We start from the raw sequence: 72,089 nt of genomic DNA on the forward strand, positions 1-72,089 counted from the left end.
TGTTAAAATAATTATGGTTAAAGGGAGAAGTTCTATTTTTACATTATTGCTATCAGAGTTGGGCATTATTCGTTATTTTTCGAATAATTTTTTATTTAGATGATTATTTAAATAAAATTTTATTTGTTATTTGCATTATTCGTTATTTGCATTATTCATTATTCGCATTATTCATTATTTGTATTATTGGCTATTATTCGTTATTCGCGTTATTCGTTATTTGTATTATAGAAATTATTTCTTATTCGCATTATTCATTATTCATATTATTAACTATTATTTGTTATTTGCGTTATTCATTATTCGCATTATTCGTTATTCATATTATTGCCTATTATTCATTATTCGCGTTAATCGTTATTTGTATTATGGATGTTATTTATTATTCGCATTATTTATTATTGGCGTTATTCTTTATTTGCATTATTTTTATTTGTAATAGCTTTATTCGCATTATTCTTTCTTTTATCATTATCTGCATGTTAATTTCTTTTTTCATTGTTACTATTATATCCAATAAAAGATTAAAAGAAAATAAAACTTTGATAATAGCTCCATATTCTCACCTCATTTTTATCTGCTTTATACGGCTTATACGGCTTAAAAAGTGCAAATAAATTTCAAAAAAACGCTACTAAAGTTACGTTTATTTTCATTTTTAATTTGGAGATACATTTATGGTTAGTTACTAAAGACATAATAAAATAATTAATAAAATAAAATAAAATCTGAAAAGTAAATAAATAAAGTAGTAAAATAAGTAAAAATATAAGTTAAATAATAAAATTAAATAGCAAATAAAATAAGCAATAAGATAAATAGAACAGAGTAAAATAAAAAAATTATTGTACACATATACCGTATTTCTTTGGGCATTAGAAGTTTCACACATCAATAATGATTCAAGAAATTTTTCTAAAATCGTTGAAGTAAAAGTGTAGAAATGTTTAATTTTAATGCACAATAAATATTACATTTTACATATTACGCATGAAACAGAATGCACTTTGAAATCGATGACTTCAGAAAAGTTGCTCTGCAGTTATCGTTCTGCTATATAAAGTTGCTATTAGTCACAGAACATACGTATCGATATATATATATATATATATATATATATATATATATATAGCTTTGGTATATTTTGAGGACATTTTAAAAAGTCTATCTATAAGCATATAATTAGAAAGATTAGATCGTGTTTAGCTAGTATAGATAGATATAGCAATCATCTACACCGTTTTTCTTAAAAATAGATACGATTTATCTTATATGGTCTATTTCAAGGACATATTAGTTATTGGCAGCAATGGGTTAATATGAAGACATGTATATATTCATTTATGGGCTATTATAAAGACATGGATCTATAAAATTAAATTTTTGTTTAAATCAATATAATGTGACCTCAGTAATGTAACCTAATAGTTATAGATAGTAATTATGCTGTATTTTGCATAATATTAACGTTTTGCATGTATGGGTAATTTTGAGGACTTCGGAAATTTATTTTAAAAGTCCACAAAATTAGCCATCCATGTAAAAAAATACCCGGATGGTATTGTACTTTACTCTCAACTACTTATCTATGAAAAATCATTGTAAGCAATATTGGTGGGTAATTAAATTTATTTCAGATTCAATATAATCCGCTACATTTTCATAAATTTTAATGGATTTAATACAATTCATGTAACATTAAAAATTAACGTTTATTAAAAAAATTTTAATTAACATTGTTAAATGCTTCGAAAACAAAATTAGACATTTTCCAGCACTTTAAAAACAAATTACGTTCATAATTTTTATTTGTAGCAAATTGATAAATGGATTGTAACAAGAACATGCAGGAGAGTAACACCTGTCAACCGTTACGTTAGAGTAACTTAAATATGGAATTATTTAATATAAATATGACTATAACTATAATTAGGAATATATTAAGTTCCCGCCAAAATATGTCCCTATAATAACCCATACGTACAATCCCTGCCAAAATATGTCCTCATAATAGCCCATACGTACAATTCCCGCCAAAATATATGTCCCCACATTAACCCATCATTACTAATAAATACAATTTATATCTTTGATACAGACTCTACAGGTTAAATCGTTTGCAGATATGAGAAAAACGGTTTAAAGATAATTATTAAACATAACTACATGTTCACTTTAAAATTAATATTGTTAAAAGCTTCAAAAATAAAATTAGACACTTTCTAGCATTTTAAAAACGAATTACGTTCATAAATTTCATTTGTTGTAAATTGATAACTTGGTTGCAACAATAGCATGCAGGGGAGTCATACCTGTCAACTGTTATGTTAGACTGACTTACATATGGAATTATTTAATATAAATATGACTATGGTAATAATTATAAATTCGTTAAGATCTTTAGTACTTTCTAACCGTTGTTCAATTACATCACTATTGCAGATATTTACGTTTTGAAAATAAACTTACAATATGTTTAGCAATTATCTCGGTACCATTTTTCTCAAAACAGCAAACGATTGAACCTATACAATCTATTTTAAGGCCATAAATATGTATTTAATAGTAACAATGGATTAATATGGGGACATATATTTTGGCGGGAATTGTACGTATGGGCTATTATAGGGACACATTTTGGCGGGAATTGTATATATGGGCTATTATAAGGATATATTTTGGCGGGAACTACCTTAATACATTCATAATCATAACCTTAGTCATATTTATATTAAATGAATGTTTAAATCAGTCTAACATAACAGTTGACAGGTGCAACTCCCCTGCATGCTATTCTTGCAACCAAGTTATCAATTTACAACAAATGAAAGTTATGAACGTAATTCGTTTCTAAAATGCTAGAAAGTGTCTAATTTTATTTTCAAACCTTTTAACAATGTTGATTTTAAGTCGAACGTATAGTTATGTTTAACAATTATCTTTGAACCGTTTTTCTCAAAACTACAAACGATTGAACCTGTATAGTGTATATCAAGGGTATGAATATGTATTTATTAGTAACAATGGGTTAATGAAGGGACATATATATTTTGGCGGGAATTGTACGTATGGGCTATTATAGGAACACATTTTGGCGGGAATTGTATAAATGGGCTATTATAAGGACATATTTTGGCGGGAACTACCTTAATACATTCATAATCATAACCTTAGTCATATTTATATTAAATAAATATTTAAATCAGTCTAACATAACAGTTGACAGGTGTGACTCTCCTCCATACTGTTGTTGCAATCAATTTATCAATTTACAGTTATCAGCAACAATGGCTTCGTATGGAAACATATTTTGATGCTATTTTACGTATGGACTATTATAGGGACATATTTTGGCGGAAACTATCTTGACACATATATTGGAAATATATATGTTCATTTTAAAATTAACATTGTTAGAAGCTTCGGAAATAAAGTTAAATATTTTCCAGCATTTCAAAAAGGAATTGTGTTCATTACTTTTATTTGTTGTAACTCGGTTGTAACAATAGCATGCAGGGAAGTCACATTTGTCAACAGTTATGTTAGACTGACTTAAGTATAGAATTATTTTTTATAAATATGACTGTGGATATAATTATGAATGTGTCAAGGTAGTCCCCGCCAAAATATGTCCTTATAATAGCCCATACGTACAATTCGCGCCAAAATATGTCCCCATATTAACCCATTGTTATTATTAAATACATATTTATGGCCTTAAAATAGATTGTATAGGTTCAATCGTTTACTGTTTTGAGAAAAATGGTACCGAGATAATTGCTAAACATATTGTAAGTATATTTTCGAAACGTAAACGTCTGCACTAGTGATGCAATTGAACAGCGGTTAAAGATTACTCAACACCTTAACACATTTAGAATTATTATCATAGTCATATTTATATTAAATAATTTTATAGTTATGTCAGTCTAACATAACAGTTGATGGGTATAACTTCCCTGCACGCTATTGTTGCAACCGAGTTATCAATTCAGTACAAATGAAAGTTATGAACATAATTTGTTTCTAAAATGCTGGAGAGTGTCTAATTTTATTTTTGAACACTTTAACAGTGTTAATATTAAAGTAAACATATAGTTGTGTCTAACAATTATCTTTAAACCGTTTTTCTCTAACTACAAACAGTTGAACGTGTATAGTCTACTTCAAGGGCATGAAAATGTATTTATTAGCAACAATGCGTTAATGTGGGGACATATGTTTCGGCGGGAATTGTACGTATGGGCTATTATAGGGACTCGGATGCATATAATTAAATCTTTTTACGATTCAATGTAACGTGAATCAAACGATGTCACCCAATAGCTATAAATTTTAGTTATGCTGTATTTTGCATAATAATAATCAATTTGTATAACTTTTAACATTATAAGCTCAATATTCTTTTGATATAGATCGGGATTCCATACAAGGATTTAAGGTTATGCTTCCAAGTCTCTACAATAGCCCATACGTACAATTCCCTCCAAAATATATGTCCCCACGTTAACCCATTACTGCCAATAAATACATTTTTATGCCCTTGAAGTAGACTATACAGGTTCAATCGTTTCTAGTTTGAGAAAAACGGTTTAAAGGTAATTGTTGGACACAACATTACAATTACAAAAATACACTGTTAGTAAATTTTGAAGTATGTATTAATAAAATACAAAGGGATTTATAATACCATTTACTTTATCTGCACTTTTGCTTCATTATTTTTGGTTTTGCTCTTTTATAGGTTGCTTTTTTATAAGTTTTGCATTTGTAATAATAATTTTAAAAATATATATTCATTTAACAAACCTGTAGTTTTCTCTAATGAAAACTGTTCACCTATTCTTATTTTTTTACACACCAATATTAAATTATAAAAATAATTTACCGAAAGGCATTATGAAAAAGAGATTGCAAAAAAACTTACTGTGTAACAAACTGCATTTTAATTTATTAGCACATCTTCAAAATAGGAATCTTCTATTTTTTAACTGTATACATATTCCTTTAATTATTGTTGATACAAGAGCAAATGAATTAAAATGATGAGAATACATCGCAGAAAAAAATGTAGATACCATATTATAAATCCCGTTTTAATTTATTGGTATCTTTTTAAAATTTATATTTTTTAACTTACAGAGAAAAGACGAAGGTTGTGAGCTCGTACATGTTGGCTCGTGAGGTATATCTTGTACAATTTATGTTAAATTCTAAAGGCAACCGTTAATATTACTTCGTAACAATCTATTTAAACATTGTAGGATGATCACTGTGTTTTCATTAAAGTTGAATTGCAACGATTTTTACAGGTATATACTGTCTACGTATTTTTGAGAAGTACGTTAGATATTAATTTTTTAACTCTTTAATCTAGTTTGAAGGCCTCGAACGTGACTTCCAAATGCAATTAAATTTAGCATGTACCGTAATATGAATTCGGCATATAAAATTATATTATGTAATAAAAAGAATGACATAGTTGTCAACTATTTGCATTACGAGCGTAAGATTGCTCTTACGATTTTACAATCTCATAGTGAACGTTGCATAATGTTTACTCTAGCAGCAGACATTGTTTTAAAAAGTTATTTTTAAGTCAAAGAAATTATTAAAAAAATTTTTTTCAAATATAATGTTCATAAAATTTGTTTGGCATTTATTAATATGTAAAAGCTGCGGAGGATTATTAATTTGTGACTTTTATAATTAAAAATTATTTTTTATACATCAATTGTTAATATTCCACGATTTCCGTGCTATTTTACAAACCCATGCATTTGTTCCTCTTAATTTAATTGTAAATTACGTTTTAACGAAACTGGTGTTTGGATATTCAATTTTTAATTGTAATTATATATGTTGTGCATATTTCTTAAATATACGTGTATGTGTGACTATAATAGAAAGGAAGAACAAAACATTTTTTGGATATTTTTATTTTTTATTTTTAATAAAGGCAAGTAAGATTACAAATTAGCAATTAAAAAAAAATAAATGGAAAAAAATTTCGTTTTAATATGAAAAAGTAGTATGACAATTTTTGTAGTAAATAATTTTAAAACTTATTAAAATTTTTTTTTTTGCGAATATATCCATGCTCTCATTTGTGGAACTGTTCGTTGAGCCAGACAAGGAGTGATAGATATGAGATTTTGCATTTCTTTTCCAGTTATTGTTGTATCTGTTTGTAATGATGTTTTAAATGTTTCTAGTATAATTCTTTTTTCATCTTCTGTCCAAGCTGTTCGTTTAATAGGTTCATCTAAATATGAAGAAACATACAAAAAATTAAATTTATTTTTACAAATTGTATATCAATGAATCTTTTACATTTTGTTATTATTTAATAGAAAAGAAGAAGGTGATAATATGTTCAAGTTTCAAAACAATGAGGAAGCATGTGTATTTAAGTGATAAAGTGTATCTTGAAAACGTATAGAAATGCTCAAAAGTAAAAATGTCATAACAATTGTTACCTATTATGTATTGGCATATTAGCGCCATTAAAAAACGGGAAGCTACTGAACGAATAATTTTATATAAGCAACTGTTAAAATTTGTCATCTAATAACGAAGATAATAGGGGTAGCTATAATATCCATAATAGTCATAATAAGTTTGTTTTGCCTATACATTAGCTAAAAGTCTCGAAATTAAAAAATTGAAGATTGAATTTTTTCTTTTTTTCAATGACATGTCTTGGTTATCAATGCCTAAAATCAGCAAAGAAACAATTTGACTTATTATATAGCGTAAATGACCATATCTTCTTGTAATTTTAGTGTATAATAAATTTTAAGCAAGTAAGTGAACCTAAGTAAATTTATACATAAATATTTATTAGTTTTCTAATGTATTGTATATAAAAAAATTTGATTTCATTCATAATGTTACTTTCTCATCAAATTTGCAAATAAATACTAGAAAATGTGATTTTATATAAGAATCAAAGACAAACAACATAAAAAAAGCTTTCAAACCAATAAGAGAATGGTGCTCAAATTTTATACATATTCTCAAAGGTAACAATGATATAACCAATGAAAATTTTTTTATTTTTGACAATGTTTTGAAATAACATATATTTAAAAAGAATAATAATTAATCGTTAATCATTACTTTTTAATCGTATTTCAAAAATTATGTTTATAATTTATACAAAAAATTTTCTTAAAGAATATTTGTCCTATTGAAAAAATATTCAAATTGATATACTCGATAAATTATTTTACTTTTTATATTAATCAATTCGTTTCATCTATCAATTAATGTTATAAATCTAAAAAAAAAACTAAAAGTAATAATGATTAAAACTAATTAATAATTCATTTTAATCAAAAACTACTAGTTTTAAGGAATTGATTGAATTAATCATAATTATATACAACTTGATTCACTTTATTATATTGACTGAAAATTGAATTTATCAAGATTTATTTCAAAACAACTAATGCACTTTAATAGTTTATTCTAATTAAGAATTAAATTTTCAATCGTAATTGTTAATCAAATAAGGTAATAAAATTTTGTTTAACCTTTACTTTGCATTAATCGAATGTACAAGATAAACATCCTCACCTTTTGATTTGCGAGTTTTTTTCCGTATTGCTTTTAATTCAGTCTTTGTACGTTCCTTATATGTTGAGAAAGATGATGAGTCTATGTTAAAAATAGGTTAAAATTTGAAAAAGCAATTTATATTTTGAAAATTAAAAAAGTTTCTACTCACTGTCATTTGATTGTTGCAAGTTAACTTCTGGAAAGGTGTCATCATTTTCCATCATATCTGTACTATTTTCAGTCTCGCTTGCGTCCTCACTGTCAGTTTCATCAATTAAATTGTTTGCTTCATCTCTTACACCTTGTGCAGCTTCTAAAAGTTGTGAGATTTCTGTAATGTCCTTAACTATTACAGGATTTCTGTACACTTCTTTGTGTATTTTTTCATGATGGCCCATGAAATTGGCCAAATCTGTAATCTGGTTGTCTGTTAAATTAAGCGTAATTCCCATAGTGGCTATATGTTTTCTAAGTTTGATACTACTTATTGTTTCAGGAAATTCGCTTCCACTCTCTTTAGCAAAACGCTTCAAAACTTTATATGCACATAAATATTTTTCAATAGCTTTGTCATGTCCTGGAATACCAAATAAGTAAGGATTTGATGGATGTACTTTAGCTTCATGTCTGAACTGTAAAAATGTTCGTAAACATTTCAAATTCAGTTCGTTTAGTATTACAGGAACTGTTCTTCCTTTTTTTCCACGAATACAAAATCGCACATATTTTTGTGCTTGTTCTTTTTTATCTGTAGGTAATCCATTGAATGTTTCGATATTGTCATTAATTTTTTCGTAATTTTCAAAATCGGAAATTAATATTCGTTCAGTTTCTCCTGGCCGACGACGGTTAAACAATTGTATTGATGTTAAAGTAGCTTCTCCAAGAGAAATCCATGCAGATAATAGAAATTTGTTTTGCAATTTATTGTATGATTCTCTTTGCACTTTCAATAGATAACTGCGCAATGTTTTTATATCATTAATTGTAGGAAGTTTTGTGCTCTTTTGTCTTTTAAATTGAGTTTGAGATTCGACTACAGTTTTGTTAACACTTGATCCATAATCAACGGTCAAGAGTTTTAAAAAGTTTTTCGTATTTATTTTCATAGTATCATTATGTTCTTTTATGCATTTTGTTATTAAGAGCTCGCCTATATGCTTCACGTAAGTACCAAGGTTAGATGCATTAGCAGGTTTTTCATAGATATCTTTTTCTTTGTTATATTGTGCAACAATATTTACAGCGTCTATAAAAGTATCATAATATTTTGGATCATAAATAGAAGTTAAAGATGTTATATTATTATCAATACTCTTCATTGCTATCAATAGGCGAGTTACAAGGCGCAGTCGAGCTCGAATCATTTTTATATGATGCGTTGAATGCCTATATTTTTTAGACTGGATGTTTGCGTATAATATCAGTAAATCATCGTAACGAATATTATATGATACGCCATCACTTCTCATTGTTGGTAATATTAATCGCCGTACTTTCTCATCAGCTTCTTTATGACATTTGCCCTCTATCCTCCGACCCATTACTTTAACAATACGACTTTGCTTTCCACTCCGACCTGTACATTTTCTAAAATGATGTCTTATTGATAATTTCAAATAGTGGCCCTTGCAACTTCCACATGCCAAATAATTTTTAAGTAATTTAGGATTATTTTCTCTTGGCCGCCTACATGGAATAAATCCTTTATTTTCATACTGTTTATTAATATTAAATTTAAAATTTCCTTGTTTTCTTAAACTATCGATAATTTTTCTTCTTTCACTACAACCTTTAGGTAAATATTTGAACTTTTGAACGTCAGGTTCCTCAGAATGAATTAATTCCAAATGTCGAGCAATCTTTGTTTGCATTTTGTGACAGAAGACACACATATATTTTTTCGTGCCAGTAAGTTTTGTAGGTATTTCTGTTTGATCATCTTGCCGAATTTCGCATGCCTGATTATTACTCACATCTATGCCTGTAGATATTGCCGAGTCGTTGTTTTGTGTATTAGAAAAACGCTTATTACATTTACTATTATCTTCACACGCATCTAATTTGTCTGTTTCTTCAAAATCACTAGTAATTGACGATTGTTCACTTTGTATATAATCAGGATCATAATCAGGATCATTACTTTCATTATCATTCTCTATTTACAGAAAAAAAAATTATCATGTCTTATTCTCCTTCGTCATTTTTTGTTCCTCACTTGCCCTCGTGGAGTCATTCGTGTTTTACGCTTCTATTAAAGAGTCATATCATAAAACAGTTTTTAATCGTAATTTTACTTAGTTTCTACTTTCTATTATACGATTAAAAAGCGAAATGGCATATAACAATTAATGAATCTATGTAATTTTAAAAATATATAAACAAGTGCATAGCACTTACTTTACCGGCAAACACGACGCGCATTTTGCTCGGAAACTAATGACTCCACGAGGAAGAGTGTCATAAGTATTAAAATATCTTATAAATAATAAACATAAAAATACTAGGAAGTAGTCATGAACATTATATTATCAATAATATGGGCTTTAATACCTTGTATTTCAGTATTATTCATATGTGTAGAATTTAAGTTGTTTATATTGTTTGTTTTAACGTTTTCTACTTTGGAAAAAGTGGAAAACAACTGGCTTTTGACATTATTATCCAATACTGAATTAGAAGATACATCTGTAATAAAATAAGTAACTAGATAATTTTTAATTATAAAATAGCTAACTAATATCAATATATAAATAGAAACAAAAAAAAAAAATAATATAATAATTAATACTAGGGTTGGGAACACATTACTTTAAAAAAATAACGCATTATTCGTTTCTAATTTTAAAAAGTAACGCATTACCGTTACCATTATTTGAAAAGTAATGATTTGTTACATTTTCGTAACGCTAAAGTAGATTATTAGAATTTAAAGTTACATTGTTGAATAATCCATATTATGAGTATATATAAGATGTATTGTAATTGGAAATTCTCTAAAGTAGTCTGTACAGAGAACACAGTTTTTTGTATTAAATTTGTCTAATAATTCTTTTTAAATTCTTTACATTAACATTAATTCTTTATATTTTACTATTTTTAGCATACAATTTTTATACAAGTTTAAATTAAATATTGTTTTCAGAAATTAATGTCGTTATTAAAAGTGCATTCCAATATTTTCCAATACTTTCATTGCTGAACATCTACAGCATATACGTAACATGATTTATAAATTTTCAATATTGCAGTGACTTGCAGGTTGAAACTTTTCTGAAAGCCTTCAACAATCGGTGCTGTATAAGTTCGCAATGTATTATATTAATATATTACAAACCTTTAACATTATCAAGGTACGATTGTCTTTGTATAACAAATTTAGTTGCTTCTATATTAATAATTTTACATCTGAAAATAAAAATATTTAATGTTTTTATACAATAACATAAAAATTACCATTTTGAAAGTACTCACTTATCTGTTGCCACCCCAGTCACAAAATCCAATTTTTTTTTATGACTACCTGTAATAAACGACATATCTGAATATGCTAATTAAATTATCTGTATTATTGCAAATTATTTTAAATTATGTATATTTTGTATAAGACACAAGTAAAATTAAATGAAAAATGCGTCACTCATATATAATTCCTGCAAGAAGGAACTGATTTAATAATTTTGGAAATTGAAATGTAATATTTATTAACGTTCATATTTTTGATAAGATTGAATAATAGTAATATTCATACAATTGTTTCTTATTTAGCTTTAATAATTATTTGTATATGAAACGTATAAAATTAAAATGTTTTTAATGTATCTACCTTCTCAGGTAGATACTTATCATACTATTCACACCACCCAGTTAGCCAAAAAATAAAGACCATCTACAGCATGGTAGATCGAGCGTTATTATCACACCCGCAATACCACAAAAAGAATTAAAAATTTTGCGTTAACACCCTAATTAATAACGACTACCCAATAGAATTGATTTTTAACAAAATCAACATAAGAATAAAAAAATTGATTAATACGAAATTAAATAACGGAATTCAGAACCTGATCGACGTGTCGGACACGATCGTGAAAAGAAAAAAGTATTTGGTCTTCTCGTATTTAAAAGACGTGTCTGAAAAAATATTTACGTCCCTGAATAAAGATATAATTAGACTAGGTTTTAGATGTCTAAATAAGCTAGATAAGTTTGTAACGTTACGCCTTTCCGCCGCCGAACGCAACGCGTAAGACCAAACACGCGCGCGCGTTCAGCTAAGCATGCCGCGATCACGCGCTACCATGCGTGCCGCGCGCCGCGCTCGGCAAGCGTCCCTACTCCGGCCGGCCCCACCACGCGCGCTGACTAGTACATACGACCGCGCGGACTGCTATATAAGCCGGCAGCGAGCAGCCGAAATCAGATCACTCCGAGCCACCGATCTCAAACCTACTCCGCTCCTGCGCCGGGTATTCTCGACGCTCCTTAGCTTGGGCATTCTCAAGCACTTCCCCGGAACGGGCATTCTCGTTCTAACTTTCTCGCGACGGGAATACTTGTCGGTCCTAACGGCTGGGTATTCTCGGCCAACAGGAACCGTCCGTCCCGCAATTCCGTTCTCGGGGATTCTCGAGACCCGCACCACCGTCGGGGATGCCCGACACCGTTCTAAGGCTCATTCCGCAAACCTGTTCCCTACGGAGTGACAACACTCCGCAGGGAGAGACCGCTTAGGTCTCTACCGTCGACCGCATTCGCGTATCGCGGAACCGTTCGCTGCACCGAGTACTACCGATTCCGCGTATCGCGACTGTCCGCCGCGCGGGCCAATAACGGCCCGTTTAACTGTACGATAAGTTAGCCGCTTCGCGGCCCTCCGATCATTACTTCCGAGCGCTTGGCGCACAATTCCTGTCCGTTCGTTCCGGAGCTTCTGGAATCCGCTCCGTTTAAATAGTAAGTACGCCGCGAATACATCGTGACCGTTCTCTTAGTTTCACGCGGGCCGACGACCGCGCAATTAAGTGCCGCAATACTATTCGAGTAGTTCAGTATTACCCGATAACAATATCGGATCTGTATCATTTCATTTCTGTACTAAAGCATAGCCAAATATATTTAACCTCTTTCGTTTTCACTACCAAACCACGGCGTTATCATTGAATACGAACCCGGACACCCGGCGAGCACATCCGAGCATCCTATCCTGAACCTAAAATCCCGTAACCGACTCCGAGAAAGTACCAGCGTTACAAGTTTGTTAAAGCACACAAGGACAAGGACAAGAACATAAAAACAGAATGTAGCAACGTCGTCTATAAATTAAATTGTAACAACTGTAATGCCTCGTACGTAGGACAAAGAGAAAATTAAAAACAAGAATCAAAGAACATGTAAACAACACTAAACTTGAAACAGCGAAAATATCCGTTATTAGCGAACACAGATTACAACGTCATTCGATCGATTGGAATAATGTAAAAATCCTTCATTTTGAACCAAATTATCACAAACGCTTAATTTCCGAGATGATACACATTAACGAACAAAAAAATAGCCTTAATCAAAAAACGGATACGGAACTGTTAGACGACTGTTACAACACTTTTTTAAATAAACTTGATATGTAACAAAGAAAGTGTATAAGGAATAGATTTGTAAACAAAGAAATATTTGACTCATACGCGGTTTGCGCACGCTTCGCAACATCAGAAGTGTTCAATCTCCCTTGTCACGCCGATCAATACAGATCAATCGTTGTGCGTTAACATTATAAGCGATCAGAGTTGAACATGCCTTACAATGACTCTAACGACGAACCGTAAGTTTAACTATCTACATAAAATATGTGATTTAACTGACACAGAACTTGTAAAAACGCGCGTAACGGCTATTAGCAAATTTTGGTTTTATTATTTTATTCTGTCATATTTTTAAAGTATCATTGGTCGGAGATCGATTAACTTGCACGAGTCGTATAACAAGAAGCGATATGTAGACCGAATTTTTGACACAAATTGTTTCGCGGACTGGAAATCGACGAAGCAAGAATAGAAGTTTTGGACCATGGGCTTTAAATCCCGGACTACTGTATTTAAAAGACTGTTTTGAAGATTTGTTTGCGCTTTGCGTCTGTAATGTAAGAATACACACACACTGAAGAAAACTCCGTAGAGTCGAAACGTTTGTGTTCTCGAAATACTAATAAATATGTATTTTAAATTACACGAACATCTACACCTTTTTGTTCGTCTCACTGGCCTTTTCAACTAATTGATAATATTATGTTTTATTGTTACTAAGTGTAATAGCAATAATATAAAAGTGGAGTTTCTAACTATAATTGCTTTAACATTCAATTATATAATTATAGTTACAAATGCCAAATATTCTTTCGTCAGTGTAAAGAGTATATTTTATAAAAACAAAATAATAGAATATTTATTATAAAATATACGTATACAATATATTACGCTTACATCTAAAAGAATATATTAGTTTTACCTTAACCGTTAAACACATATTGAAAATAAAGTATTAAAAGACTCTCAAGATTTAACACAAAATAAACAGCTAAAACAGGCTAGTGTGAGTCAGCGCGGGTTTAAAAGCGCAAAACACAATCAATGTTCAAACAATTATTTATTCAAAATGAATCAGAAGTAACGAACGTTTCGGCTCTCTTTGGAGCCCTCTTCAGCGAAATCACGCTGATTCTCACTAGCCTGTTTTAGTTGTTTATTTTGTGTTACATATTGAAAATTCCCCTAGATTTTCGATCGTTTACTGTGTGAAGACAGAATAAAAAAAAAAAGATTCGGGCTAGGTGGAAAAAAAGTTTGAAGTCTCCTCTATCGACTGCTACGATTGACCAACTTCATTGCTTAACTCAGATAAAATGTAAAGTTTTTTTGGCAAGGTTTCCCAGATCCACTTATGTGTTTAAGGGTTAAAACAGAGAATATGTTAATTTTTATATACATGTTTTCAATAATGTGACTTTTTTTATTCCATTTTTGATAAAAAAAATGTTATAATCTCTTTTGTAATACAAATGAATTAAAATTATAGATTAATAACTTCTACATTAGCAACTCTGACATATATCCTTCAAAATTAAATAATATCACATTAGGAAGTAATTTAAAAATTTACATATTCACACTTTTCATATAAAAGAGAAAATAACAAACTGTTAGAAAATTTATCAAGAAATATTAATTTATTGTTATTAAAACATACAAATCAGACATTTTAACATTATGAAATTTTGATTTTATGTTCACTTATAACATAAAATCTAATTTTAATTTTATAGAAAACTAACAAAAAATAAAGTTATTACATATAAGCAGGTTTGGGTAAGTTAATTAATTTTAACTAAATTAAGTTACAGTTTGATGGAACATAAAATTAATTTATGTTACGTTAAGGTACATAAATACAAAATTTAATCAGTTAAAGTTACGTTAAAATTAAATTAACGTAAGTTAAAGTGTTACGTCTGGCGAATAAAATTTTCCATTTTTCCGCGCCATCCGTATTAAATCATTTAATAATAGCGAATCAATCGAGTCAATTCGGAACTACCCCCCGACCAATTAAATAAAATCCAAATCCACACAGAAATCATAATTCGCTATCGGTACACTTCCAATAAAATTTTCGTATCCGTATAAGGCGCGAAGTCAAGAAAAATTATAATACGGCCCTAGCACATGCGAGCCCCAAGTCGCGCAGTTTCCGCGACCATCTGAAAATGTCGCGCGTACGATCTCCGCGTCATCGCGCGAACTATAAGCGCGAGCTCTTAACGGTGCGGGCTCCTAAAGGCTATGCGTTACGAAAAACTATCGCTCCGAATTTTCCGCAAACTTGAGGAATCGTCCCGCGACATCTCTTGTCTATATCCTAGCCTATATAAAGAGCGAAATCGAAGCTCCTTCGATCAGATCAGTCTTGTTGATTGAGTAAGATTCGTTGTCCGGCGACCGCCATTATTTTGTTATTTACAGGAATGTAATTTTGAAAAACAACATTCTAATTTAAAGTAAATATTGCTTTTTATAATTAATTTAATTTAATTTAATTTAACTGAATTGAATTTAACATTTAACTGAATTTAATTTTAATGAGACTAACTAAATTTATTTTCTTTCATGCAACTCTTAACGAGACTAAATTAAATTTTATAAGTCACTCTTAATATAATTAAAAAATCGTCTTATTAATACGTGTATCAGGGTACTACATTCAAACTAAACATTTAGTATGCACGATGTAAACGCTGCATTAACTTGATACAAGCGTATCAAGTAGAAGTTGATTAAATTGATACGCGTAAAATGAAGCGATACAATATATGAAATGCATTTTCGAAGAAATGTAGCATTGAGAATCATCGAAATTATATTATCTTTTTGAAATTATATTAAATTGTCTTGGAAAATAGGAGTCAATTGACGAAAAAAAACACGAACATTTTTAAAACTATGCATAAAAAAGCAGATTATTTTCTTAATGAATGGGAAAAATTATAAATTATCCACAAACACATTTTTCAATCATTAGTTGAAAAATATGGAAAAAAGGCTTCTGTAAAACCCACTTTAACACAAAATAGAAATTAAAAGCTCACCGTTTTTATTTAAATGAATAATATATACTCTACTTACTAAACAAATAATAAACTCGATTAAGCAAATTAAAAGTTAAAAATAATCGCTACTAGGAGACAAATCAATATGAATGAGAACCATTTTAGTAACTTTGATGTAAACGCAACGATATTAAAATTTGATAAATAGCAAGATTGCAATTCAAACGTACTTTTAATACACAAACCAGTAATTTTGACAATGTAAAGCGGATTACTGACTTTTCTTATTAAAACAAAAAAGATAAAGAACAAAAAATTTTCGCGAGCAGATGCTCAAAAAATTCTTCACTGGCTGTCTTATATGCCAATAGTGATGCATTTGACTCCCGAGGAAGCGCGCCATCTGTCGATCGCGCCGCGCTGCTTATTCAGTGCGCGCGCGCGCACGTGCGCGCAAACGCGAGATCATTGGAGTACCACACCGCCCCGCAACCGCGCGGAATTTTCCATGTTTCAGATATTAATATAAATTATACACATATATTTATTATAAACCTGGTGATTGCAGTTTATGATAGCGGCTTGTATGCTGAATCACTATGTGATTAAAGTTTGAATATTATTTCTATACGGTTTCGAATTTAATTTGATTGGTCGCAAGGCGTTTCTAAATTTGATTCGCTATTAAAAAATAAATTTAAGACAGATGGCGCAAGAAAAAGAAAAAAAAAATTTTTGTCCGCCAAACGTAACAAATGTCAATAGATAATTTATAAAAAATCGCTTACATATTATATCATTTGATGTGCTAACAATCGTGTTAACGTTATGTTGAAATATAATTAGGACAAATAAAACAGCATTTATTGTTATTATATTATCAAATTATTTTAACATTGTTGACGGAATATTTATTAATTGTTCGCAAGCATTGTTAACAAATCTTCAGAATTAATGTACTTATGCGAATTGATCATCTGCTTCTATAATTTTGGATACGTTATTATTATTATTATTATTATTATTATTATTATTATTACTGTTAAGTAAATGCCATTTAGATGAAATATTTTCATCATTTTGATTAGAATGTTTTAGTATCAAATGACGTTGAGATGAATGTAGATTATAAAACTACGTGAACAATTTTCCTATTTGCATATAAAAGTTGAATGCGATGCGTCATGTACCATTTTTAAATGGGCGATAAGATATTTAATTTCAAAAGTATTGTTATTGCAGCACGAACACTTATACGAGGTGTGTTCAAAAAGTATCGCGAATTTTGTGTTTTTTCAAAAATTATTTATTTATTCATGAATATCTATTTTGTCCCCTTCAAAGTAATCCCCATGAGATATTATACACTTGTGCCAACGGTTTTTCCAATCTCCGAAGCACTTCAAAAAATCATTTTTTTTTATCTTGTTCAGCTCCTCCTTCGATGCCGTCTTTATCTCGTCAAGCGTAGCGTAACGTCGTCCTTTCATGGGCCTCTTCAGTTTAGGGAACAAGAAAAAGTCACAGGGGGCCAGATCTGGGGAATACGGTGGCTGCGGCATCATTAGTGTGTTGTTTTTGGCCAAAAAGTCGCGCACAAGCAACGATGTGTGAGCAGGGGCGTTATCGTGGTGCAAAAGCCAATTTTTGTTCTTCCACAAATCCGGGCGTTTCTGGCGGATTGCTTCGCGCAAATTGCGCATAACTTGCAGGTAATATTCCTTATTGACCGTTCTACCCTGTGGCAAGAACTCATGATGCACCACGCCCCTGCAATCGAAGAAAACTGTCAGCAAAACTTTCACATTCGACCGAACTTGGCGCGCTTTTTTCGGTCTTGGTTCGTGCGGCAGCTTCCATTGAGATGATTGAGCTTTGGTTTCCACGTCATAACCATAAACCCACGATTCGTCACCAGTTATGACCCTCTGGAGCAAATTTGGGTCGTCGCGGACAGAGTCCAACATCTCATTAGCAATGTTCATGCGATGCTGTTTTTGGTCGCAATTGAGCAATTTTGGTACGAATTTCGCGGCGACCCGTCTCATGCCCAAATCATTGATAAAAATCGAATGGCACGAGCCAATCGATATGTTTAGGTCCTCAGCAACTTCTCTAACGGTGATTCGACGATTGGCCAATACCATTTTCTCCACTTCATTAATTTTTTCGTCTGTTGTTGAAGTGCTCGGGCGTCCGGCACGCTCTTCGTCGTTCACATTTTCTCGGCCTTCTGAGAACATTTTGTACCACCGATAAACGTTGCTTCGGTCCAAGGTAGCTTCTCCGTATGCCACAGTCAACATTCGGAATGCATCCGCGCACTTAATTTCGTTTTTCACACAAAATTTGATACAGGTTCTTTGATCCATTTTTTTGAATAGGTAAAAATCGAAGACGATCCAAAACACGTGCAAGCAAAGCAGCTGTCAACAATTAAGTGAACATTCAAAATGGCCGAGCTTGTCGGCATAAGTGAGAGACATGAGTACCAACATAACGCCACAAAAAGATCGAAATTCGAATATACGTAACCCGCGAAAATTCAAAATTCGCGATACTTTTTGAACACACCTCGTATAATACACATTATGGGACATACCAGAATCCTTTACAAACTTATCTCTATTAAGTAACAAATTTTAAAAATAATTTTATGTGTTGGAATATATAATATATAAGAAATGTAAGTATATGTACGTATAGAAATAAAACTTATCATTTGTTAAGTTAAGCATATTAAAAGTGATAATTGGCATTACGTAAGATATTTGTTTATCATATGTTGCAGAAATCTTATAAAGACAAATCTGAATTATGAACCAAACATGTTCACTCTCTGGCGGATAATTAACATCAAATACGTTAAATATTTTAAAGCATAAGTCAACTGCTTCTAATGCTGTTGGAACTTGATATAACACCTTGTTTATACAAATATAGAATGCTTGCAATTCTTTAAGAGTAGGATCGACTATTACACATGGCTGTATAATCCTAATTGGGCACGTTTCCCTTTTTTTTTCTTAAGTATGATTTATATATCTTCATGTATCTGAATATAATACTTTTTTTACTTTTTGTCTGGTTTTTTGTAGTATATATAGTACCAATAGTACTAATGTAGTAAATAATACCGATAAAATATGTATTTATCTTTTTCTGACATATGTATACATATGTATGTACACACAATGTCGGTAATTTAATTAGTATTCATACCGTTGCATGTAATATAATGCTGTTTTTACATTCACTTACAGGTGATTTAAAATGTTCTTTTTTTATGCGAGATCTTTAGGAGGAATTAGATAAAGCAATAGTAAAACTTACATAATAACTTTAGCATCTAAAAACGTATTTTCTAAAAACATAACGAGATTTCTATAAATATTTATAAACTTACAGTTTGTCGAATTATCTACTTCAAACAAAGAACCTAATTTGGTCACAATTTTATCGTCTTTAAGAGGACAAATTTCTTGAAATCTAAACAAGAACGCCTTCTACGATCGTAGCTGAATCTTGGGGCTTTTGTATTTACTCGTGCGATTTTATATACTTTCTCAGATTCAACACAAACCGCGCGCCATTACTTTCGGTCGTAACACAGCTATAATTGAACAAGAGTCAGTAATATCACATTTATTATTAAATTAAAATTAATTTAATAATACACGATGCTCACTAGCATTAAATATTAACTTTCTCCTGAAAAAACTGTAAAGAATTTATTGCGAAAAATATCACGTCAGCCAGGGTTTGAACCTGGGATCTTCCGAATCTCCGGTACGGGTATCTTATTGTTAGCCAACTCGATCACTGAAGCTGTGATGATATTTTTCGCAATAATAATAAACGTTTAAACTCTATTTTTTTTGCGTAAACTACATTTCACTTTCAAAAAAAGCACTTTTATATTATTTCATATTTCAATAATATTATATATTAAGTTAAATATTATATATTATATAATATATTAAATATTAAATATTATATATTATATTAAGTAGAATATTACTTAATATTAAATAATATTAAATAATATTGTAAGGAGTGAATTTCTGTGCGAGCAAAACAAATGTTTTTGTTTTATGGTTGTTAGACGATAGATTTAAATAGCGAGTTCAAGAGAACTGATTTCAAAATGTACTTTTGAGTTAATAAATTATTATTTCTCCACCATTTAAAATTTTATCTATTCAATTATACTGTACAATACTCTACAATGGGGGCTCGTCCATAAGCCAAAATCGATTGATGAATTGGTGGTGAAAGTACGAAACGCATAGAAGATCGACGAGCGAACTGTATTTTGAAAACGACGTACGATTATGGAGCGCATAAATGCTAAGACAACGGGTGGTGTGTGCTTTTGCATCGATGAATATTCGACAAGTGACGTATTTAAAGTACAACGCAAAAATCTGGTGCGTGGAGAGGACGACAAGGAGAGAAGCGTTCTGGACGACAACAGATAGACGACGCAGAAGAATCTAGAGGCGCGGTCGCGACTCGCGCCTATGTAAGAGAAGCGAGTCGCAGACCGACCCTCTTTTACGCGAGTCAGCGAGTTCCAAGCACGCAAGATTATCAGATTACAGTAATGGCTGAACCGATCAAGTTCTGAGTAGTCTCAAACGATAGCTTGGCCCCGACTTGTATAATAAAAGTGTTTTTATTTTTTCTCTCCGTGCCCTACGAGCGGAGATATCGCGACGCAAAGTCTAAATATTCTACATTTCATTTAAGAAACGTCGTCGTCGCCCTCAAGAATTCTCCCTTTCATATTTTCGACACGAGTAGCGCTGGCATACATCAGTCAGCCTTAGAACATATATTACTGGAAGGAACATAGGCTTAAAAAGTTGACACAGAGAAGATTGACAAGGATGGATATATAATGCGCTTAGTCGACAGAGCGCATGCTTAAAACAAAACAAACCGATGCGCGCGGAGTTTGGGGATATGAAAAGAAAACCACATATATGTTGCGATAAATTTTATTGTTCGTATAATATATATTATATTTATTGATTATTGAATAATATTAATTTAGTAAATTTGTGTCTTATATAATTATTTTTTTCACTTATTTGTTTGTTGGTATGGTGTATGCGAACTTGTAAATATTTTTTATAATTAATCTAATTAACTGTGTTCTGTGATTTGAAAAAATATCTTGTTCTGAAATGTGATTAAAAATTTCTTTTTTGTTAAATACTATTGTATTTATTAATTGGAAAATGTTATTTTGAAATTTTGTAATATCGGAATTTTTCAAATTATTTTCTATTGGTCGATAATGCATTTCGCAAGTTCGACAAATTAATTGAACATCTTTTGATGAAATTGTTAATCCTCCTCTATTTTTGATACGATTAAGTGCGCATGTATCTTCACAGCCAAATAGCAATTGCACACAAAACTCACAATGAATTAATTTCTTTACTGCTTTGCTGACAAACCCACTTATATATTTTAAAGTATCCTCGACGGCGTAAGTTTCCACATTGTGGATATATAATCGTGATCTGATACTGTGTCTTGTGACACAGTAGCAGATTCATCAAAAATGGAATCTGGTGAACATTCAGCATTACTACTTTCAACATTGAGAATTTCTATTCCCTCAAAATTTAAGCAATTTCCTTTTTCAGATCCGGAAATTTGATGCCTACCTAGAAGTCGTCTGTAAGCATTACGAAATTGATATGCTGTCGGATTATTATTAAAACCACCACGACTCCGTAATGCACTAAAAAATACCTCCAAATGGTATTGTCTGAGCTTATACGTTAACAAATATTTAAATTGTCCGTCCGTTTTTAGATTTAATAATTTAAATAGTTCAATAGAGTTTTGCAAACATATAATAAAACCCAAAAATCCAGTTTTTCTTTCCGAATTAATAATTGAACGTCCATCTTGCAATTTCAAACCTTCTATGTAAGCAATATAATGTTTTATCATGTCAATGACGCTATCTATATTTTGCAAACTGATTTTTTGACTAAAGGGATTTTTGCTAAAAATATTACGGCTATTCAAAATATCAAAACAGTTATTTATAGTTTTGCAAAATACTGCAGTATGACTAGCATCTGCAAAACCTATAATATTTTGATTTTCGCAATACGTCAGTGAATCAGCTACACTGTTACTTAATAACTGTGCAGCTAACCGAACATTCATTTTTTCGGCTTGCCAATTGAGATGTCTTTGCTTTAGCTTATTGCCGCATCTTAATCCTTCACGCTTTTGCAAATCTTGGAGCATTTGCAAATAGTGCCACAGTATTTTCTGTTCTTGAGCATCAATCAACATTTTCTTTGATCCAAAACAATTTCTAATCAATTTGAGCATATGACATGCATCCCAGAAAACGAAAACCTGTAAAAGATTTCAAAATCTAATACATTTCTTTTAGGTATTTTATTTCTTTTTTTTAAGTATTATTTGAATTGCTATAGATAAAATGTGTACCATTTCTTTGGTAACTGGATGTTCGAACCATGGTTGAAACTGCTTTCCATAATTAAAATTACATTTCAAATTGGTGCACATGCTTAAATTAACAGCTGCACCATCAAATGTAATAGAATTACATATTGCACCCGTATTGTGTAACATTGTTAAACATTTAGATAATAAATTTGCTCTTTCAATGGAATTTAAACTATTTATAAGAAAATATCCTATCGGAACTTTCCAATTACTATTCAGTGCAACAGCCATAAATACCAGGGCGTTTTTAGCTTTTGGTACTTGTTCACTTTGATTATCATTTCCGTCGATACCTAAATCAGTGTAACCGTAGAATTTACAACCATCCCAGTGAATGTTTTCAGGAATTGACATTTCGTCCATTGTAAGATTGACAATAACATTTTTCTCTTTTTTAACTTTTTGGGCAATTGAATCAAAAGCTTGTTTTGTAAAGCCAGGATTACCATCGATTACTTTATACCATTTAGCTATAGTTTTTTCGTGCGGCAACAAATTCTTAAACTGTTTTCTAACATAATTATACGCTTTTGCCGAATAAAAATGCAACGTCATAGCAAATGCTCTTAAACTGGGAGAAATTTTAGCCGTTTTTGACTGTAACTTTCTAGCGATAATATCCTTCATGCTATCTGATGTCATTGTCTACAAGGGAAAATAAAAATGTGAAAATAACAGTGAAAATAATATATTGATAAATACATACAATGTGTAAAAGAATATATTAAATAATCATACATTAGTATCTTATTATTTTACAATTTCAAATAGCAACGATATTACTTTATATTAAAAAATCTCAGCATGATTAAAAAAATTATTTTATATACAATATACCTGTATAGTCATTTCTGCTTCTTCTGAAATCAATTTTCTGTCTTTTAAAAGCTTGAGTAGTGACTGTAAATGTTCGACCTTTTTAGTCAGTCTACGATTTTTCTGATTTAAGTTAACCACTTTCTTTTTCAAGGCATTTAATTTACTGACAACTATACCAAAGTTTCTTTTTGCACGACGGGGTGTATCAAATGCATGATCTATATCTATTTGCGAAACATAAGCTGGGCGCCATCTTTTCTGCTTAATAATGTTTGATTTTGGCGATCTAAGTGATATACATGTTTCATCCTCTACATTATGTTCCATGTGAATATCATTTACGAAATCTTCCACTGTTGCTTCTTCTTGTTGGGATTCTGGGTTCTCGTTCTTATCTTCTAACGGAACACATAGTTGTACAGATGCCGGAACAGTTGAAGAAGTTTCAGGAGAATCGAACATTTCATCTAGTTTTCTGAAACAAAATAACTTATATTTCAGATAATTAACCTACATTTTATCAATCTTTCATCAATCACATTGCAAACAAATTCGAGCACACTTGAGAAGGCCCAGAGGCCCCCAAGTTGCGGTCTACAGAGGGTAATAAGTAAATCATTGTATCAAAAAAATATGTACCTTTTTAATGATTTCTTTCTCTCTTTAGAAAGAAGCAACTCTGGATTTGATCCTTTTTTTTAACATTTTTTTTTCTCCTTGAATATTTACAATATGAAAACATGATTCTTTAAAATGTTTTCCACATATTCGCGTGGATTTTGAAATATCTATTTCCTTTAATCCAAATGGTGCTAACCATTTTGTGCGGATTTCAAGGTTCTTCGGAAATCTATAAGAATTCCATATATTATTTTATTTATCACAAATACTACTCTCAGACACTTGTTTTTTTTTAATTTATTAATTGTTCATAATTTATTTTTATAGCTAGAAATAATAAAATAAATTAGCAATATAACTTCAAAATTCGCATTACCAGAGTTCAAGATTTCAATATACAGGGTGTCAGGTAACGATCGCCCGTGGTTTCGTGGATTGATAAATCAAGTAAAACTGAGTAGAAAAGTCCTTTACCACTTTTTAATATTTGCCATAGTTAACGAAATAAAAATTAATAAAGTCTGCGAATAAGCGCGTATCACCGCGCGCAAGGACCGCCCGCCGGTCGCCGAGACGTTGGCAGCCGCGGCGTAGGCGTGGCGCTGTGCGGTGAGGAAGGAAAACAGCTACTGCTTTTCCTTCCTCACCGCACAGCGCCACGCCTACAGCCGCGGCTGCCACGTCTCGGCGACGCGGCGGTCCTTGCGCGCGGTGATACGCGCTTATTCGCAGACTTTATTAATTTTTATTTCGTTAACTATGGCAAATATTAAAAAATGGTAAAGGACTTTTCTGCTCAGTTTTACTTGATCTATCAATCCACGAAACCACGGGCGATCGTTACCTGACACCCTGTATAATGCAGTTATACTTACACATGATAGGTAGACGCCTTATCTCGCTCTTTGCAGATATAGCAATACATCTATATCACCGCGTTCAAATCACTTATACAAAATTTTATTATTTTTCTCACTGTTTCTTTCCACTTACAATTAGGCTTAGCTGTTGCTGCTTTTCATAACCCCGCAGTGCTCGCGCGGCTCGCGCGTATCTATGGTTTTATTTATCGGAGCATGCGCATTGCCGACTGGGCGCATTCTATATCCATCCTCGTCAATCTTTTGCGTATTGTATCTCCATCTTTGTCAATCTTCTCTGCGTCAACTCGAATGTACAGAGAACATAGGTCTATGTTCCTTCCAGTAATATATGTTCTAAGCAGTCAGCCGTATGCGACTTGTGGTGTACTTGTGGTGTATGTGGTGTAGTACTTCTTGTCATCTTGTCATCATCATCATATCCGTCGTGACAGGTTCTTTAACCTGATCTTTATTCGTCAGTCATTATTAACAATAATCTTGGTAAAAGTCTCTGACTAGCTTTGTTTTATTCTTTTTTATTGTGAATTTATATATTTTATTATAATTTATTGCAGACATAAGGATTGCATTGAACATTGAGCTACAAAATAAATTATGATCAGAAATATTTAAATAGTCCGTCAGTGGAGGAGACAGACATTGCGCTGCAAATAGATAATAAAATATCATTACAAGAACACGATGCCGATATTGAAAAAAATATAATATAACAATTGTCAACTTTGAACCATCCGTTTTTCATGAAAGCTATGGAAAAGTACATGTCATGTGAATTATATAAAAACGATACGGTGGATGCTCGTATGCATAATACTCATAATTCTAAAGCAAGGTCAGATACATACCCACACAACACATGGACGTCCTTCGGACATCCTATTTATGTCCTCAAATGTCCTGTTTATGTCGCTGTATTTCGGACATCCGCAGGATGTCCAAAGAACGTATTCTGGACGTCCCGTTATATATGACTGCGATCTTTTAATTGCAGACTCAATAAAGAGAATAATACAATAATACATTAATGCATTTATCATAATTGCATTCGGGGACATATCCAGAAATTATGTTGATTTAATTTCTGCATGTGTCTCTTTATGTCCAGAGGACGTCCGTTGTATATCCAGAGGACGTTCGTTGTATATCCAGAGGACGTCCGTTGTATATCCAGAGGACATTTTTTCTATATGTCCCGATTTTATTATTTCATGTGTAATTGTTTTCCCAGATGGCATAAAATATTTATAAAATATGTACTAAATATTTATAATATTTATTTTAATATTTTATAAACATTTATCATAACATTTAATAAATGTTTTTATGGTTTTAGATTTGACAGATCATAAATATTTATCATAAACATTTTTCATAAATATTATAGAAATATTTCCTACGTATTTTATATACATGATAGAAAAAGATTATAAAACTCTTTATTCAAAATATTGTTAAAATATTTATTACATATTTTTTAAAATATTTATTAAATATTTTTTAAAATATTTATGATAAATATTTATTAATATTTATTATAAATATTGTGTGCTATCTTGGGATATTATATATGTATATATATATATATATATATATATATTATATATTTTTATATTACAATAATTTTTTTATATATTCTTTAAATAATCATTATAATAAATAATAAATTCAATTTTGTCCACATTGCGTTATAATTGTGTGAATATTATTACAATGTTGAGCGAGACCGTACTATACTTTAATTCTAAGGTCGCTATTATAGAGAGTATAGATTGTGCGCCGGGGGAATGACAGTGACGCAACGATGCGCTCGAGTTCCCCCACGTGATCACTATAAGCTACACGAAGCATGGTCGTTTCTCCATGAACACTGTATGTTTACTCGTTTACCTCTGCAACGTTCTTGCGGCGCGTGGCTTATTTTAGGCCTTTATTCGATCGTTATTGAGTGTGTTGAGTATTAAATTTGTGTTCGGTACGGCTTCTATACAGTGGCTTTCCTTATTTTTCTTGACTTGTCCTGTCGTATATGCTGTGCCAGTTTTATAAACAGAGAAACGAGGATATTAACCTCTCGCAGCAAAAAATATATCGTAGGTAAAACAAAAAATCGTAATTGTAAATCGCATCCCATAGCACAGACCTCCTAAGAATGTTCGTAGAACATCCTTTGGATAAAGTGTGCTGTTTGGAATGTACATAATACAACCTAACCTATATTGAACCCACGTTAATTTTCACGTGCATATGTTGGCGATGGCAATTTACTGTACACATGTTATTATGGTGTTTGGAAAAATGACCTTTTTACTAAAGAAAAGTTGAGTTTAATCAAAAGGATAGAAATTATTTATTTTTAAACTAAACAGAATTAGCTGTTTAAACCAAAATGTGTGAATGTAGTGCAGGGAAAGTAATCACCTGTAAAAGTTTAATAATAAATTATTGTTACCTTTTTGTTTAAATTCAACCACTATTACGTAAATAACTCAGTTATACAAATTATGTTTGAAAACTATTTTTACAATTATTAATGCTTAGGAGTGAAAAATTTTCATATCAACTGCTTGCGATTAAAAATGTATTTTCTGTCTTAATTTCTTATTCTTCTCTTTTGTTAAGCCTCGACACAAATTTCTATTTCTTTTTACACTTCCCAGGTAGCACAGAGAATTCAAAAAGAATTTTTAAGAAATTCAGGTTTATGTCATCAATTCTGAGTTCATTTTGAGATGCAAAAAGAATTCTTTCTCTGAAAAGTCAGAAAAATAATTCTTTTTGCATCTTAAAACAAATTCATAATTGATGACATAAATCTGAATTCTTTTTCAATTCTGTATGCTATTAGGGTTAACTTTTATTGTTACATATTGAATATTATTATGCTTGCATCCATAATTGTATTTATAATGTTACAATTGTAAATTGGAAAAAAATTAAAGTTTATGCATATTATACACTCGGTGATTCAGATCATCTGTATGAGCCAGCATATGCAAATAATCATAAACCTTTAAGACAATTTGTCTTTTACGATAAATAAAGTACACTATATATTGGATGACCTGAACAAATTATGAGTAGTTCCTATAATTATCTAAAAAAATTTGTCCTATACGAAAATGAACTTTAAAGCATCATTGTCATGAAAGAAAAAGAAATTAAAATAAACTTATAATGGATTTTCATTATCAATTAATTCGAGTCAGTAAACTTTAATATATTGAAAATATTTATGATTCGAATTGACCAATACTGAAATTCAACAATAATTTTCCTCTACACGAATTAAAACCAAACTGTTCATTTCTTAAAGTTTTAAATTATAGTATTCTTAGTAGTTTTTTAATTACAGCATATGCATTTATTTCTCTAAAATTATATCTTGAAGTATATTTTTATAACTTATTCTGATCAAAAGTTATTTCAATGAAGTAAATATTTTTTAACAGAATTGCATTCGATATTTTAATTGAAATAATTTTGTCATCCATCAAGGAAATATAGATTTATTTGAAGTAATAATTTATTTAATGTTAATTTATTTAATGTAAATTTTTTATTCTTAAATATTTAGATTTAAATAAATGTTTAGAAGATACTATTGGAATAAATTATTTACATTATTTAAATATATTCAAATATATATTCCTAAACTAAATAATTTTTTCTCAATTATATTATGAAATCAAATTAAATATATACGAAACGTTTAACTTAAAGATTTATTAATATACAATTACTTTTACGATTAAAAAATATACGTCAATTTTTAAATTGGCAGGTTTTACAGACGGCAAGTTCTTCATACGCAAACGTTATATTGACTGTCACGTTCACAAAAACGTTATTTGAATTGAAATAGATTTTGTCACCAATTATTTTCTTCTGAAGTAAAATACGGAATCATGCCTAAATTAAAGAAACAAAAATTTTATAGTCGTCGGCATCGAGGCCGACTTATAAAAGAAATGTTACAGGACATTGAACTTGGTGGTAACTATAAAGAATCAGAAAATTTATCTGAAACGAGAATGTCAGAGTGTGACAATAATAGTAATGATAGACAGTTGCAAATAAACGAAGACATTCCGTTCAATTACAATAAAGCTTGTAATCGGTCAATACAAGAGGAAGTAGAACAAGAAATAGAAGAAGAGCAACAAGAAGTAGAAGAAGAGCAACAAGAAGTAGAAGAAGAGCAACAAGAAGTAGAAGAAGAGCAACAAGAAGTAGAAGAAGAGCAGGATATGGAACAAGAAGAAGAAACAATCTTACCGAACGAATACGATAGCGAAGATTCAATGAAATCGGAACGCGATGTTGATAACGAAATAAATATTGGTAGATTGCAGACAAATCTAGTGCAATGGAGTCATGCAAACAATATATGTATATCTGCCGTAACTAATCTTTTACACGTATTAAGAACCGAAAATTGTATGAAGAGCTTTCCACAAAATGGTCGAACACTTTTAAAAACACCTAGAAAATCGGAAGTTATTCGAATGGAACATGGACTGTACTGTCATTTTGGAATAGAAAAGGGCTTGCAGCATATAATTGAACTCAATGATGGCCTTAGGTGTCTACCAGAAGAAGTACATTTATCTGTTAATATAGATGGACTACCTCTTGCTAAAAGTTCCAAGAGCCAACTATGGCCTATTCTTGGGAGTTTTAGAAATTTTATAAATAAGAGACCATTTTTAATTGGAGCCTTTCACGGGTATGGGAAACCACCAGGCATTGAATTATATTTACGAATGTTTATCGAAGAAGCTGAAAACCTAATTCAAAATGGCTTTACTTATGCTGGCAAGAACATTCCATTCATAATTGATTGCTTCATATGTGACGCTCCTGCGAGAGCTTATGTTTGCTCTATAAAAAGTCATAGCGGATTTTATGGGTGTCCAAAATGTGAGACTAAAGGTATCTATCAAGGAAAAGTAGTATTTCCAGAAATGAATGCTTCGTTGCGTACCAAAGAATCATTTATCAATCAAACCCAAATTGAACACCATACTGGAGTAAGTTCCTTGTTAAAACTTAACATAGATATGATTTCCCAATTCCCCCACGATTATATGCATTTGGTACTACTGGGACAAGTGAAAAAAATGCTGAAATTAATGACCGGAAAATTAAATCCAATGAAACTGGGAATACAACAAGTTCTCGAGATTTCACGTAGACAACTTGCATTAAGAACACACATTCCATTAGAATTTGCTCGAAAACCCAGAGCATTAGATGAGCTTGATCGAATGAAGGCAACCGAATATAGAGAATTTCTCTTGTATACTGGACTAATAGTTCTTCGTAAAGTCGTAAGACAGGACATATATGAGCATTTTCTTAAATTATCAATAGCTATACGTATCTTAGCAACTCCTGAAATAGATGTAGAACAAAACAGGTACGCAAAAAATTTATTACAAGAGTATTTTACCGACTTTTTATTATTGTATGGAATAAACAATGCTACATATAATACACATGGATTGTTACATCTGGCTGATGATGCTTTACAATGGGGAGCATTAGACAAATTTTCCGCATTTATTTTCGAAAACTACTTGCAAGAAATCAAGAAAATTGTGAGAAAAAGTGATAAACCTCTTCAGCAAATAAGTAACAGAGTTTCTGAATTAAGAAGAAATTGTGTTACCGTTGAAATTATCGATCGCATTAATACCTATAAATTAAGAAGAGAATGTTACAATGGACTCTTGATAAATGATTGCAGACCGCCGATGTATACAAAGATTCAATTCCAACATTTTACAATTACTACAAAAGCTCCTAATAACTGCTGCATAATGAAAGATGATAGTATTGTTATGGTAGAAAATATTTGCCATCGTAATAATAGTATTGTCATTATTGGCAAACTTGCGAAAAATGGAAAATCGTTTTTTAATTCTCCAGCACCATCGACTTGCTTCGGAATAGTACAATTTCCTGGCGAATACAGTTCTTTGAGATCGTTTCCAATTGAAAATATAAAAAATAAAAGCGTCGTTCTTCCTATTTTTGAACATCGCCACAACAATATCGTAATATTTTCATTGATACACAGTCAGTAATTATCTATTAATTATTTAAATATTTCACTATATACATAGATGTCTTCACGATTTTGCATTGTCCATTTTATGGAAGAAAACACTGTAGAAGTTGTGCCAGATTTTTGGATTTGTACATCAATGGATACATGTTGCTGGCCCAATACTACTTTCCCCAAGAAAAATGTTGTTCGTAGAACACTTCCCAATAAACATTGGAAGATCTACAAGTGCAGAGTCCTCAGCACGTTTGGTACGCAATACAAAATATAACGAAGAATATTTTAAATTAAGTATATAATTAATAAAATTAAATGATAAGTTTGAAATATATTACATATTCATTAAAGATTCTATTTCAATTTATATTAAATCATGACTTTAAAAAGCCGATAATTGACTGGATTTTAACATAAAACCAATTTTTTAGACGATTTCGATACAGCTCAGTCAAATTTGAAAGACGCCGAAATTTCATCGGATTTTCCATCAAAAAATGTAAAAGCTTTGGGAAAACGATTATCTAAACGTAATCGCAAATATTATAGTAACAGCAATTCATCAGATGAAACAGAGAGCTGTACAAAGAAAAAGGCAACATTCCTGCACAATGCATTGAAGCCAAACTTCACAAGTACAAGTGCTACAAGTAATTCGTCAAACGATGAAGAAGAAAAGGAAAATACGCTTCCGAAAAAACCAAACGTACAGTTACCTAAAGCCTTCGCAGTTACCAACAAAAAAGTTGTAAATGCAAATTGTGAGGCTCCTAGAAAAAAGATTACTTTTTCAGCCACGAAGTCACAACAAAACTACCGCAATAACGTTACAGGTAAACATATTAATTTATTACTAAAATTATCAGTTAAAGTAATATTTTAACTTAAATATAAATAATAAAAAATTGTATAAGAACAAAAAATAATAAAAAATTGAAAATTGCTATAAAAATCAGATAATTATTTATAAAATATATACGTTTTATAAAATGTACAATCGAGCAAAAATTCTAGGATAGTAAATATCTCGGGAGAGGGCCCGTCGGCGGGTGATGAGGTCCTGGAAGAGGAACCTCATCAAAAACCCGCCGGCGGCCGGATCTCGGATCTTGGAGGCCGTCCTACCACACCTGGACGAGTGGGTGGGCCGCCCGTTTGGCGGCTTGTCCTACAGGACGACACAGGTGCTCACCGGGCATGGCTGCTTCGGTGAGTACCTGTGCAGGATAAGGAGGGAGCCGACGACACAGTACCACCACTGTGGCGCCGCCCGGGACTCCGCGCAGCACACGCTGGAAGAGTGTCCAGCGTGGGAAGAGCTGCGCGGAGTCCTGAGGGCTGAAGTTGGAAATGACCTCTCCCTGCCGGCCATCATTAGTCAGATGATCGGCAGGGAGAGAGCCTGGAAGGCGGTCTCCTCCTTCTGCGAGCGAGTCATGCTGCAGAAGGAGGAGGCCGAAAAGGTGCGGGAGCGTCAGCCTGGGGGTCGTATGCCCCCAAGCGATGCGAGGAACAGAAGGGGCGGCGGAGACGGGGGTCACAATTCGTCTCGGCCCCCGCCCCGTCCGCCCCGACGGAGAAGAAGTGGCCCCCCCGCCCCCGGAGTTCCACCGGGCGGCGGCGGGGCAGAAGAGCCGTGGCGGTCGCCCCCTCCCTCCCCACTATCGTGGAGGAGAGGGACGACGGCGACCGCCACGGGAATGAAGAAAGGGAGCGACCCTCCTCCCCTACGGCTGCCGGCCCAGCTTTCGGGACGCGCAGCCGCGGGAGGAGGGCCCCCGCGCTAGTGAGCCCGGCGAGGCAGATCTGACCTAACGGTCCGGGGGAGCGATCGCGCGCGCTACTACGCGCCATCGCTCCCCCTCTAGCGCCTCGCCGGGGTGCTGGTGGGGGAGTGGAAGGAACTTCTTCCTGCCCCCTCCCCTCCAACACTGAGAAGGAGAAGCCGCCGCGCCGGACTCGTCCGGCGCGTAGGGGCCCGGGACATCCGGCCGGGGGGCCGGACTCCCGGGCTTTACCCCCGTAAACACCTCAAGGGGAAGAGGCGGGGGAGGGCTGGTGTCCCTCTCCCCCTACCTGAGGCCGGCTTGGCCTCACGGCCCTGCCGGGGGACCCATACCAGGGTGCCCCCGGCGTGCTGAGTCGGCCTCGGCCGACCGGTCCGGGGAGCTCCGGAAGCATGCTGCACGCGTTCCCGGAGTCCCCCAGCCAAGGACCAGAGCCGGACACCCGGTTTTAATGGGTATGCCCCCGTCGTCACGTAGACGGCGGGGGAGAGCCCCACATAACCGCCAGGCCTCCCCCGGGGCCTGGGGTATGCGGTAACGCATTTCCCCTCCGTCAACAAAAAAAAAAAAAAGGATAGTAAATATCTTTAAAATAGGCTTTTCAAAAAAATTGAAAAAAATTGTTTAAGACATTAAAAAAATGTATTGACTGGTGATGAGATTGAACTTGGAATTCATGTAAATAGACACGTTATGATTAGCTTTAAATCTTAAGTGAAAAGGAATAAAACATGAGAAAAGTGTTTAACATTTTCAAGTATTTTAAAACTCACAGTTTAATATTTTCAAGTATTTTAAAATAACTCGAAATGTGTTATCAACTGACATGATAAGTTAATACATTTTGTAATGTCCAATAACGTTTATTTGAATCTTTTTTAAATATTTTTGAGATATTTTCCCGTCTCAAATTCTAATCCTTCGAACTGTTAAAGCGCAGATAATTACTTAATATATGTTTCCTCGTTAGATGATGCACAACCAGGATGCAGCAAGAATATGTATCAAGAAGAACAAAGAATAATATCCTCAATTCCTCGCAAAGAAACATTACTAACAACATCAAACTATATCGGTGAAAGTGGTAAACTATTTAATTATTCTGATCCTACATAGAGAACATACTTATTATGAGTTTATAATTAATTTACAATTTCTTACAGAATTCGAAAAACTAGTAATACGTGACTTAATCAAAATAAAATTTGATGTTAAAGAAATACGGGATGTTTTAGTGCCAATAGTACAAGATATTTTAAATAATCCTCAAGAAAACTTTCGCAAAAGGAACATCAGGCACGCAAGACAGGAAGAAGAATTGGAAAATATTCTGCCTACATTTCCATTCACAATTATGCAGGATTGGTATGATCTAGAAACGTTGTTGTCTAATAACACGGTCGCGTGTGAACAACTTGTAAGTGTTCATAAAAAGAAATAGAAATCATAAAAGTATACACAAATGTTAAATTTTAATTATATTTTTCTTGATTCTTTAAGGAAAAAATGTTTTCCACTCGAGGTGGAAAAGATGGCAACGATATGATAAGACGAATACTTGGAGCTGTGTTTAATCCACAACTTTCAGCGATGATTTCCTGGCAAGGAAGAAAAAAATAATATAAAACTGCAAGGAACTATTGTTGCACGTACGATATTTGGTAAATATCCATATTTTTAATAGTTGATAACAAAAGTCGACGATTAATATTATAGAAAACTTATCTTTTCATTTACAGTTATCGTGAAAAAGAAGTTTAAAATGGATGACCGACAGTAGAGCTTACTGTGATAAATTGGTTCCGCCGTTCATCCGAAAGGATTAAAAAAAATCCAGAAATTAATAATGCTGATTAAAAGTTTCCCCTTCTGGACTAATATTTTATGAGTCTGTTACATGTCAACAGCCATCCGGATGGTCTGATATATATAAAAGTAGTACCGAATTAAAAAAAAAACAAGTTTTAGTTTGACCGAAGAAAACTAGATTTGAAAATGAAATTTGGAAATTCCTTCCAAATCTTGTTTTCTTCGGTCAAACTAAAACTTGTTATTAAGTCTTTGGTATTAAGATGAAAAGTTTAAGACTCTGTCTTATTCGCAATATTTGATTGGGCTTATTTTTTTTTTAGAATAAGATTTTTTTTTAGATAAAAATGTGATTTATTAAGTATGTATTAAGATGAAAAGTTTAAGACTCTGTCTTATTCGCAATATTTGATTGGACTGTTTTACTTTTTTTTTAGAATAAGATTTTTTTTTTAGATAAAAATGTGATTTATTAAGTATGTATTAAGATAAAAAGTTTAAGACTCTGTCTTATTCACAATATTTGATTGGACTGTTTTAATTTTTTTTAAGAATAAGATTTTTTTTAGATAAGAATGTGATTTAACTAATGTGAACGTGAAAAATAGCACGTCGATAATAAGTAAAATGTTACTATTGCTAATTTATTGCTTTGCAATAAAAAAATTAAGATTTTTGAACAAGAACAAATAATATGTTAAATATTGCAGTATTAAGAGTGTATCGGACGTACAGTGCAAAGTTAATTAAATTTCAAAATGTATTTAAATATTTACACTTTAAATAAACTATATACATATAAAAGTTAAATAGATAAGATTATATTTTTATTTAATAACACATTTTTATAATTATATTTATTCTATTTGTTATTAAAAACACAACTATTTGTTACAATATTAGAGAAATCTAATTTTTTGTACAAGTATTTTAAGTATTTAAGATGATTTTATAAAAGTTTTGTTGTCTGTTTAGTTTTCTGTAAATAAATTTTGTTTATTTACAGAATTGATCCCCCATAGCAAAATCTTGTCACTGTGATATTACATAGACGTTGCTATGTGACAAGCAATTAGTCACAATGATATTACAGTGATGTCATAGTGACATATATGCGATTGTCCGCACAATTTACTTGTGACTTTGTGAGCCTATTGTGATAGGTCACTATATTTTTTGCTATGGGGGATCTATGCAACGCAATAAAGCTTTACATAAATTATCTTTAATATTTAAAACACTTAAATACAAAAAATTTATATTTTTCCATTATTTCTTAATTATGTCCTAACTGTGTCCGTGTTATGTCCGGTGTGAAGTATTTTAAGTACGTCCTTAGAACGTACTTAAGGTGGGACATGGGACATCCCTAGTACATCCATCGGATGTACACAGGACATCCGATAGTCGTTCTCAGGACGTCCTCAAGTCTTGTACCAGACGTTTGATTTGCGTCCTTCTTACGTACATGTGTTGTGTGGGTAATTTAATCGTATATATATATATATATATATATATATATATATATATATATATATATATATATACAAGGTGTGATCAAAAAGTAAGGTGACTTTTTGAATTCGCGCGCTCTGTACACTCTAATTTCAAAATTTTTTTTTTTGTGTTGGTACACTCGTCACGATCATATGTTCACAGTTTTGACTATATAGCATGTGTTGTTTTTATGTGAGAGGCATAAAGGTTAGACTCGTGTTTGCGTGCTCGGCGATTTTTTGCTGTTGAAAATAATGGAGCAAAGAGTAGAAAATTCATAGATTCTGCACCATAATAATGCACCTGCGCACACGTCGTTACTAGTGAGTACCTTTTTGGCCAAAAACAATACTATCATCATGCCTCAGCCACCGTATTCACCAGACTTGGCCCCCTGCGACTTTTTCCTCTTCCCAAAATTGAAATGGCCTATGAAAGGACGAAGATTTGCGACGATTGAGGAGATTAAGGCTGCATCGCTGGAGGAGCTCAAGGCAATACCCAAAAGTGCATTTCAGAAATGTTTTGACGACTGGAAAAAGCGCTGGCACAAATGCATTGTATCAGAAGGGGATTATTTTGAAGGGGATAACATAATTTTGGATGAATAAATGAATATTTTTTTATAAAAATGAAAAGTCACTTTACTTTTTGATCACACCTCGTATATATATATATATATATATATATATATATACAGGGTGATTCAAAATAACCTATTGGTCCCGAAGCTGGTATATTCGTAATCGAATTCTGAGACGATTTTTCCTTTTGCAAAAATTTGTCCGAAGCTTAGTTTTCAAGTTACAATAAGAATTAGTTAGCGTATTACGGGTCAGGTACAAGTGGAAGACAGGGGCGGCGAGACTCATTGTTACACGCGGGTGTTTCCGTGGGGCACCTCCTGCGCTCAAATGACTGACAAAAGTACATGGACAGCACATTCCTATTTAAACTTTCTCTCTCTCTCTCTCTCTCTCTCTCTCTCTCTCTCTCTCTCTGTCACTTTAATTATGCAACATTTAACTTGCCAAATTTCGATCTGTCATCCGGCCGTCAAATATCGGGATGACCGTGAAATCTTCAAGTATGTTTACATTATTATAATAAATGTACGCCCGCGAATAATAAAATTTAATGCAAATTAGATTACTTAAATGTGCACTTGCAACTTAAACGTAGAACTTTTAAAACGCACAAAAGGGATAGAAAGGAGAGAGAGAGAGAGAGACGGGGGGGGCTTTGAACAAGTTTAAGCACGTTTACTTACGCACATGGCGATCAGCTTATTGTTTCCACGATGCGACAATTTAATTTAAATTTGTGCTTTATCCAGATCTATCCCTCGAAGTTGTTTCATATTTCACCACATTTACACTATTTACTCTTCATTTGATTGATAAACGCGGAACTACGCGACGAACCGATCGATCGACTTTATTAATTACTATTAATCACTACTGTACTCACTACAATCATTCAATGCGTTAAAATTACTCGAAGAAACACGTATTTACGTTACGATCACACAACACGTGTTCACTCGACGATATAAAGCAGTCGACTGAATGTTATTGGTTATGTCGTTATAAGAGTGTCGAACGATTGGTTAAAGCCATAAGTCAAAACGCGGTAATTCAAAATGAAAATATTGATTAATACGATTTACATCGATACAATTTATTAGAAAAATGTGGCAAATGCATGTTTATTATTACTTGTTAAAAATTGTAAGTGACTTTATCAAGATAATTATTTAGAATATTTATTATAAAAGAACTTTAAGGATATAATTCTTGAAATCTCCTTGCAGCAACGGATAATTTGCCTTTTTCAGGGCAATCAAATATTTTATTTTGAGGAATATTTTCACAGTTTTCACAAATATTCAAAAATAAGAAATAAAAAAAGTATTTAGAAAAAATTGATTTTGATAAAATTATTTTTTGAATATTTAGAATGAATAATATTTAATTATCTTGATAAAGTCACTATCATACAATTTTTAACAAATAATGATAAATATGCATTTGCCACATTTTTCTAATAAATTGTATTGATGTAAATTGTATTAACCAATATTTGCATTTTAAATTGCCGCGGTTTGACTTATGGCTTTAACCAATCGTTCGACACTCTTATAACAACATAACCAATAATATCCAGTCGACTGCTTGATATCGTCGAGTGAACACGTGTTGTGTGATCGTAACGTAAACACGTGTTTCTTCGAGTAATTTTAATCGAATAATTGTAGTGATTAGAATAGTAATTAATAAAGTTGATCGATCGGTTCGTCGCGTAGTTCCGCGTTTATCGATCAAGTGCAGAGTAAATAGTAATGTGGTAAAATATGAAACAACTTCGAGGGATAGATCTGGATAAAGGACAAATTTAAATTGAACTGTCGCATCGTGGAAATAATAAGCTGATTGCCGTGTGCGTGAGTGAATGGGCTTAAACTTGTTTAAAGCCTCCTTCTTCCCCGTCTCTATCTTTCTCACTCTCTCTCTCTCTCTCTCTCTATCTCCACTTCCCAAATCCAAGCATCCCTCCGAACCTTCCCATTTCCGCCCTATATCCTTGCTTTGCTTCCTGTCCAAAGTGCTCGAACGCGTTGCCTTCGAGCAACTTTCCTCCCACCTATTGACCTACAACCTTCTTGATCCTCTCCAAACCGGCTTCCGTAGGGGGCATAGCACACAAACGGCTCTACTGAAGCTGCTCGACGATGTGAGACTGGCCGTCGACAAAAGGATGGTCACTTTGCTCGTCCTGTTCGACTTTACAAAGGCCTTCGACACGGTCTCTCACGAGCTCCTTCTTCGTAAGCTGTGCTCTTTCCGCCTGTCTCCCTCCGCCTGCCAATGGGTGCGGTCCTATCTTACGGGGCGTCACCAGCGCGTGCGTGGCCCGGACGGCTCCTTTTCGTCTTGGATGCCTGTTCTCGCCGGGGTCCCCCAGGGCTCGGTTCTCGGCCCCCTGCTCTTTTCACTCTTCATTAACGATCTCAGATCCGTCCTAAAACATTGCAACCACATCCTGTACGCGGACGACCTTCAAATTTACATTCACTTTCCACCTGCTGAAATTGACACCGCTCTCGCTAAGGTCAGAGCGGACATTGCCGCAATCGAGTCCTGGGCCCTGACCAACTTTCTCACCCTTAACGCTCGCAAAACCAAATCCATGCTCCTGGGGTCCTCCAAATTCATCAATAGCATCCCCTCCTCTCGTATCCAACTTCACCTCAACGGTGCACCAATTGAAACAACCGACAAGGTCACTAATCTCGGCATCTGTCTATCCAGCTCTCTCAGCTGGTCGGAACAAGTTCGCGGCACCTCGAGCCGCGTCAACGGCATCCTTTGGCGGCTAAAAGCTTTCTCCGGCTGCCTCTCCTTGCGCCTCCGTACTCAGCTCGTCACGGCTCTCATCTTCCCCGTCTTTGACTACTGCGCGGCCCTCTTTACAGATTTAACAGGGCAACAAAAATTAAAGCTAAGACGCCTAATGAATTCATGCGTTCGGTTCATTTTCAATCTTCGCAAGGATGAGCACATTTCGGGGTACTACGAGAGGCTGGGGTGGCTCAGCTCTGACGACAGGAGGGAGTATCTCACATGTTGCCTCCTATTTTCAATCATCCTTAATTCGTCTCCCTCCTATCTCTCAGAAAATTTCCGTCCTCTTCACCGCCCTCTCTCACACTTGCGCTCCTCCCCCTCCTCATCCCTCGATCTCGCCATCCCCTTCTGCCGCACCTCCACCTACCAACGTTCCTTTCATTCGACCGCATGCTCTCTTTGGAACAATCTCCCTCCTGCCGTCAGGGAGACTGCCTCAGCTAGCGCCTTTAAGCGCTCGCTCTTCGGCCATTTATTGAGCCGCGGTCGCGCTATAATCCCTCCCCCCCCCCGCCTGGCACATAGCGCTCCTCAACTTCACTCACTACAAACAATACTATCACCGTTATGTTATTTCATTTGTTTTGTTTGTTATTATAGAATTATTATATAGTTTAGTTATCTCAGTTATATCTACTTCTTCTTTGCAGCTTAGTTTTCTCCTGCAATTTCGTTTGTTCTTAGTTCGTAAGTGATATTATTGTTACTCTCTACGTTTCTCTGTACTTCTGTGCGTCCTTAGAGGGCTTGCCCTAGGACAGAATAAATGCTTATTCATTCATTCATTCATTCTCTCTCTCTCTCTCTCTCTCTCTCCTTTCTTTCCTTTTTGTGCGTTTTAAAAGTGCTACTTTTAACTTGCAAGTGCACATTTAAGTAATCTAATTTGCATTAAATTTTATTATTTGCGGGCGTACATTTATTATAATAATGTAAACTTACTTAAAGATTTCACGGTCATCCCGATATTTGACGGCCGGATGACAGATCGAAATTTGACAAGTTAAATGTAGCATAATTAAAGTGACGGAGAGAGAGAAAGAGAGAGAGAGAGAGAGAGAGAGAGAGAGAAAGTTTAAATAGGAATGTGATGTCCTTTTGTCAATCATTTGAGCGCAGGAGGTGCTCCACGAAAACACCCGCGTGTAACAGTGAGTCGCGCCGCCCCTGTCTACCACTTGTACCTGACCCGTCATACGCTAACTAATTTTTATTGTAACTTGAAAACTAAGCTCCGGACAAATTTTTGCAAAAGGAAAAATCGTCTCAGAATTCGATTACGAATATGCCAGCTTCGGGACCAATAGGTTATTTTGAATCACCCTGTATATACACCTAAGTGGTATTTACCTTTTGAAAAAAAAGGTAAAAAAAGGCGCCTATGTGTGTGCGCGCACCTAAAAATCTTTATTTTTTCAACCCAAATAATATGTATTAATTAATATTTTCTACAAAATCTCTTATTCCAACCTAAGTGGTATTTACTTAAAATAAATATCTTGTAATTGTGCAATCTAATAAACATGATATACGTCTAATAAACATGATATACGTTTATTCAAAAAAATGCATGAAATCTTTTAAAGTGCGCCTATTATGAAGAGAATATACTTTTTCTACAAAATCCATGGAAGTATTTGTATTTTTTTGAAAAATATTCCTATTCTAACCCAACAGGTAGTATCTTTAATTTTTATACAAAACCCACGTGGTACTATCTCTTCTCTGTATTGTCATTGAAAAATCTTCCTATTGCAAAAATTCAAGTGATAGCATCTTTAATTCTCATTGAAAAATTTTATTTCAATTCAAATGGTATTTCAACATTTAATTTCAAACAATTAAAGAGGAAACAATACAAAATGAGAAAATTTTATTGAAATAAAAAATTTTTAATGTACAAAAACATGGCTCTGCTAGATAGGAAAAGCAGAAAAGACATAAGAAAGAATGCAATAAATGTAACACTTGTAAAATATGCATTATAAAAGCAATTTATGAAATAAGTTTTAGTTTCATTAACATTTAAGTAACATCGTAAGTCAAATTAAGATACCACCACTTGGATCTTAAAAAAATAAAGTTGAAAAAACTCTTTATTTCAATAAAATGTTCTCATTTCTGTTAACATATAAATTATTTAGGTTAAAATAGATTACAAAATTTTAATATGTTATTTATTTTCAATTAAATACTTGGGTTGGAAGATTTTTCAATAACAATACAGAGAAGTAGTAGAAGAAGATAGTAGCAATTAGGTTTTGTATAGAAATTATTCAATTCTTCTGATTGCTTTTTCTATCTAGCAGCGCCATGTTTTTGTACATCAAAAATTTTTTATTTCAATAAAATTTTCTCATTTTGTATTGTTTCCTCTTTAATTCTTTGAAATTAAATGTTGAAATACCATTTGAGTTGGAATAAAATTTTTCAATGAGAATTAAAGATGCTATCACTTGAATTTGTGCAATAGGAAGATTTTTCAATACAGAGAAGAAATAGTACCACATGGGTTTTGTATAAAAATTAAAGATACTACCTGTTGGGTTAGAATAGGAATATTTTTCAAAAAAATACAAATACTACCATGGATTTTGTAGAAAAAGTATATTCTCTTCATAACAGGCGCACTTTAAAAGATTTTTAATACGGCGAAGATGACTCCAAAGCGAGTCAAAACGTTTGTTCATTTTCGTAATTCAAAGAAGAATAAATAATTTGTATAATATTAATACGATTGCGTACTTTTACCCGCGCTGACTTAGCCTAATTCCCGATTACTATTTGTTTTATTTTATTTACTATTTATTTATATTATTTTATAGTTTGTTCTTTTCACATATTTTATATATTTATTTATTTACCATTTATATTTTATTTTATTAATTATTTTATTATATTTTTTTTTATATCTGTATCCATAAATGTATTTCTAAATTAAGGTGAAATTTTATGGCGCTTCTATAAATTTATTCGCACTCTTCAAATTGGTCAGAATGCAGATAAAAATAAGGTAAAAGTATAAAAGTAATATTAAAGGATTGTTACGTCGAAATATTACGATTTTTTATACGCGGGTTACATAACTACAGATAAAAATTCAATATTATCCGCGATAACAAATGACAGCTGCATACACGGCAGCCCAAGCTCCATATCTTTCCGTCACATTTAACATTTCAATAACAAGAAATTAAAATTAATATAATTTGACACGATTGAAAAAAGATGAATAAAGCCGAAGCGTTTCATATACTATACATATATAAAACATTGTTTACGTAAGATTTAATACATCCATTCTATCTTACTTTGGTCGTGTAACTGATCTTCCTTAAAATTATCAATTTGTTTCAGCATATACGAGCCGTTACATAAGATATAGATAACGGCTCGTACATGCAAAAAACAAATTAATAATTTAAAGAAAGATCAGTTAATTTTAGTTGAACTCAAAATTTAATTTATTTAAAAAATAAGTTAATCTCAAATTTAATTTAAAAAGGTTTATTTTTAACTCTTCATAACAATATCGATGACATTATAACGATTATACCGATACTTGTTAAGAATAAGGACCTTCGTTAATTTTAACTTTTTATTTAATTTTATCTTTTTAACGGTTATCCATTCTGTCCATTCTGAAATACACTCATAAGATTTAATTATTCTTTATATTTTCTGTTATACACAAATTTATGTGTCCGAAATGGCTTAGTTTTAAAGGTACAGAATGTCATGTTGAATACACAAAGTATGCACATACACAATTCATTTTCGAAATTTTTTGTAGAAACAAAATTCTTTTAACTTTGACACTTGTATTTTTGAAACCAAGTTGTTTCAAATATTTGATTAGAATGAAAAATATAAGTTTTAAATTAACGTGAGAAATCACTTTAAAAAATTTTTTAAAATACCTATGGAGCTTTCAATATAACAATTTATGGACATGTAGAATACAAAATAGTCATATTTGTTGGTAGAAGTGTTTAAGATCTTTTTGGTTTTTGTAGCACCGCGCGCGATATTTTATTTATGTTCTGCGTTATATCAGCAAGACGATTCTTCATGAAGCATTTTGTCATAAATCCGTCAATCACTCAGTGAATACTTCATAGGGTATAATTATGTTTCTTTTTTTTCTAATAACTTACAATAAAAGCTTTAGACGTAGAATTACCTTCTGACAAATTTTTGATTTTAAAAATTTTATTTTCTTCACTTGTTAAAATTAAGTTTATTATAGGTATATATATATATATTTATGTACATTTTATTGTCATAAAAAGCATACGATTACAAATATAAAAAATTTTTTTTATTTAATTATAATTTTTTCGCATATTGATATATCAACGGCCAAAATATCTATCTCTACTACTTTAATAAATATATATTTACAATTTAAACAAGAATGCCTTCTATGGTCTAGGTGATCTTCGTGCTTGTACGTATTACTTATGTGATTTTATGCACTTTTCTCAAGTTCATTGAACTGCGCGCCGAGTTAATTTTCAGTCATAACACAATTCTAAATTGAACAAGATTAAGTAATATCACGTATTATTAATTATTAACCCTTTTTAAGATTGTACATTCTTTGTTTAAGAGCGATAATCGACATCATAAATTGCTCAGAATTATGATTACTTATTTACGCTAGTATAAACTAAATTTCTCTGGTCCCAAGATTATCCTAGTGGTTTTTCCCCCCCTTTTTTTGTTACTCATTTATTATAATAATTAAGGATATAACGCAAGATCAACCTTTAAAGTTTATACCTAGGTTTTAAGGTTTATCTTAAGTTCATATGATTAAGTTGACTTATTTTCTTCCTCTATAAAGAATTTTGTTATTATCTGATTTTGTTTTCTTTTATTAATTGTATCTATTTCTTTGATCCCAAGCTTATCTTAGAGGTATTTCCGTTGCTTTATCTATTTATTTTAACAGAATTATTTCATGAAACATCCATCTAGGATTAGTTTGAGGTCGTTCACCCTTTTTAATATTTCATTTTTTCCTTTTCTTATTTTATTAACTTACAATTATGCTAATTTGCTACTTGGTGATTTATGCTAGGCATCGCAGAGTTTGTTACTTCCTTAGTTCGTTGAGCGCATCCCATGCGGATGAGTAGTTCTTGAGGATTGTTTATCTCTTCGTTGCTCCCGCACTTTAATTCAAATGAGATGGTTGCTGATGGTTATTCCTCACGGGCCGGATGATCCGCATCCACCCTTCTCGTTTTTCCAACAGCAAACGGGTGAGCTCTCGGACCTTTCGGGGTCATCTTGCTTTGTATTGGCACCTTTCGGCTCGATGTGGGCAAGCCCACATGGGATGACATCCCAGTTCCTTTCACGGAAGCAATTCTCTAATTGATGTAAGTCAAAGATAGACCGTCGGATCACACGGCTCCAGTCGCGCAAGGTGACCAATACAGTGTTCTTCGCCAGGAAGTGGGTCACCACCCTCCCTCTGGTATCCTCCTCTTTCTTGGATTGCTACTTGTTCGCCAAAAAAAAGGGTCCAATGAAGCGCAGGAATCTAGCACTTCTAGACATTCTGCGAGTAAGATTCTCCAGTAACTCCTCTAGGTCTTCTCGGGCGTGGTCTATATGCATCCAGAATAGGGTTGGTGACTCCACCTTAATGACTCTGATCTTCAGTGAACCGCGGGTCAAAAAGGTAGTGTCGATTTCATGATTGTCGGAGATAATGTTTCTACTGGTTTCGGAGTAATTTTATACCAAGCGTCTCCCAGGAGATACATAAGCGGAGCAAAGGTGTTGCAGTTAATTTGAGTGCCTTGTCTCAATAATATATGGGTTTGGGGAGTCAGAAATAATGATTGATTTCCTCTTAATACAAGTAGTTGCTCATAGCAATTTTGAGTCTGTGCCAATTTTACTTCGACCGGTACACATTTTATTATGTGAATTACCTCTCTGGCTAAGAAAGCTATGTACTCAGGCCCTCTCATAAAATGATAGGCAAAAATGTTGGGTGATTGTGTTGCTATGGCCAAGGCGTTCTGCATCATTCGTAATTCAAGGTTATGACTGAAAATTATTTTGGCGCGCAATTCATTAAACTTGAGGAAAGTGTATAAAATCACATAAACAATACAAGCACGAAGACTTAGCTGCAACCGTAGAAGGCATTTTTGTTCAATTTGTATTGATACAGCAACGATCAAAATATCTCTCTCTACTACTTTAAATATATATTTACTTATATTCGTTAATTTTCAATAAAAAATAATTCATTAAAAAAATAATTAGATTTAGACAGGTATAAAATTACTTCTATTACGGCTGCAGGTGATGCATATTCCGATTTAACGTATACTGAAATGGAAATGGAAAAAGCAAGAAATGGTTAAGAACGATACAAAACTGAAAAAAACTCAATGCACGTGAGAATAATCCGTTTTTCGTGAAAGCTATGGAAGAGTACATGTAATGTGAATTATATAAAAACGATACGGCGGATGCTCGTATGCATAATACTCATAATTCCCAAGCAAGGTTAGATACATAATTTAAACGTGTATATATATATATATATTACCTTTTCAAAAAAAAGGTAAAAAAAGCGCCTATGTGTGTGGCGCGCAACTTATATTGAAATTGTGTAATCTAATAAAAATGATATACGTTTATTAAAAAAAAAATGTGTGAAATCTTTTAAAGTGCGCTTATTATAAAGAGAATATAATTTTTCTACAAAATTAAAGTAGTAGTACAGCTTTCTTATTTATTTATTAGAATCTTTTTACTTATATTCCGCTTATACTTCTTCTTTTTTAACTATTTAATTTCACTGTTGTATGCCACAAGCTTTATAGTCATCATTTTAACATCATTGTCTTATTTATTTATTTATTCATTTGTTAGCAACCAATCGACGTTGTTTCACAAAACTCTTGTCTCGGCACACGCTCTGTGAGGTTGTTCACAATATCATTATGCTAAGACGCTATAATAAGATGTAATCTCTATCTTTTTACTTAACTTTGTTTTTAGTTTTATTCCGACGAATTCATTTCTTAATTAGTGCGATTGTTTTTTTATAGACTTGTATTATCACTGAAGAAGACCGTTATTAAAGGTCGAAACGTTTGCCTGCTTGACATTGAAGTCTTTCGTTATTTATTTGCACCCAACATCCTGCGTGGCTCTTGAGCTCACTATTCTTTATTTTATTTTAATTATAAGAGCCTTAACCCTTGTTTTATTGTTTTGTTAATTAACCCGAGCGTTACTATGGGTTCTCAAGTCTTTACATCTTCGCCAAAATTTTTTACTTTTATTAGAAATTGTTTTGGAAGCCGCACATGTTTTCTCTTAAATCAGTTTATTAAACTCAGCCGATCTTTGACACTTTTACACATGCGAATTCGTTTTATCAAAGCTTGCATAAATTATAATCTCACTCCGACACATTTGAATATTTACAGAAGACACACAAATATTGTATTGTTCCATAAGACCTCGTCAAATAGTCTGAATAGAATCAGTAACAACTTTATTAACATTGTATTAAAGCTAGAACTTAAAGATGCGTACAAACATTTATATTTTCTAAGGGACCGATTTTATAAGACCTCTAGGAGCGTGTCGAACGTCCTTCCTCCAATGATCGAAAGTGATTTTTTCACATTTCAAGAAAAAAGGAACGGTTGGTTGTGGCGCAGGGAGATCTCCAGGGTCGATAAAAAGATCGATTGGTTGAAACAAAAAAAGCGTCAGTATTGGATTAATAACATAAGACACATTAAATATGTCGCCAAGACTTCGGATGTGACTAATGAGAAAACAACTTTTTCTTTCCAACGGCTTACGCCCAGTGTGAATGAGACAATACACAAAATCCATGTGTCTCCCTCTGAATTTAATTCTGAGATTCCTCTGGACACTTTGCATAACGATTGGTTTACTAATCTAATCAATAATGACATCCCGAGGGACGTCCAATATCTCTTACAACTGGGGGACCGCTTTGGTTTACCTTTATTGGATGGTGACAGAGGAAGAACATTATTAGAATTCATCAAACACATAGAACATAACATCTCACAATACCGAGAAAACATACACGTGGCAATAAGGAATCGTTCGGTATCGATCTTGGAGACCTTGTTTCGCAACGACCGTCAGGTAAATATTAATGACCAGCTAATTAAAGACTGGTTACGAACCACGGGAAGATTCGTTAGGGAGCATCCTAATATTTTGTTTACCAGAGCGGACAAGGGTAATGTAACAGTTGCCCTTGACAAGAATGATTATATCTCGAAGATGGAGGGCATGCTCTCTGACGAGTCTACTTACGTCAAATTATCCAAAGATCCGATTCAAAAATTAACCAAAGAGACTCGCTCTCTTCTCTCCATATGGAAAGATAAAGGTTTCATTGAACAACATATTTATAGGAGTTTATTGACAACGGACGGTGTTTTGCCGAGAGCCTACGGCCTGCCGAAGATCCACAAACCTAATAACCTTTTAAGAATTATAATTTCTTCCATAAATAGTCCGTTACACTCTCTAGCTTATTTTTTACATAACATAATTTATAACAGTATACCGGAAGCAGATAGTTTCGTGAAAAATAGCTTCCATTTGGTCAATAAACTTAATGGCCTTCACGTGGAATCGGATCACGTCTTAGTGTCATTGGACGTCGTGTCTCTTTTCACCAACGTTCCAAAAAACTTAGCGGTGGAAAGCGTCACGACCAGATGGGATTTGATTTCAAAAAATACTACTGTTCCGGTCAATGAATTTCTTAAAGCTCTAAATTTAATAATAGATTCCACATATTTTAAATTTAATAATACTTGCTATAAACAGATCTTCGGTCTGCCGATGGGATCACCGCTGTCTCCTATTTTAGCGGATCTGGTCATGCAGGATTTGGAGTGTAAGGCGTTAAAACTCCTTTCTTTTCATCTACCTTTTTACTGCAGATATGTAGATGACATTATATTAGCAGCCCCGGGTAATTCGCTATCGGGCATTCTTCACACGTTTAATTCCATGCATGACCGTTTACAATTTACTATGGAGAGAGAGATCGAGGGAAAAATCAGTTTTCTTGATGTTATGCTTATAAATGTGAATAATAGGATTATTTTCGATCAATACCGCAAACCAACTTTCTCAGGAAGATACTTAAATTTTTTCTCACACCATCCCCTGTGTCATAAAAAGGGTGTTATTTTTGGTTTGGTTGACAAGTTACTGTTATTATCACATCCTCAATTTCATTGTAAGAACTTCATAAATTTAGTTAACATTTTATTGGAAAATAACTATCCTTTAAATTTTATCTTCTCCATGATAAATTCCAGACTTAAACCTTTTTTATAAAGATGACACCTACGTTGAGGATAAATGTGTTAGAAGATTTTTTACGATCCCTTACATTGAGTCGGTATCAGAGAAATTTTCGTCTTTCGCATGTAAGTTTGACTGCAGTGTTGCGTTCACAATCCCTTCTAAACTTAATAAATTTATAACGACAGGTAAAGATCATACAGAGCGTCTTTCTTGTAATGACGTGGTCTACAAAATTAATTGTAAGGACTGTGATTCTTCTTACGTGGGACAGACGAAACGTCAATTAAAAACAAGAGTTAGCGAACATAAAGCAGACATTAGGAAGGCCAGTTCTCCTTCAGTTATTTCGTTACATCGCATCGGAGAAAATCACGAATTTGATTGGGAGAACGTAAAAATTTTAGACAAGGAGCCATCTTATGTCAAAAGATCTATATCCGAGATGCTACACATCAAAAATCAAATGCACGGACTCAATAAACAAAGCGATACCGAACTTCTCTCGGATGCGTATCTTCCTATCCTCGAGCGTATTCCCCCTTCTTAGGTTCATCACCCCTTCTCCTTCTATTCCTTTCGTTCGGGCCACCGAGGCTATCTCGTTTCGGTCTATATTATTTGTATCTATTCTCACCGAGATGTAACATCCCATCTCAAGGCTGTGACACGAGTTTTGGTACTTAGAGGTAATCTGTATTTGATTTTCGCTCTGACTTATCTCCTCTTTTCCTTTTTTGAATTTACATTACTTTTAGAATGATTTTTTACAATTTTATATCTAATGACTTGTACAGCTTTCTTATTTATTTATTAGAATCTTTTTACTTATATTCCGCTTATACTTCTTCTTTTTTAACTATTTAATTTCACTGTTGTATGCCACAAGCTTTATAGTCATCATTTTAACATCATTGTCTTATTTATTTATTTATTCATTTGTTAGCAACCAATCGACGTTGTTTCACAAAACTCTTGTCTCGGCACACGCTCTGTGAGGTTGTTCACAATATCATTATGCTAAGACGCTATAATAAGATGCAATGTCTATCTTTTTGGTAACTTTGTTTTTAGTTTTAATTTTTCGATTTTTATTTGTTTATTCCGACGAATTCATTTCTTAATTAGTGCGATTGTTTTTTTATAGACTTGTATTATCACTGAAGAAGACCGTTATTAAAGGTCGAAACGTTTGCCTGCTTGACATTGAAGTCTTTCGTTATTTATTTGCACCCGATATCCTGCGTGGCTCTTGAGCTCACTATTCTTTATTTTATTTTAAAGTAGTAGTATTTGTATTTTCTTTGAAAAACTTCTATTCTAACCCAACTAGTAGTATCTTCAACTTTTATATAAATCCCACGTGGTACTATCTCTGTCATCTGGTTCTATCTATGGTGGTACTATCTATTGTCATTGAAAAATCTTTGTATTTTAAAAATTCAAGTGATAGCATTTTTAATTCTCATTGAAAAATTTTATTCTAACCCAAGTAGTATTTCCTTAAATATTATGTAATTTAATTCAACCTAAACGCATTTTTCCAAAAAATTTTTTAAACAATCAAAGTGTACTATTTTTGTATTTCCATTGAAAAATCTTTCAATTTTAACCCAAGTGGTTGTATTTAATTTTAATAAGTTTCAATGGAATATATAATATTTAATTTAAAAGATTAAAGAGGAAACGGTACAAAATAAGAAAATTTTATTGAAATAAAAAATTTTTGATGTACAAAAACATGGCGCTGCTAGATATAAAAAGCAATGAGAAGAATTGAATAATTTCTGTACAAAACCTAATTGCTACTATCTCTGTATTGTCATTGAAAATCTTCCAAACCAGAGACTTTTTCAACTTTGAGAAGCTATATCTTTGATTACAATCAATATTTTTCTACAATTTTTTTTAAACAAAAATTCGAAATCTCAGGAGTGTGACTGCGCAATCGGCATTGGAGAAAAATAATTTATTGTAAAGTTATAAAAGAAAAACCATTAAGCAAAAATGAGAAATTGGTCAAAAATCCACTTTTCCTTCAAAAAATCATATCTTCGCAACAAAAAACATTTAAGGACTTTCAAATATGGTGTTTTAAAGTTAAAGAGTCACACTTTTAAAATAAAATTTGGCAAAGTCATTCTTTTTAAACAGAATAATTATGTAACTTGGAAAATATGAGGTATTTTTGGGCATCTAAAAATCTACTTTTAAAAAAAAAATCATATTTTTGCAACAAAAAACTTTGAAGAACTTTACAATACGGCGTTTTAAAGCTAAAGATTCATACTTTCAAAAAAAAATTATATCATTGTCATTTCTATTAAAAAATGTACTTATGTAACATGGCAAATATGAGGTATTTTTGATTAAATCGTGTCTAAAATTGAAAATTGATGTGTTTCATGATATATTTCAGAAAAACTCCCTTTTCTACAGCATTTTATAGTATTCCAACTTTAAACAAAGTATATGCAAGTAACATTCGCAAAACAACCTGTATACCTTCGAACGTATTTTGTCCAGCCTTTTTATGTAAAATACTCACAAAAAAAGTTTCACTTACACACTATATAAATCGCATGGACCCTAACAAAACTTTGCTGCCGTGCCGTTCAAATTCTAGTTGACCAAAAAAGTTGATCAACCATATCAATTGAAAGAGGAGATTTCAAACTTTTTTTACGTCTTGATCCGAACCTCCTATCTCATTCCGTCTTCACATAGCAAGCGTTTAAAACTTCATATGGGGTCTCTCAGACCCACTTACGTGTTTAAGGGTTAAACTGGTGGTGACAGGAACAAAGGCTGAGATTATTGCTCGCCTTATGGAAGCTGATCCTGCAGGTGCGTGGATGGAAAACGATGATGAAGATAATTCTCAAGGTGAGGGACATCTAAATGGACGCGAGATTGATATCTATCGTCGTGAAAAAGAATTATTCTAGCGCAAACTTGAGCTTGCTCGACGTGAGATCGCCATGCTACGCGCTAATCGGAGTGCAGGCGTTACGGAACCAATGCACACGGCAGATGATAATAATGGTAATGCTACAGCATTACCGCTTGTACAAACGCGAATGAATTTGACAGCAATTGCGGATTTGATAAACAAATTCGATGGAGTATCGAGCGACTTTGAGACGTGGGAAAGACAAATCAAATTCATCAAAACGACGTATAAACTAGGAGATGAAATTGCAAAAATCTTAATTAGGATGAAGTTAAAGAAGAAAGCGCATGAATGGTTCCATTCAAAATCAGAGCACCTTGAAATGACATTTGATGCGCTTATAAACAAGATAAAAAAGATGTTTTATCATCTTAAAAATAAAGTTACGATGAGAAAGAAGTTTGAAGGACGTGTATGAAAAAAAAAGAAACATTTCATGAATACGTTCATGAAGAAGTAATTTTAGGAAATCGTGTGCCGGTTGCTGTAGAAGAAATGCTTGATTACGTCATTGATGGTATTCCAGACAGTGTATTGCGTGATCAGGCGCGTATACAACGATTCGACAGCACAAAATCACTTTTGGAAGCGTTTGAAAAGGTGAGTCTACGAGATCGCTTTGCGGTGAATTGGAAGGATAAACGAAGCATCGGCTTATCAGCGATGGGCCAAAATAAGAAGAATGACAAGAACGGTACAAGTAATGCAGGAACAAAGAAAACTGCGGACAATGTAAAGCGCTGTTACAACTGCGGGATGCGTAACCATATAAGTATAACGTGTCCGACGAAGGAGCTGGGAACAAAGTGTTTCGAGTGTGGCGAGCAAGGACACATTGCATTGAAATGTTCAAAGAAGAAAAGCGAGGTAAGGAAAGCGTGTGCTGCGGTACGTTCTTCGCGACAAAAAAATACAAAAAATGTAATAGTAGATGGTAAGAAACGATGGTACTATTAAAGCGCTAATTGATACAAGGAGCGATATTTTGCTTATGAGAGCAGATAAGTATGTAAAAATAGGATCGCCTAAATTACAATCGAACGACGTAAAATTTTCGGGAGTAGGATCTGAGAATATTACAGCATTAGGAGAATTTCAGGCTAAAATAATAATTGACGAGAATAAATATCAGATTTCAATACGAGTTGTTTCTGACACGGTGTCACGGAAAAAATTATTGATAGGAACTGACTTCTTAGATACGGTAGAAATTAATGTGAAGCAAGGCATGATACATATAAGTCTTACCGTTGAGAATGTTGCTGAAAGTAATCAGCCTGAAGTTCTATAGATTGATGTTACAAAGAAAAAAAGAATAAATAAAATAGATCTAGAACATATTTGCGATGTAGAGTTAAGACGTGAATAAAGAATTTAATTGAGAATTATAAACCGAGTAAGACGAAACTGATATTAAAATGAAATTAATTTTGAAAGACGAAGAACCGGTGTACCAAAAGGAACGGCGATTATCGCCATCTGAAAAAAATATAGTTAATGCGCAAATGAATGGGAGAAAAAGGAATCATCCGACCCTCTTTCTCTGATTATGCAAGCCCAATAGTATTGGTGAAGAAAAAAAATGATACATATAGATTATGCGTTGATTATAGAATGTTGAATAGAAAAATAATTAGAGACCGTTACCCGTTACGTTTTATTGAAGAAGTGTAGGGAGTGAATTTCCATACAAGCAAAACGAATGTTTTTGTTTAATGGTTGCTAGACGATAGATTTAAATAACGAGTTCAAGAGAACTGATTTCAAAATGAACTTTTGAGTTAATAAATTATTAATCCTCCACCATTTAAAATTTCAACCATTCAATTATACTGTAAAATACTATACAATATTGCACACTTATAAGAATTTTATACTATGTTTTGTTTAGCAAAAGTGTGTTCATTACATTTTTCGGAAGATTTATTTATAATAATACGGGAAATCAAAAGTTGCAGATAACAAGAGAAGACTACGTCTTTTAGTGCTGTACCGATTCTATTTTTAACGCCAACAAAAAATTGGGAACATGCGAATCGTTTTCTTAACTGCTTAAATTTTTTTTTATGTGCCATTACTGACAAGGAAACACAGGGAAGTGTCCGCCTCAGATTAAAACGAGTTTTTAATATGTTGTAGTACAGATAAAAATAAGGGATACGTATTTTTTTATACGTGCCCATACGCACTTTAAGGGGGTGAAACATCCCTTTGAAGAAAATCGGTTTTTTTCTTTTGAAGAGTATGCCGTCGAAACTATAAGAGATAGAAAAAAATGTTTTAAATAAAAGTTGAATGGCTCGAAGAGTAATTTATAACAGCGGAAAAAAATTTTTTTTTTTTAATTCTTTTTAATACTTTCCCCCACCACTTACTTATTTTTTTCAAAATTTTTATTTTTTTTATAAGCAAAATAAAGCTTATTTTATTACGAATTCAACGGTATATGATAAAGTTACAATACAACATTCCCATTTTCCAAAAATAATTAAAAACCTCTCTATACGCACGGGACGTGCACCCGTCCGCGCGTTCGTGCACTACGGAAGTGACTCCCTCCGATTTTGACGTGCCTTTAATATGTTGTACAGATTAAAATAAGGGACACGTATTTTTTACACGTGTCCTAATACACTTTTAAGGGTGAAACACCCCTTTGAAGAAAATCGGGTTTTTTCTTTCGAAGCGTGTATCGTCGAAACTATAAGAGATAAAGAAAAATGTTCTCAATGAAAGTTGAATGCATGTTTTTCTCACATAAGATGACAAAAACATTTCCAGAACAGTCTGTGTTTAATATGAAAACGCAGACATTGAGAAAAACATTTACTACAAAATAAAACGACACTACACTAAAGAATAACAACAATTACGGTGTTGTAAGACATTAATTTCTTGTTTAGAAAATAATATGTAATTAATATAAGTTAAACATTTATTTACTGGTCTACATAATTTGACTAGAATAGTTGTTTTCTTCAACATTTTACAGATAAGGAGACTTAGATTACACAAAATTATTACTCACACATTCCATATCTTCACTATTTAACGCCAGCTCATCAACTAACAACAAGAGAACTAACATAAAACTAATTAAAAAATTAGTTAGAAATTTCATCTTTTATACTGCATTTATACAATTCAATTAAAGTGTTTATTAAATTCCATTAGTGTAGAAATATGCATAACCACGCTACTGGTGCGTGCACTTAGGGTCATTTCCTATCTTGAAATAGAATGTTTACGTCTCGGCAGTATTGACATGTATAGATTCAAGAGTTACGTATGTAAGGAAATGACCCAAAGTGCACGCGCCAGTAGCGTGGTTATGCATATTTCTACACTAATGGAATTTAATAAACACTTTAATTGAATTGTATAAATGCAGTATAAAAAATGAAATTTCTAACTAATTTTTTAATTAGTTTTATGTTAGTTCTCTTGTTGTTAGTTGATGAGCTGGCGTTAGATAGTGAAGATATGGAATGTGTGAGTAATAATTTTTTGTAATCCAAGTCTCCTTAAAATGTTGAAGAAAACAACTATTCTAGTCGAATCATGTAGACCAGTAAATAAATGTTTAACTTATATTAATTACATATTATTTTCTAAACAAGAAATTAATGTCTTACAACACCGTAATTGTTGTTATTCTTTAGTGTAGTGTCGTTTTATTTTGTAGTAAATGTTTTTCTCAATGTCTGCGTTTTCATATTAAACACAGACTGTCCTGGAAATGTTTTTGTCATCTTATGCGAGAAAAACATGCATTCAACTTTCATTGAGAACATTTTTCTTTATCTCTTATAGTTTCGACGATACACGCTTCGAAAGAAAAAACCCGATTTTCTTCAAAGGGATGTTTCACCCTTAAAAGTGTATTAGGACACGTGTAAAAATACGTGTCCCTTATTTTAATCTGTACAACATATTAAAGGCATGTCGAAATCGGAGGGAGTCACTTCCGTAGTGCACGAACGCGCGGACGGGTGCGCGTACCATGCGTATAGAGAGGTTTTTAATTATTTTTGGAAAATGGGAATGTTGTATCGTAACTTTATCATATACCATTGAATTCGTAATAAAATAAGCTTTATTTTGCTTATAAAAAAAATAAAAATTTTGAAAAGAAATAGGTAAGTGGTGGGGGAAAGTATTTAAAAAAATTAAAAAAAGAAAATTTTTTTTTTGCTGTTATAAATTACTCTTCGAGCCATTCAACTTTCATTTAAAACATTTTTTTCTATCTCTTATAGTTTCGACGGCATACTCTTCGAAAGAAAAAAACCGATTTTCTTCAAAGGGGTGTTTCACCCCCTTAAAGTGCATATGGGCACGTATAAAAAAGTACGTGTTCCTTATTTTTATCTGTACTACAACATATTAAAAACTTGTTTTAATCTGAGGCGGACACTTCCCTGTGTTTCCTTGTGAGTGTAAAAGCAAAGTGCATTTTAGGCAATTTGGGAAGTAAATAAGGATTGTTCCTTTTTTTCCTTACTCAATTTTACTTGCAGAAAATGATAGTCAAATTGTTTTAGTATCCAGGAATCTTTTTTCACAGTTTGAAAAGAGGGAAGCAAACTAATTTTAGTATTTTAATTATGCAATCACGTCCACAAATTTCTCTTTCTTTTTATAAAAATCGTTTTTTATTCAAATTAATTATGGTCGCGCCATGCGTATCGATACGGTGGATAACGCTACTGTATCGTGTGAGGGCACGCTCGCGTCGAAGGCATTACTACTATAGAAGTAGTAGCAGTCATTGTAAGATGGACGACGGATGCGAGAACGAACGAGAAATAAAGGTGTAAAAAGAAGGACATCTTACACGTAGCCTTAAAATTCTTTTCTGCACCACCAAATGGTCCTTCGAGCCGGATAGCAACAAGCCGGTAAAAATCGAGAAAGCAATATTTAAGACAAAAATCGCAAGCACGTGCAATTCGTCGACTACGGACAAAGTATCGAGGCCGCCGTGTGAGACAAAGGGCGTGACCACAACAACGAGGCAGACGGAGACATCGTCAATTCGAAAAGGTTGCGTCAACAACAGAGATCTTGCATTCTCCTCCAAGGAGGTTAGGAGAACGAACCAGAATCACCAAACAAATTTGATGAGCTGGCAGTGATCTAAAGTTTTCCAGCCTCAACACACATTCAAAGCTAAGTACCTTCAAGCGTTTTAGCCATTGTTTCGCCCGTCAGGTAGACTCGTGTCATAACGTATAACATCATGGCGGAGATAAAAAAACTCGTGAAAAGGCGCGGAACGATCAAGGCACAATTGACACGCGCACGTAATTGGATTAGAGTATTCGATGCGCAAGCCCATCAAATTGAAGAAATTGAGGTTAGATTAGTTACAATAGAGCGTGCATGGGATGATTCTTGCCAAACGCAAGACTCACTCGATGAGTTGAATGTCGAATTTGAAAACGACGGTGAAAGAGAAACTTTTGAGTCGGAATATTATGTAGCAGCTGCAGCTGCAAAGGCTCTCATCGCGCGACACAGCAGAGCACAAAGTGCAGTACTAGAAAATCGCGGTGCAAATAATCACGACAACGGTAATGCGAGTAATTCGGTAGATCGGATAAAATTACCGCCAATTAATTTGCCCACATTCGATGGATCCTATGATCCTAATGGCTTAATTTCCGCGATACATTCAAGGCGGTCATTGATCAGAATACAAATTTGTCGGATATTAAAAAACTTTATTATTTGCGATTAGCACTCAAGGGCGTGGCCGCGGAAATCCTGGGATCCATGGAATTGTCCGGGGACAATTACGACGTCGCATGGAATATTCTAGAAAACCGTTTTGAAAACAAACGTGTTTTGATTCACTATCACGTGCAGGCATTGGTCGAATTTTCAGCATTACAGAAAGAATCTCATACGGGATTACGTCAATTATTAGATCACACCAAAAAGCATGTTCGTGCTTTAAGAAAACTTGGTCAGCCTACAGACCAATGGGGCACAATTCTTGTTCATTTAATGACGGCGAAGTTTGACAATGCTACCAAGCATGAGTGGGAAACCAAAACGTCCGCAAAAGAAGTTGCAACATAGGCGCAGTTTATCGATTTCACAACCAATCAGTGTATTATGTTAGAGACATTGCAACTTGATAAATCAAAACAGGCCAAATTTTCACTGTCAACCAACGATACTAAATCAACTAATACAAATAAAAAATCGGTGGCCGCAGTCACGTCTTAGGTAAAACCGGACAAATGTTTAACATGTAAGGAGGAAAAGCATCGGGTATATCATTGTCCGACCTTTCTCAATTTAGCGCCGCAAGATAGAATTAAGGAAATAAAACGCCTAAAAGTGTCTAAACTGTTTCAAGGTGGGCCATTCTATCAAAGCGTGTAAATTCGGTACTTGCCGATCATAAGAAGCACAATACGTTGTTGCACATCCCTAGAGGCGAAGATACAGATTCCGAGAGTAACAATCAAAGAGCGACAACCGTCGAGCAAAAACCACCAACAGAGCAAACGACGAGTGTAGCTCATCCTGCGGTTCCTATTGCCGATAAAGGACTGCTAGCAACAGCAATTATCAAAATTCAAGATAACGACGGAGAATTTCAAGAATGTCAAGCGTTTCTTGATCCCGGATCTCAGTCAAACTTCATGACGAGAGATCTTTGCGAGCGATTAGGTCTTCCTCAGCGGAGGAATTATTTAGCAATACGCGGCGTCGACGACACGCAAATCGCGGCATTCACAGATACACGCGCAACGATTCAATTTAAATTTAACGCGTTTAAAGTTAAACTCAAATTTTCAGTATTGCCAAAGATTACCACGAATCTTCCTCTATCTGAAATTGACAAATGCCATTTACAGATAACAGACAGTTATTACATTAGCTGATCCATTATTTTACAAGCCCGGAAGTATCGACGTATTGTTGAGAAGTTCCATATTCTGGGACTTGTTGTGCGTTGGACAAATCAAACTCGGAAAAAATCAATCAGTCGCACAAAAAACCAAGTTAGGTTGGATCATCGCGGGACCACTCAGCCTTCAAAATCCGAGGGAACCGTCAACGGCGTCAGTCTGTTTCTTTTCCAACAGCAATAATATCGAAACGCAGTTAGAACGATTCTGGCAAGTCGAAGAAGGCAGTCTCCATGCCAACTTATCAGAAACAGAGCAAATTTGCGAAGATGAATTCGTGAAGGGGCATCGACGCAATGCAGAAGGACGCTTCGAGGTCCGGTTGCTATTACGTAACAAGGTGGAACGTCTCGGACAGTCACGAGAAATCGCCATTAAACGTCTAAAGGGATTAGAGCGGAAATTTGTCTCATCTCCTGAATTGAAAGTGCAGTACACTAACTTCATGTGAGAATATCAAGAGTTAGGTCACATGTCCGAAGTCATAAATCAAGGGGCGAATGAAACTATTAATTATTTACCGCACGGAGTCGATGACAACTCCGACCACGAAACTCCGAGTTGTGTTCGACGCTTCGTGTCCTACAACATCAGGGGTGTCTCTTAACGACATACTTCATGTTGGACCAATTATTCAACAGGATCTATTCTTTATTATACTTAGATTTCGCCAGCATCAATTCGTGATTACGGCAGATATCAAGCAGATGTACAGACAAATCTTACTACAGGACGACCAACGAGATTTGCAACGAATTGTATGGCAACCAAACACAAACAAACAAATTAAGGAGTATCGCCTTAACACTATGACTTACGGATTAGCCAATGCACCATTCTTAGCTATTCGTTGTCTCCACCAATTGGCAAACGAAAATCAAGAAAATTATTCCAGGACTAGCGATGTTATTCGCAACGATTTTTACGTCGACGACCTGATATCCGGTGGAAACGATCCGGACTCCTTAATACGGCTGAAAACTGAGTTGACAAAAATTTTTCAATCAGCGAGTTTCGCTCTACACAAATAGAACTCTAACAAACCTACAATATTCAGTGAATCCTCAGAAACTAAAACATTGCCAAGTCATGAAACTAAAACTCTGGAAATTCTCTGGAATACGAAAGACGATTGTTTACAATACCGAATGCACATCACTAACAGAAATCAACGTGCAATAAAGCGGTCAGTACTATCAATTATCGCTCAGATATATGATCCTCTAGGACTGATGGGTCCTACACTCATTAGCGCAAAAATCATAATGCAGCAACTTTGGCAGTTAAAGATAGGATGGGATGAATCTCTTCCCGTTCAGTTACATACGAAATGGATGCAATACCTAAGTCAACTAGAAGAAATCGAGTCCATATCGATTCCAAGACGCATAATTTGCAACGAACCTCATATCACAGAACTTCATAGGTTCTGTGACGCATCAAAGGCAGCCTACGGTGCATGCATCTATATACGGAGCTCCAACAAGTCAGGAGAAACGATTACAAGTTTGTTGTGTGCAAAATCAAGGGTTGCATCTCTCCAAAGTATCACCTTACCACGACTCGAATTATGCGGGGCGGTATTATTAGTCAACCTCGGAAAGACTGTACAACCATCCCTTTCTATCAAATTCGATCGCATTCAGTACTGGAGCGACTCCACGATCACGTTAACTTGGATCAAACATTCTCCCGGAGAACTGCAAATTTTCGTCGCCAATCGAGTGGCAACCATACAGCGTACAGCACCTGGAGTTCAGTGGTCGCATGTATGATCCAAAGACAACCTAGCCGATGTCATTTCAAGAGGTTCAACTTTGCGAAATCTCAAAGATATGCCCCTATGGTGGACGGGACCACTTTGGCTGGCGAGAGGACGACATGATTGGCCGACCGAATCTATCTCAAACATTAATGAGATACCAGAACTTAGGAAACAGTGGTATCTCATAGCATACAGCTAGACTTTGAATTATTTGAAAAATTCTCATCTCTGTCTTGTCTAAAGCGAATCGTTGCGTGGTGTCTGCGATTTAAAACAAATATCCTAACAAAGTCAACACGAGTAGTCGGTCCGTTAACAATCAAGGAAGTAGAACAAGCTGTGTTAATTCTAATACGCGTAGTTCAGTCAAATGAATTTACTGTCAAAATGTCAGATCTTCAAGTAAATCGCAGAATATCAAACAAAAGCAAACTCGTTGCATTAAATCCGTTTCTAGACAAATCAGGAATTATACGCGTGGGAGACAGACTGCCTCATGCGAACATCGACCGTTCCAAGCAACACCCAATAATACTACCTTCTAAACATATACTCACCTATCTAATTATCCGAGATGCTCACCTTAAAGAAATGCACGTCGGGGCCCAAGGGCTCCTCGCTCACTTGCGTTGTAAATATTGGCCATATCCGGACGCCAAGCGATTCGGCGAGTACTACGAAACTGTATCGCGTGTTTTCGGATTCATCCGCGCTGTCAAACGCAGATCATGGGAGATTTGCCAAAATCTCGAGTCACCGTAAGCAGAGCGTTCATAAATTCAGGAGTAGATTATGCCGATCCGTTTTCCATAAAACTGTCGCAAAACAAAACCGGCAAGGCATATTTATGCATTTTTATATGCTTCGCAACTAAGGCTACCCATCTGGAGATAGTCAGTGATTTAATCACTACAGCATTTCTCAATGCGCTCAAACGGTTCATCGCGCAACGTAGTCATTGTATGCAACTATTTTCGGATAACGGCACTAACTTTATAGGTGCAAACAATGAGCTCAGGGCGCTTGCAAATGATAGATCAAGAACGCGAGACTATTGAGCGATTTTTAGCAGATTAAGCGATTCAGTGGCGTTTCATACCGGCGCATTGACCTCATATGGGCGGGCTATGAGAAACCACCGTAAAATCCGCGAAAACACATTTAAAGAGAGTTATTGATAACAATCTTTTAACATTCGAAGAACTCACCACAATATTCAGTCAGATTGAGGCGGTGCTAAATTCCCGCCTGCTATTTCCAATATCAAGCGATTCTCAGGATTTTGAGGTACTCACTTCAGGGCATTTCATTATCGGTGAGGCGCTAAACTCGTTCCCAGAGTCCGGCCTAACAGACATACCTACAAATCGGGTGACCCGCTTCCAATTGTTGTCACAAATGAAATACAACTTTTGGAAACGATGGTCAAAAGAATATCTCACGCAACTCCAAAATAGATATAAGTGGCAAAAACTCAATTACAATGATATTAAGGTCGAAGCGTTAGTTTTATTAAGAGATAAAGATCTTCCACCGTTGAAATGGCGGATGACTCGTATTACAGAAATCAATATCGGAGGCGATGGTTATGTCCGCGTTGTCAGCGTAAAAACATCCAGCGGGATAACTAAGCACGCGATCCACCAGATTTGCGTACTCCCTATTGAAACAGAATTGAAAGAACAAGCCTTCCAAGGCCGGTGGGATGGTTGCGCCATGCGTATCGATACGGTGGATGGCGCTACTGTATCATGTGAGGGCACGCTCGCGTCAAAGGCATTACTATGGAAGTAGTAGCAGTCATTGTAAGATGGACGACGGATACGATCCGCAGAGAACAAGAAAATAAAGATGTAAAAAGAGGGACATCTTACACGTAGCCAAAAATTCTTTTTTGCACCACAAAATTATTAATAAAGTGTTACGTTTTATTATAATTTCAATTAGCCGCGTATATATTTGTAACTTTTTACTAGCGCAAGAGCGCCATTTATGTATCACTAACGCGCCGTCCATGTTGTCTTTATGGGGACTTTGTCGCGCTGTGCGCAAGTGGGAAGTCAATCCCTCTAGTTAGGTCAGTGGGAACAAATTCGCTGGATTTTGAAGCGACGGAAATTCAGTTAGTTGTGTAATACAGGGACAGTCACAAGGGGGACAGTCCTTGTATTAGTCCTTGTATTACAGAGGCAGCACCGTCGACCCTTCTCTTCTCCGCTTTATCTCCTTTGTCACCAAATTAAATTCTATGCATGGTTATAAATGGTTATAGATGTTTGATGATAGGTTATAAATGTTAATATTGTTTATTTTTTTGTGAAAGTGTGGGGAAGCAGTCATTGGCGACGGTAAAATTAGAGCAACTAAGATAAGATTATATACATATATATATATATATATATATATATATATATATATATATACATATATATAGAAAGAGAGAGAGAGAGAGAAATACTATCTTAATTTATTATATTTAACATATATTATCGTTTATTATCATAGTCAAGATGGTACGTAGGTGTTGTGTGCCCAATTTCAAAAAAGGATACACCTGTACATCGATTTCCACGAGATTTAGATAAAGCAGAACAATGGCTTCGAATAATTACACGAATTGATTTGATAGGTAAAATTAATACACTCTTTTAAAGAACCTCCACATAAGAATATTTTTGACGTTACATAGTTACACTTACGTTATGGATTGCTTTGTGTGTTAGCCTAAGTACAAGCTTAAGTTTGTGGTTTATACTTAGGCTACAGTCAACTTGACACTACAAATGCTTTGAAGCATTTAATTAACAAAGAATTTTACAAATTAACCAATCGAAAAATGCTTCAAAACATTTGTAGCATCAAATGGGCCATAGCTGAAATGTAATGTTACATCTCTCGGATGTTCTTGTGTGGAAGATCTCCCAACATATAAATATTGTGTGTATTTGTGTAAAATAAAATATACCTATAAAAAAAATTATTTTTTAAATTATTTGTTAAATTAGAGAAATGTGAGCTCAAGCGCCACGCAGGATGTTGGGTGCAAATAAATAACAAATAACTCCAATGTCAGGCAAACGTTTCGACCTTTAATAACGGTCTTCCTCAGTAATGATACAAGTCTATAAAACAAACTAATTAAGATATGAATTTATCACAATAAAAAAATAAAAGAACAAAAATAAGAAATAAAAACAAGTTACCAAATAGATAGAGATTGTGCAAAACCGCGGTGTACGAGGTGTGTTCAAAAAGTATCGCGAATTTTGAATTTTCGCGGGTTACGTATATTCGAATTTCGATCTTTTTGTGGCGTTATGTTGGTACTCATGTCTCTCACTTATGCCGACAAGCTCGGCCATTTTGAATGTTCACTTAATTGTTGACAGCTGCTTTGCTTGCACGTGTTTTGGATCGTCTTCGATTTTTACCTATTCAAAAAAATGGATCAAAGAACCTGTATCAAATTTTGTGTGAAAAACGAAATTAAGTGCGCGGATGCATTCCGAATGTTGACTGTGGCATACGGAGAAGCTACCTTGGACCGAAGCAATGTTTATCGGTGGTACAAAATGTTCTCAGAAGCCCGAGAAGATGTGAACGACGAAGAGCGTGCCGGACGCCCGAGCACTTCAACAACAGACGAAAAAATTAATGAAGTGGAGAAAATGGTATTGGCCAATCGTCGAATCACCGTTAGAGAAGTTGCTGAGGACCTAAACATATCGATTGGCTCGTGCCATTCGATTTTTATCAATGATTTGGGCATGAGACGGGTCGCCGCGAAATTCGTACCAAAATTGCTCAATTGCGACCAAAAACAGCATCGCATGAACATTGCTAATGAGATGTTGGACTCTGTCCGCGACGACCCAAATTTGCTCCAGAGGGTCATAACTGGTGACGAATCGTAGGTTTATGGTTATGACGTGGAAACCAAAGCTCAATCATCTCAATGGAAGCTGCCGCACGAACCAAGACCGAAAAAAGCGCGCCAAGTTCGGTCGAATGTGAAAGTTTTGCTGACAGTTTTCTTCGATTGCAGGGGCGTGGTGCATCATGAGTTCTTGCCACAGGGTAGAACGGTCAATAAGGAATATTATTCTTATTCTTATCATTACCTGCAAGTTATGCGCAATTTGCGCGAAGCAATCCGCCAGAAACGCCCGGATTTGTGGAAGAACAAAAATTGGCTTTTGCACCACGATAACGCCCCTGCTCACACATCGTTGCTTGTGCGCGACTTTTTGGCCAAAAACAACACACTAATGATGCCGCAGCCACCGTATTCCCCAGATCTGGCCCCCTGTGACTTTTTCTTGTTCCCTAAACTGAAGAGGCCCATGAAAGAACGACGTTACGCTACGCTTGACGAGATAAAGACAGCATCGAAGGAGGAGCTGAACAAGATAAAAAAAAATGATTTTTTGAAGTGCTTCGAAGATTGGAAAAACCGTTGGCACAAGTGTATAATATCTCATGGGGATTACTTTGAAGGGGACAAAATAGATATTCATGAATAAATAAATAATTTTTGAAAAAACACAAAATTCGCGATACTTTTTGAACACACCTCGTACATCTTACTACAACGTCTTAGAATAATAATATTATGAAAGACCTCACAGAGCGTGTGCCGAGACAAGAGTTTTGTGAAACCACATAGATTGGTTGCTAACAAATAAATAAATAAATAAGAGAAAGATATTAAAATGATGACTTTAAAACTTGTGGCAAACAACCATAAAAATTAAATAATTAAAAAAGGAAAATAAACAGAAAATCAATAAAAAAATTAAATAAATAAGTAAAAAAGAATAAAAATGGAAGCTGTACAAGTCATTAGATGTAAAATTGTAAAAAAAACGCCTTAAAAATTAATGTAAATTCAAAAAAGGGGGGAAAAAGAAAATAAGCCGAAGCAAAAGTTATATACAAAATATCTCTAAGCACCAAAACTCGTGTCACAGCTTTGAGATGGAATGTTATATCTCTGTGAGAATAGATACGAATAATAAGGACAGAAACGGGATAGCCTCGGTGGCCCGAACGAAAGGAATAGAAGGAGAAGGGGTGATGAACCTAAGAAGGGGGAATACGCTCGAGGATAGGAAGATACGCATTCGAGAGAAGTTTGGTGTCGCTTTGTTTATTGAGTTCGTGCATTTGACTTTTGATGTGTAGCATCTCAGATATAGATTTTTTGACATAAGATGGTTCCTTGTCTAAAATTTTCACGTTCTCCCAATCGAATTCGTGATTTTCTCCGATGCAGTGTAGCGAAATAACTGAAGAAGAACTGGCCTTCCTAATGTCTGCTTTATCTTCGCTAACTCTTGTTTTTAATTGGCTATTCGTCTGTCCCACGTAAGAAAAATCGCAGTCCTTACAATTTATTTTATAAACTACGTCATTACAAGAAAGACGCTCTGTATGGTCTTTGCCAGTAGTTATAAATTTGTTCAGTTTGGAAGGGATTGTGAACGCAACATTGCAGTCAAACTTACATGAGAAAAATGAAAATTTTTCTGATACAGACTCAATGTAAGGGATCGTAAAAAATCTTCTCACACGTTTATCATCAACGCAGGTGTCATCTTTATAAAAAAGGTGTTTGAGTCTGAAATTTATCATGGAGAAGATAAAATTTAAAGGATAGTTATTTTCCAATAAAATGTTAACTAAAATTATGAAGTTCTTACGGTGGAATTGAGGATGTGATAATAACAGTAATTTGTCAACCATACCAAAAATAACACCTTTTTTATGACACAGGGGATGGTGTGAGAAAAAATTTGAGTATCTTTCTGAGAAAGTTAGTTTGCGGTATTGATCGAAAATAATTTTATTATTCACATTTATAAGCATAACATCAAGAAAACTGATTTTCCCCTCGATCTCTCTCTTCATGGGGAATTGTAAACGGTCATGCATGGAATTAAACGTGTCAAGGATGCCCGATAGCGAGTTAGCCAGGGCTGCTAATATAATGTCATCTACATATCTGCAGTAAAAAGGTAGATGAAAAGAAAGAAGTTTTAACGCCTTGCACTCCAAATCGAGCGTATTCCCCCTTTTTAGGTTCATCACCTTCTCCTTCTATTCCTGTTGTTCGGGCCACCGAGGCTATCTCGTTTCGGTCCTTATTATTCGTATCTATTCTCACCGAAATGTAACATCCCATCTCAAGGCTGTGACACGATTTTTGGTGCTTAGAGGTATTTTGAATATAATTTTTGCTTTGGCTTATTTCCTTTTTTCTCCCTTTTTTGAATTTACATTAATTTTTAAGGCGTTTTTTTTACAATTTTACATCTAATGACTTGTACAGCTTCCATTTTTATTCTTTTTTACTTATTTATTTAATTTTTTTATTGATTTTCTGTTTATTTTCCTTTTTTAATTATTTAATTTTTATGGTTGTTTGCCACAAGTTTTAAAGTCATCATTTTAATATCTTTCTCTTATTTATTTATTTATTTGTTAGCAACCAATCTATGTGGTTTCACAAAACTCTTGTCTCGGCACACGCTCTGTGAGGTCTTTCATAATATTATTATTCTAAGACGTTGTAGTAAGATGTACACCGCGGTTTTGCACAATCTTTATCTATTCGGTAACTTGTTTTCATTTCTTATTTTTGTTCTTTATTTGTTTATTGTAATAAATTCATATCTTAATTAGTACGATTGTTTTATAGACTTGTATTAACACTGAAGAAGACCGTTATTAAAGGTCGAAACGTTTGCCTGACATTGGAGTTATTTGTTATTTATTTTCACCCAACATCCTACGTGGCTCTTGAGCTCACTTTTCTCTAATTTAATTTATTTATAAAAGCCTTAACTTTTGTTTTGTTTTGTTTGAAAATTATTTGTATTACAGGTGCACCGTGAAAAGTATTGGATAAATTACGGATTTGTACTTTACATTTTCCAGAATATATGATTAACATTCACACAAAAAGGTGCGTTTTAAAACCAGATGCTATTCCATCGTTAGCTATTAATGTAGTTATTAAAACAGAGACTCTAAATACTAATGAAGAAAATAATAATATAGATACAAATAATGATTGTGCTATGTCATACAATAATGTCAGTAACAGTAACGTCAGTAATATCAGTAACAGTAATATCAATAATAGTATAACAATATGTGTTTGTCCGAGCACGGACGAGCTCAGAGAAGCCAGGACTCGAAGGGAGGTTGTCGGGTAATTAAATCTGAGATCGGGAGTGCGTAGAACAGAAATACAAATTTATTATAAAAAAAATGAAAGTAATACATGCAAGTATATGCTTTTAATAATAAAAAAACTCGGTATGTACAAAGACGGCGGTGTAATATAGAAATAGAGAAACGCGGTATATACAAGAACGGCGGTGGTTATTTACAATGCTTGGTCTTTTCTTCTTGGCTCGCGGCCGGTGCAAGAAGACGGCGTGGTAATGCTGTCTTTGTCGCGCCTGCTCGGATTCGTCGCGATGTTTACTTTTTCGCGGTTTCGTGGCCCGCGACGTGTGCGGGCTGGGACGCTCTACAGACGGCGCGCCGGTGTTCTCGGAATTCGGTCTCGCAAGAGGTGCTCGTCGGAATTTTCGTAATAAGGAATCCCCGTTCGTGCGCCGGTGCCGGCTGCCTCGAGGTCTCTCAATGGAGGCAAAGATCACTTTACCCTCGGGGTGGCAGTCGTCACCGCGAACTCTGGGGTGGAGATGGATTTTGGCAGAATCGTCGAGATCTCTCGACCCTGGCAGAGCTCGCTCTACCGCTCGGATTCCTCGGGTATTAGGAAAGCGGGATCGGAAATCACTGAGATCTCTTAGCGGTGACAGAGCTTGCTCTACCACACGGATTTCTTTGGTCTGGCTCGGAGACTGGACCGGGAAAGAGTCGATCTTTTCTTGAGATCGTGTTTTATACCCTGATCTTGGAGAGTCGGGGATGCTCGGGTGGATTTCGGTTCTCCTCGGAATACAGCATCCCAGCTGCTCCGAGATCGGTCCACTATCGCGCTCTCGCTTGCGCGTACATCCAAGGATTTTGATTCTGTCCATAGGAAAATTTTCTAAACTGTAAAGTCGCTATCTTTCTACATACTTACAGTTCATGATTAACATAACGACTAATAAGCTCTAGTCGTTTCATTAATCATAAACTACGAGTATGTAGAAAGTGGTTACTTCTCAGTTTGGAAAATTTCCCCATAGACAGAATCAAAGTCCTTGGGTGTACGTATTCTTTGTCGCTCCAACGCCAGGATCGTGCGACTTAATGCGCGTGCGCACGGAGTTTACACGGTTAACGGCGCGTTTGCTGGGCCGTTCGCGCGCGCGAAAATGGAGCGTTTATTTCCCCCAGGGGGTTAATCATGAAATTTTTCAGGTGAACTTGATTTTACCGAGCAATCACGTAGTTTTTTCCCCTATGCTAAAATCGTAAAAAATAAAAAGATTTGCAATTTTTGTAAGAATCATACTAAAATAACTTTGTTTAATACACATTTGTGTTTACAATGTATAATACTCTATTTCCACTTTTTTAAATATCTTATAAATAAAATTTATTTGTGTTAATGAAACAATTTTAATCAATCATGTAACTTTATGAAGCAAAACTCACTATGTGACATGTTGACCAATATTGTTTTTAAATATGGAATAAATGTGCTTACTTTTCACATTTTAATCATCAAACGATTAAACTAAAAGTGGAAAATAGAAAGTGCATATTTCGCATTTATTAAATATCGTAATATTTTAAGTAGTATTAATTTTTTATTAAAATGAACGTCACACAGAAGCAAAAGAAAGTAATGCTTCAATGAATGAAATCGAATCCACAAGTAGCAAGGGGAAGGTTACGTACTAAAGGAGAAAGTCGAAACAAAATGGTATGTATTTTGTTAATATTGAGAAAAAATTATAATTGTTTTATATGTCATTTTATAATTTTAGAAAGAAAATTTAAAAGATATGGCACGCACAATAAATGCAGGTAACATTGGTCTAGTAAAAACTGGTGCAGAATGGTTAAAGATTTGATTAACTTCTTCTTTCATAATTTATAGAGCATCGATACACGTATACACGGTAATATTAATACCTAATAACTATTTTAAATTAGTTACTTTCTCGGTTTTCTATAGTGCACAAAACGTATCCTAAATAAAAGAGAACATTGCTAACTTTACATTGCTAACTTTATATAAACATTATATAATGACCTGTACATACATACATATAGTACATACATAGTATTGTATCTTTTAATGTATAAAATTGTAGATTATATCTATTGTGCAGTGCTGTAGATACAATGTTATATAATATTATATATATATATATATATATATATATATATATATATATATATATATATATACATATATAGTATTGAATCTATCCCAGTTGGCACAGTTATGTGTTCACTATCCCAATCAGCACACAATATTGTTTTAATGTTTTTTAAATATTTATTTAATATTAATTTTTCATTATACAATTTGTTATAATAAAAATATTTATTTAACATTAATTTAATATTTAAAATAATGATTTGGGAAAATATTTAATTAACGTTTATTTAACGTTTAATAAATACGTTTTCTTTAAATGTTTAAAATCATTTTTATAATATTTAAAAAACATTTTTTTTTACATTAAAATAAACATTTTTTTAATAAAAAAAGGCACTTAATCCATTATTTTTGACTATATCCATTGTTTTTATAAATGTTTTAAAAAATGTTTTTTAAACGTTTTTAAAAACATTTTTTAAATATTTTGTGTTGATTGGGATATTATAGCTATAACTTTCAATATCATATTATATAATGTAGGCGTTCTTATTTAATTTGTGTTTACAAAATATTAGTTACATGAAGTATTATTTTCCAATTCTATAGCAGTTACAAATTGTGTCCACTGGGACAATACTATGCAATAGATATTATTGATTTATTACTACAATACGACAAAATGTCTTTAATATGTTAAATATTTACAGACCTGGAAAAATTGGAAGATATACGTTTTAAAAAAAAGACAAAACGAAGAAATCATGGTTTAGGAACGGGTGGAGAATCGCCAATAAAGATATCTTTCTCTTCTTTAGAAGAAGATTTATTAGAATTTCTGACTTTAGAATCTGCGGGTTTGTCTAATATTCCACAAGGGGGATTTGATATAGCTGAAAATGTCATAGAGCTAGATTTGGATGATCTGCAAGAAAATAAAGAAAACCAATCACAGAAAAAATTGTGTAAACATCTGTTTTTAAACGCTAATGCAGGTATGATTTGTAACACCATGTACGTACTGTTATATATTCCAATTATATTTATTTAAAAAAAGAGTAGTGTTCGCGCTCTGACTTGAATTGAGAGACTGTGAGACGGCGAACGAAGTTTTGGGACGGAGACGGTTTCGGCGACTGCCCGACAAAGAGAATGTGAGTCAACGCGAAGAAGATGTTGTTTTTTCTGACGGATCCGGAGATTGCCGCGCTCTGACTGTAACTAGCCCAACACAATTGGAACGGACACAATGCTCACGCACGCATCGACGTCTGTCGATAGCGGTACTAACCCGATCAAGGGAAGCGAGCTGTTTCCAAATTCACGCACTCTAACTTTCGCGTAGTATCTACCTCGAGATTCAATTGCGACTGCGACGCGCGTCTCGCTCTCGCGCTTTATAAAGACAGCGATCCTTCCAGAAAGACTCCGGCGGGAAACCGAGAGATCGTCAACAACATTCCGCTCTCCGGATCTTTCCAGAAGGATCGCCGAATTCCGAAGACGTCAATATTTGTCGCTACGTTGGCTGGCAATTCAGCACGGCCCGAGCGCACGCTCCCGCTCGCCGTTTGCCACGCGCGAGCGCATGTTCGCGCTCGCGGCCGTGTCATCGCCTAACGACGGCCGGCCTTCGCTTCCCGCTCGCGAACATCGGTCTCCCGCGAAATCGGGAAAAGAGACAACGCCTCGCACCCCGTCCCCGTCTCTCGCGCCATCCCGAACATCCCGCCCGCCTCGCCCGAATCTTTTTTCGGGCGACATGCCCAGGTCGAGCCTTGGGGTCCCTCCGCGCCGGTTATCCGCAAGGCACTACAATCTCCCTAACGAGGAGCTCGCAAGGCGCAGCGGACAGCGCGAATCGCTGAAGTTTTATGTATAGGAAAGCGATAAATCTCCCTCACACACACACGGTAGTCATGGCGAGTCGCGTATAAAGAATAGAGGCGTTAACAAAGGAAGGAGCTAAACTCTATTATAGTCTATGTAACACTTAATGCGCTGGTATCCTAGACAGGTGCAATCGCCGATTCATGCACCGCGGGGGAGGCGCCTGAACCGTTAGTCAAGCGACTTCCCATTCTCCTCGTTGTCGCAAACTGGCAGCAGGACGATCTTGACGATCGGACGCGTGAATGTTGACGCCGCTGTCCGGACGGTGACCACGCGAATTAGTCCATCCTCACCGGGATGAACTTGGACGATGCGCGCGAACGGCCAGCGCGTAGGC

General features: G+C 34.1%; 3 protein-coding genes and 1 pseudogene across 5 annotated transcripts; 2 read left to right on the top strand and 2 right to left on the bottom strand.

The window, feature by feature from the left end:
- Nucleotides 1–6,061: 6,061 nt before the first annotated feature.
- LOC120358525 lies at nt 6,062–9,792 on the bottom strand. Its single transcript, XM_039453006.1, has 3 exons — nt 7,733–9,792; nt 7,582–7,662; nt 6,062–6,265 (listed from the first exon to the last, which is right to left on the bottom strand). Exons 1-3 carry the CDS (start codon nt 9,456–9,458, stop codon nt 6,069–6,071), a joined length of 2,004 nt encoding a protein of 667 aa, XP_039308940.1. The 5' UTR covers nt 9,459–9,792; the 3' UTR covers nt 6,062–6,068.
- A 17,031-nt stretch (nt 9,793–26,823) lies between these two features.
- On the top strand, nt 26,824–35,466 carry LOC120358448. 2 transcript variants are annotated; one of them, XM_039452768.1, is made up of 5 exons: nt 26,824–27,087; nt 33,818–33,931; nt 34,011–34,264; nt 34,348–34,508; nt 34,587–35,466. In XM_039452768.1, exons 2-4 carry the CDS (start codon nt 33,847–33,849, stop codon nt 34,465–34,467), a joined length of 459 nt encoding a protein of 152 aa, XP_039308702.1. In that variant the 5' UTR covers nt 26,824–27,087; nt 33,818–33,846; the 3' UTR covers nt 34,468–34,508; nt 34,587–35,466. The 2 variants fall into 2 exon arrangements, with proteins under 2 accessions (XP_039308702.1, XP_039308701.1); XM_039452767.1 differs by lacking the exon at nt 26,824–27,087 and having other exon boundaries at nt 33,668–33,931.
- LOC120358447 lies at nt 28,694–31,875 on the top strand. Of its 2 annotated transcripts, none has more exons than XM_039452766.1 (2): nt 28,694–31,314; nt 31,507–31,875. In XM_039452766.1, exon 1 carries the CDS (start codon nt 28,899–28,901, stop codon nt 31,080–31,082), a length of 2,184 nt encoding a protein of 727 aa, XP_039308700.1. In that variant the 5' UTR covers nt 28,694–28,898; the 3' UTR covers nt 31,083–31,314; nt 31,507–31,875. The 2 variants fall into 2 exon arrangements, with proteins under 2 accessions (XP_039308700.1, XP_039308699.1); XM_039452765.1 differs by having other exon boundaries at nt 31,492–31,873.
- Nucleotides 35,467–71,920: 36,454 nt separating the features above from the next.
- Nucleotides 71,921–72,089, bottom strand: part of LOC113005562 — a 1,575-nt pseudogene continuing 1,406 nt past the window's right edge.

This window comes from Solenopsis invicta, chromosome 8, assembly GCF_016802725.1.
Source record: "Solenopsis invicta isolate M01_SB chromosome 8, UNIL_Sinv_3.0, whole genome shotgun sequence".
In the NCBI taxonomy this organism is placed as follows: Eukaryota; Metazoa; Arthropoda; class Insecta; order Hymenoptera; family Formicidae; genus Solenopsis; species Solenopsis invicta.

Coding starts and splice junctions, on each gene's coding strand:
- LOC120358525 (XM_039453006.1), bottom strand. CDS start 9,458: ATGTGTGTCTTCTGTCACAAAATGCAAACAAAGATTGCTCGACATTTG. Junction 7,663..7,732: donor CTTGCAACAATCAAATGACA/GTGAGTAGAAAC, acceptor TTTTTAACATAG/ACTCATCATCTTTCTCAACA. Junction 6,266..7,581: donor AAAAACTCGCAAATCAAAAG/GTGAGGATGTTT, acceptor CTTCATATTTAG/ATGAACCTATTAAACGAACA.
- LOC120358447 (XM_039452766.1), top strand. CDS start 28,899: ATGCCTAAATTAAAGAAACAAAAATTTTATAGTCGTCGGCATCGAGGC.
- LOC120358448 (XM_039452768.1), top strand. CDS start 33,847: ATGTATCAAGAAGAACAAAGAATAATATCCTCAATTCCTCGCAAAGAA. Junction 33,932..34,010: donor AAACTATATCGGTGAAAGTG/GTAAACTATTTA, acceptor AATTTCTTACAG/AATTCGAAAAACTAGTAATA. Junction 34,265..34,347: donor CGGTCGCGTGTGAACAACTT/GTAAGTGTTCAT, acceptor TGATTCTTTAAG/GAAAAAATGTTTTCCACTCG.